At 33.2% G+C, this 72089-nt stretch overlaps 2 protein-coding genes and 1 long non-coding RNA gene across 7 annotated transcripts in view; 2 read left to right on the top strand and 1 right to left on the bottom strand.

Annotated features, from left to right (window-relative positions):
• The window catches only part of LOC148627989 (guanylate cyclase soluble subunit beta-2-like), a 24461-nt gene extending 374 nt beyond the window's left edge, over positions 1 to 24087 (top strand). The window contains exons 2-12 of the mRNA XM_088582795.1: positions 1193 to 1266; positions 11873 to 11973; positions 12597 to 12780; positions 13815 to 13891; positions 15831 to 16283; positions 17504 to 17678; positions 18687 to 18832; positions 19294 to 19442; positions 21567 to 21713; positions 22244 to 22398; positions 23432 to 24087. Of these exons, the coding sequence (XP_088438921.1) occupies positions 1193 to 1266; positions 11873 to 11973; positions 12597 to 12780; positions 13815 to 13891; positions 15831 to 16283; positions 17504 to 17678; positions 18687 to 18832; positions 19294 to 19442; positions 21567 to 21713; positions 22244 to 22398; positions 23432 to 23729 (1959 nt within the window). The 3' untranslated portion in view covers positions 23730 to 24087. The remainder of the gene's footprint in view (positions 1 to 1192; positions 1267 to 11872; positions 11974 to 12596; positions 12781 to 13814; positions 13892 to 15830; positions 16284 to 17503; positions 17679 to 18686; positions 18833 to 19293; positions 19443 to 21566; positions 21714 to 22243; positions 22399 to 23431) is intronic.
• An 18108-nt stretch (positions 24088 to 42195) lies between these two features.
• Positions 42196 to 71424, top strand: LOC148627987 (uncharacterized). 5 transcript variants are annotated; one of them, XM_088582776.1, is made up of 11 exons: positions 42196 to 42218; positions 58984 to 59206; positions 60355 to 60515; positions 61576 to 61723; positions 63074 to 63213; positions 64781 to 64916; positions 65853 to 65948; positions 67741 to 67877; positions 69499 to 69590; positions 70163 to 70247; positions 70565 to 71424. In XM_088582776.1, exons 2-11 carry the CDS (start codon positions 59038 to 59040, stop codon positions 70670 to 70672), a joined length of 1272 nt encoding a protein of 423 aa, XP_088438902.1. In that variant the 5' UTR covers positions 42196 to 42218; positions 58984 to 59037; the 3' UTR covers positions 70673 to 71424. The 5 variants fall into 5 exon arrangements, with proteins under 5 accessions (XP_088438902.1, XP_088438876.1, XP_088438893.1 ...); XM_088582750.1 differs by lacking the exon at positions 42196 to 42218 and adding an exon at positions 42642 to 43003; XM_088582767.1 differs by lacking the exon at positions 42196 to 42218 and adding an exon at positions 46928 to 47049.
• LOC148627988 (uncharacterized) lies at positions 60197 to 64785 on the bottom strand. Its single transcript, XR_015922109.1, has 2 exons — positions 63906 to 64785; positions 60197 to 60595 (listed from the first exon to the last, which is right to left on the bottom strand). It is a non-coding gene; the product is annotated as an uncharacterized LOC148627988 (long non-coding RNA).
• Positions 71425 to 72089: the final 665 nt, after the last annotated feature.

Genomic DNA, 72089 nt, shown 5'->3' with positions numbered 1-72089 from the left:
ATATTTTTTTAAATTAAATATTTTTTTTAAGTTTATGATTTGAACCAAGTTTTACTAAATGTCTTCGAATGCCTGTTTCTAAATGTCAACATTTTTCACATCCTTCGAATTCAATATTCATTGTTCATCGGACATATTAATTTTTAAAACCTTGTTAAAATTCTAGTTAGGAACATAAGTTGTGTTCAGCACTTAAGACTTAAGGTAGATCATATCTGATGTATTTTTTTTTTATAAAGTATATAGATCTTACTCAGTTTTCTCGAAGATGACTTTAAACAAGAATTGTATAATTCAAAAATAAAATACGTAGATCACTGAATATGATTTTGAGATAATTAATCCTGAGTGTATGTGATTTTTTACCTTATATATCGATTCTGTAGTGAATTTTGACTATTTCGCATGCTGTTACAAGCACTGATACATAGCATGTCTGAAAAATTAACAAAAAGAACACTTAAATGACATTCTGTCATATTTCAAAATGAAATTTGAGGGTCACTGATTTTTTTTTCTCTCATTAAAAAATCTTGAATTTAGCACTACATATCTATAGAATATTTTCCAGCTAATTATCTCCCCTTGGAAAAGGCTGTTTAATTTTACGGTACATAGTTAATCATCAAAATTATTTTCAAATAAAAATAACTTTGTTTTCAAATTTTCAAACACTGTTTGTTTATTCCAAATACATATTTCGGTACGATTTTGTAAGGAGAAAGAAAAAAATTACTTCGTGTAATAGGTTTGACTGCATTAATGAATAAAATAATAAAAATTACCGTTATATAAATAAACAAGAAGCAATACACTGGTGTGTGCGACTTCTGTTCTTGTATTTAAATCAAGTTAGGCTTTCTGATTTTTTCATTTTCTTGAAAGAAACGCTATTATTTTTAAGCCGATTATGATTCTATGTTTGTATAGAGTTTACGATGTCATATTTTATACACTGAAGAAAAAATTAAAAGTAGAATAACTTTCCGAATCAGGTTTATTTATAAATGTAAAACAAAATCTCATTGAAAAATATAATTAAAATGGAAAGACGGAACTCGCAACATTAGGTGAGCGAAACCTATAATTTAACTCTGTCGACAGCATATTTACCTGATCTAAATTGAATTTTGCTCATTAATAGTATACTTCCGACATTTTAATTCGTCGATTTTGTCATATTTTGTTTTAGTATGGACATATTCATCTTTGCATAAAAGAATTGGTGTTGGGTAAATTCGGACAAGAAGTATGGGACAAAATACTGTAAGTTTTTGTTGTAATAAAATAATTTTTATTCGTTAATCGTGTATAGAAGAACGTATTACATGTTTAGTGTTTTTTCCCTTTCATCTTTCGTCTACCCCGAATGTCACATTTCATGAGAAACTCGACAGACTGTTTTAGAAAAGCAGGGGACGCTTACCCTACCGGTGCATATGGTCAATGCTCCCAGTTTTCATTTAAATCCGGGTTACTCTTTAATATTGTTTCTTAGTACGTGTTACTTTGATTACTACATATTTTTGTTGTGTGTGTTTGTTTTCCCTGTCCAAATGCTCTACATTATGATCTGTTATTTTCTGTAGCGCCGAAGTGAATATTTTTTGTTTGGGTGACAACATAAGGTGTCATGATTAAAATTTCATGAAAAAAGGACCCAAACAAATTGCGATACGCACGGATGGATGAAATCCAAAACACATGGCCGCTAAAACAAATAGACAAAGGGTCAAATTGGGGCTACATTAAATTTTTGTACCAGTAAACCGATTAACAGAAGAACCGTCCTTGTAAAATATTTGAAAAAAAGTTGGAACATTGACATAGTGGTCCGTAAAACTGGACCTTCAGGTTCTGACCTAGGACCTTAACTTTTATTTATTTTGTTCCTGAACCGTTTTCATTGATATTTTATTGGGGTCTTTTCTTTCTGCGAGTGTATGATTCATTTTGAACTAAGAAGAGCCTAGGATTAACACGTTTTGATTGTAAGTTGTTAAGAATTTAATTATAAGTGTATTGGAACAGTATTTCGAAAAAGAAAAACAATAATAATAATGAAAATAAACAACACCTAGTCTTTAAAAGTGGCATATAAAGCTTTCATACATGTAATTCAAAATATAATAGTGAATATCGTCAAATTCAAATCTAAACATTATTCATTCTGGATGCTTGAGAAACATTGCAAAATAGAAAATAAATTAGTAAAAGAATATATGTATTTCATCAGCTACGACAGTTCTTATTATTCCAACCATAGCAATATCCATTGCTTAAAGTAAAAACAATATTTGATGACAATAGAATGAAAACTCTACTACAGCATTTTTATGCATGGGAATAATGACATTGTTTAATCGAACAATTGATTGATAAGACAACCAGATTTGTTAGAATAACAAGATTTTTGAATGTGTGATAAAAGATTTAATCATCACTTTTGCATCTTCAGCTTAGTACTTTTTTCACACCTGCAGTCAAATATTTGGGAACGGATTTTACAATACAATATTGTCTGCATGTCGAGTTTATTATTACGTTGTAAATGTGACCGTCTTTGTTCTATTATCGATATTTACGGCATGTACAGGAAGTTGTGTCTGTTTTTTTTTCGTATCTGTCTTTATGCGCGGTAGACGTTATGTCGCGAACATCCCCAAATGATCGAAGTGTCAAATACATTAAAAATTTGGAAAACTATATAATAATACAAAACTTCCAATTGCACGACCCGAACCCCTGAACAAGTTTCAGCTTTATAGGTTTGCATAACAGTTTATAACAAAAAAGATCGCGGAAATTTATTCGTAATTTTAAAGTCATATATTTGCTGAACGTTTTTCCGTTTCAGACGAAAAACACTTGATTTTGTATTATTCGATTTTGGTTGTAAAAGAACATTGTCTGAAGTGCTCAGCTTGAAAAATTAAATCGTAAAATTATAAATCGTAAAAATGACAATTATCAGTTTTAGACCAAACGCCTCTTTGTATGAAGATACATCTCTGATAGCAGTCCTGTTTCCTCAGATCTGCAATCCTTTAGATATTATTATCATCACATCATTTCCTACTGTAAACTATGCGTCGAATTCACAAAAAAATCATAAGAGTAAAGTTGATCGTAAGTAATGACGTCACAACCTAAAATAGTATTGTGACGTCACAATTTACGATCAATTTCACTCTTACGATTTTTTATCTAATATGATGTATAGTGTTGTTTATCCTAGTTCCCGGGACTACGTTCCAGGTATTAGCTACTAGCAATACACTCTCACGTATCCTAACAGCTGATTTTAATCAGATTGGTGACTTTCCTACCCTGCGATCAATGACAAAAAAATGTGCACTGCGATACACAATTAAGACGTGAAATAAGCCCTCAAGCTAGGACACTGTACGGATGCTTGCTGATTTACAAAAGCAAGGATATGGAACCAACCATGAAAAGTCTCCAATACGTTTCCGTAATTATATGAAGTTTCCAATTCAAAATTGCCTTACCTAATCAATGACAACATGTGTAACGGACAGTAACGACAGTAAAGTTTAAATTATACGCTAGTCTTTCCTTTATCGAGAGACAAATATTAGAAATTATTTTATTAGATATACAGTTTAGCTTCAATTTTACAGAAAAAGGCAAGAAATAAGGGTAGTGAAATAAAGAACCTTAATTGTGTCCTTGTTATACATTACATGTATAATAACGGTACCCGACTCAACCTTCCAAACCAAGATTTCTTTGGACTTTCAGAAAACTTAAATTCAGTCAATAAATTTATGTGCACATGTACTTTAAATATTGTAATTTGTATTGTTAAATTGCATATATGTTTTAAGGTGACAATCCAGTTGTTTCGATATTTATACTAATAACATTCTAATTCTGATTCATATGCATAAATCCAGATTATGGCCGACGGCAGAAATGCTAACATATACCATATCGAGATTCAGAATTGTCAACTTTCCTTTTATCTGTGGCAACATCCCTTCGGCTCCTGCGTATGGAGTGTTCATATCACAACTCATACGTTATGCCAGAGCTTGCCGAAACTACGCAGACTTCTTGTATCGCGCTAGAACTCTAACAAATAGGCTTCTGGAACAGGGTTATGTTCCTACAAGATTGAAGTCATCACTACAGAAGTTTTATGGTCGTCATCATGAACTCGTGGATCGTTATGGTGTACCCATCAGCACAATGAAAACTGATTATTCAACGGGTCATAGTTTTCCTTTCCTCGTTTGTCTACCCCGGACTTGACTTTTTATGAGCAACTCGGCGGGTGTTTCTAGAAAAGCAGAGGACGCTTACCCTACCGGTGCACCTGGTCCATGCTCCCAGTCATTAGTGGAGTCCGAGTTGCTCATTTACTTTTGTTACCTTGTATGTATGATTTTAGTTACTTTATGTTCTTTGTTGTGTATGTCTGTTTACCATGTCTGTTCTTTGTCCCTGGATTACATTCTTTTGATTACGCTATAACCTTGGTTCCCTTGATTACTCTTGCATAGCTTAATCCACGTGGCTTAATCACTAATTCATTACCGTGCCTTCTAATTGTTATGTTGTGTGGCAGGCTTTAGAAAAAAAATGAGTTTAATGACTTTATTTTTTTGTCTATGGGATGTGGTTTAATTTGTTAAATATTGGGTGAAGGAGCGTCTTTTTGAGGTTCGGTATAGAAATACCTCCGATATCGAAGAGCGCTGTAAACAAGTTCAAGGTAATGTCAAGTCCGTACCGGTCGTTATTATACAGTTATTAAATGGGTTGGATGCAATAGACCAGAATATTTGTCCTGAGGTACTGAGAATGATCAAGTGTTTTATTGCACGAGGCCAAACGGCCGAGTGCAATAGAATACTTGGTCATTCTCAGTACCAAAGGAAAAAATGTTCTGGTCTATTGCATCCAACCCATTTAATAACTGTTTTATTACCTAATTTGTCTATGAGATAGAATAAAGAATGGAAATGGGGAATATGTCAAAGAGACAACCATTCGACCAGGAATAGGAAATTGACCGCTCCATGTTTACGAATTGGCAGACGAGAGTCACATCTACGTTTTTACACACGAGTTTTTGTGTGTAAATTCCAATTCAATGAAGCGTTTAAAAAAAGTTTAGCGAATCAAGGGGCTTAGATAAAGGTCATTATGGGGTCAGTGCAATAGACTCCTCAAGGAGACTATTGCACCATGCAATAGTACATCGACAGTGCAATAGACCGCCCTGTCCTGAATAAATTTTGAAAAATAGAGTAAAATATGTGTATATTTAATAAACAAGATAAAACCTTATAATTAGGTAATAAATTTGTATATGTGTAACATACTGAATATTGCGATCGGGAACCAGTCTAAGTGTTGTTAAATGTTTTCTTCCGTATTGCCCTGTATAATATGCCAAGGCAACGTAAGGACCCACTTTGGTTTTCGAGGTGAATGCAACTTGTCATTGGATTTTGTATATGACAAATATAAAATAAATTTATTAATAACAAATTTTTAATCTTTTTTATTATCTTATATCTTTATTTATATTATCTTTACAAAGATGTAAAACAACAAAAAGCTCTTATTATTTCATCTATTGTTTTGATATTAAAATCAAATGATATTACAGTGATATATGTTAATAAATATGTAATTACATATTGGCTCTGTTATAAGTTTGAGGTCTGTCATATTGGCCGGGGCGGTCGTATTGGTCCCGAGGCATCGCCAATATGAAATTACATATTTATTGACAATTTTATTAACCAACTCGACTAGATGATTTTGTATAAAATGGAAGATTTTTTTTGTGTTTCTGCACCTTTTAGTTCTGGTGATCAAAGTTCATGAAATCCAATTCTAACTCAAAATGGCGGTGTTAAACGACCGTAAGTTATGATGCCGTATTTGCCCTGGTTTGGTCCATATTGGCCCTCTTTTTCATATTATAAATGCCCGGTTTGAATTCATATCAATTGGCCAGTTTTTGACATAATGTAACATATTTTGGGTAGTTGGTTAATAATGTTTTTTATTATCCACATTTCAAATCTACTCAGATGAACAAATTGGTTTAAATTTCCTTTGCTGAAAAATTCAAAGCAGGTGTCTAAATGAAGTGGAGATTTTACTTGGATTTAATTTGGAAGATATAAGGCAGTTCAGTTTCGTGTTGATACGACAGAGTAGCATAATTTTTAGCTTTACCTAGGGCAAATCTGTACAACTTTGTTATTAATCGGATGATGTTCCTCATAGTGAAAACTAGAGGAAAGCGGCGGGACATATGACAAGTCATATCTGTTGCAGCCTCCGGTTTAGTTACAATCCTTTTAAAACACAGAGGTTTGCACAAAGATTAACCAAATTAGCATACAGTGTAATTGTATATTTATGATTCTTCATCTTTAAAATTAAAATTTTTCGCCCGTAAGCTCAAGTTGAATGCAATTTAAAATCGCTTACAAATGACGGTCTAACCACGCGTACTTTACTAGCTAGCCATTTAGGGTTTAGTTTGAGAATTTTAAATTTTTTTTTGAGGGGGGGGGCATATCCGGTCTTTTTTTACTGACCATTATAATTATTATTCACCACAAGCAGTTTTGACCTATATAACTGCTTGAGTTCAGAGTTGACACAACCTCCACCCAGTACTCCACATCAACATAACCACATGAAGGGGATTGGTCAAGAAGTTTTGTCACCTTATATAGCTCATCGCTCACCAATCCCTCATTATAACCCCTATAACGGCGGCTGTTCTGATAAGTTTCATGTATTTTAACTTCAATCCTTCATTCAGCCATTATAGCAAAATTCATAAAACTTTTTTAAGGCGGACTATCCATAAATATCATTCAATAAGATTGTTGACTTTTTGTTTACAACCGTGAGTATGCCCCTTTTTATTGTCAAACAACCGTCAAACGGAGTTGATTCGGTAGTTAAGGAGGTAGACCTAGGGTAAGGGACATAACTCATGAAATCAGTGATATGTTTGTATTATATTCAATTTCACCAAAGCCTCTCAAGCTTTCGTTTGAAGCAGAATAAAATGAATCTAAGTTAATTAGATGCTTACATAAAATTGATGTAAAATGCTGAATACAAACGTTTGAATGATTTTTAAGAGTTGTGTCCCTACCCTAGGTCTACCTCCTTAAGTCTCTATGAGGCAAATACTTATATCAACATCAAAAGCCTAATTTTCTCTTTTTAATTTGGTTGAATATGCGCTGATACTTGACCATATACACCGGATAAGGCTCATGGCCTTGAGCTTCTTGATAAGGAAAATTGTAAAAGGTCTACTGTGTCGTAATGTACTCATAACAGCTGTACCAGGTGGTGCATTGTCTTATATGCTGATAGAATGAGTCACACCCGTTTGGACCACCACCATGCACATGCTGAGAATTTTTTTCTGGGCTGTGTAAGAGTCCTAGGTGACTGTCTCATAGACGATGCCTCCGTACGACTTGCACCCGTCCCACACATTATTGATGCTGAATCGGAAGAACGTGCCTCCTCCTCGAATGAATTGAAGTCTTCAACATAAACAATATCAATGACTGGTCCGCGAAGAATAAACAACCGAAGTATTGGATCTGTTCATTTTCTTTTACCAGGGTCGTCTGCATGTGAACTCATCAGTCCCTTTCTTTTGGGTGTTGGAACTGAACTACATGCTTCCATTTGTTTTGATGGTGTTCTTCGGTTTTTGTTTTCACGTTTCATGACTTTATTATGTCTTATATGTAAAGCTTTTTTCGCAAATCTCAATTAATGGCATTAATAAAACTTCAGAAGGAAGTAGTGTAAAATTGGTCAAATACAATGAGATGATTAAGTATCCGGACTTTTTCCTTTTTGTTAATTCGTTTTATTCGTTATTGAGTTCTATGAAATTGTTTAAGTGCAGTATGTCTGTGTCTGTGTGTGTGGGTGTATGTGTCTGTGAAAGGTGAATTGGGAGTTCATTTATAAAACGTCATAATTCAATGATCACCATCCCATATTCATACTCATTTTGTGGTAAAGTTGTTATCAATACTTGCGCATTCCCAAAATCATTTCATATGGTACAGAAGAATGTTAAATATATCACTTCTACTTGTTATTTTTGGCACACCTTTTGATCGGCTGCAGAATACTCAAAATGACCTTTTGTTTCACCTGCAATACTCATAAATTGCCCTATCAAGTATTTTGTTGTGGCTATAGATATGAAATAAATAGAAATTGCTGAGTTTACGCATAGTTTATTCCTAAATGACAAAAACTTTGAAAAAGTCAGAACTAGATTTATATTCAGAGTAAGTTTATTTTAACATCCCTTCTTTTCCTCTCTTGTTTGCGTATTTCTGATTCCATCATAGAATTTTTGTATTTTGAAAACCGATATTAATATATAAACTTCACATAATATTACTTTGCACGTTGTCGACAATATGGTTGACTTCCGGGATAAATTCAGTCTTTCATTGATTACCTGTCTCAGATATAATGTAGTTAACTGGACAACGGACATTTTCTTTTAATCAGGGAAGAACAACGTGATTCCATGAAGTTAACTATACTACTCGCTGTAACTTTATGTTTAACAAGTTTTTATTTTCGAATAAATGACTGTCACAAAACAGAGGGCTCGAGAAATTTTCAATTCAGTTAGAAGCCTTACAGGTAGATTTAAGATAGATCTTTCGAGTGTATTAAACATAGACTACAGCCAAATGTCTAATGGGATTGATCATACATATAACAAGGTCTGGAACCTTGACACTTTTGATATAGCTCTTATGAAGTGTTATTTGAATTAAATGACTGACACAATGAGGCGCATTAGGCCAGGAAACGAGGATAAAAATGATGCAGTCAATCAAATATCGCATTTATTCAATGGATAGTAACAACTTGCATACGGTTTTATGTCCCAAATGACATTCGTGACAACCAGAATCATTAAACATTTTGAAATCTTTTACAATTTGTCCATGTGAACTACGGTGCCTTTTATTCATAAAATGCGTCATAAACACAGTGTCATCGTAGGTTTGTTACAAATGTTAAGTGTCAGTCCCTGTAAGAATCGGACAGTCGGTAAAACATGGTATGAAAAAAAAACATCATTTTGATATTGTAATTTGACTATTTCCACCACCAGAATCATGGAAAAAAGACAATATTTTCCCTATCATGTTGGTGCATTGAGTTATAATATCATTAAAATGCACTGAAAATGAACATTTCAAGGGCAGATAACTCTGTCAAAATTTAATTTTTCTAACATTCTGTTGAAAAATTCTGAACAAAGCCAGTGAGCAGAGATCAAATAACGGTCTTTTCAAATAGGGAAAGCATCCTTGAGTGAAATTATATTGTCAGATCAGTGGAGTTTTGACATGCATGTTTCTGATTTTTCCCATTTTGCCAGATTTTTACACATACTTACACTTAATAGTTAGAAGGAAATGCAATAGAGTTACCATGGCATTTTCTTGTTAAGAGGACCAATTGTCCGTAATTTTGCAAGTAGGCAATTGCCTTATACGGCAATTCAGACATCTAATTTACTCAAAGTGTCAATTCAATAGTGTCTGTATTTTAGGGAACCAATAATAAAAGTAGTATAATTAAAACGAGTACAATATTTTTCGTTTTAAGTTGACAAATTGGTTTTGGGTTTTATAGTTTGTTAAAAGGAAATTGATAAAGATTACAGTTATAGATGCATCAAAAATATCTAAGTGTACGTTATATATATATATATATATATATATATATATATATGTGTGTGTGTGTGTGTGTGTGTGTGTGTATATATATATATATATATATATATATATCTAATTTTAGAAAACTTACTCAATTTGTCTCAATTATTTTTTATATTTTTTGTGATTTTATATGTAAATCGTATTAATAAAAGTAAATATAAGACATAATAAAGTTATGAAATGTAACTTTTTTGCTCTTGTCTCTTGAAATTCGAAAGTTGAACATGTTCAGCCATTTTGTCAGATTTTAGACGTCTCTGGTTTTTTCAAGGCATTAATATTTCTTCCCAGTAAACCCCGCTTTTCTTTTCATAATTTCATTAAACACACCAAAAAAAAATGTTGTTTTTTTTTTCCTAAGACAGGAAAAACAGACACACATAACAAAGAACATAAAAAACAGACACACACAACAAAGAACATAAAATAACCAAAATAACATGTACAAAGAAATAAAAACTAATGAGCGATTCGGACTCCACTTAAACTGTACTTTCCCTGGATATATGAGGATGTTGGTATTACCAGTAAATGTTTTAATTTATTTGTTAAAAAAAGCAGAGGAGGCAATTTTTTCTGGGGCATCTTTTCAACGCTTACAGTGATAATTAGAGAACAATGATCAGTTTATTTTTTTTTTAAATTTTTCACGAGTTCGAGTCTTTGTTGATGCAGATTTTCTTTTTCTGGGATTACCTCTATTTAACTTAATAGTACATTAGAGGCTTTGAAATTATCACGATGAGCTAATCTAAAAAGAATAATTTTTATTATCAAACATGCTCAACATGTATATTTAGTTAATATATGGATTTTAATTCTCTAAACAACTGCAATAAAATATAAATCAAATCAATTTGTTTCATCTTCACTTTTGTTTAGCAAATTATTTAGAGAAAAACAAATTATGTAATAAATTTATATCAAGAAACACATCTCAGATGCATTCAGCGGACGGAATGAATAATAAATAATAGTACATTTGAGGTTTAGTATTTTCATTTTCATTGACTCAACCGGCCTAATAAATGTAAACTATTCACTTGTGACATTTACTTAATTACTGAAGACATGTAGCAAACCATTAGGTTAACACATTTGGACCCTTTAGAATGCCACTGGTGCAATACACATTATCCAAACCAAACTACTCAGTTACGGCTTGCATTGAATACTTACTACTCAAAACGACTTTAACATCAAGTCAATATGCTTTTGTGTTCTATAGTTCCATAGTTACATTAATAACAAATGTAGAATTTGTATTTCCGATTACTTAATGTTCTTAAAAGAAGACCTGGCATACATGTAGAGATAATCATATATCGCACAAATATATAATTTAAGTGACTACAATTACTTTAACATCCGCCAATACAAAGTAAATCCAAAAAGACAATAGAATTTCATAAATCGTGCACGCAAGTTTCATAGCAAGATACAATTAGACTATTGTACTGTAATTCCCAAAACCAATTAAGTTAACCGTTTCATATTATATACATGACAATGGCTGAAATATTTAAATGGTTCATATAGAAACATAATTGAAAGGAATTTCCGAAAATCAACACAATACATGTCATAGACGAATGGAATTTTCGCAATAAAGCTTGGAAATACAATCAGTAATTGTACATAGTATATAGTTTCTTGCAACAGTAATACTGGATACTTCATATTGTCAAGAAAGACATTTTCAGGATTAAACCGAGATTTATCAGACAAAACACCTTTACCAAAGCTACATGCATGAATCGATTACCTTACACAGTTAGCCACACCGCAACATAAAAATATGTGTGTAAAGGCCTCAGCACTTATCGTTTTTTCCCGTTGTATTATATTCAGATATATAGTATATACTAATTAAGAGTAACTTCAGGAAGAAAAATATTATGTACTGGCATAACGACTTAATTTACTCTATATCTCATATTTGAAGTATTGCTGCTCGGGCGTTAAACCCCAAACAATCAATCAATCATATTTGAAGTAGTTGAAACTTTCATCTTTATTGGTGGTTTTGATTTTTTTGTTGAGAAGTATGTAAATCTAAAGAACGTTTATAATTACAGGGAGAATTCAAAGTTAGATGAGAGCACAGATTTCTTGGTTTTTCAATCTTACACTGATGAGAAAACTTTTGCCTTGGTAGGAGCAGTTTGTGAAGTCTCTGGTCAGTATAAGTAAATGCCGTTACTACCTTTATTGCTAGTGAAACTAATTTTAACATTAAACAAATGTAATTTCATTTAAGAAGACAATTGATTAAACGGTTTTCCAATTTAATTTATGCTTAAAAGAAAAAAAGTTTTAAGTAACGTAAAATACTCATTTAACACAAAAGTCTTTTTTTTATTTTGCTGTGTTGTGTGTTTTGAGAATTGTATTCACAGATACAAGTTTAACGTCGAATATATATCTATCATATACTTTAGTAAACATTTGATATTATGGACGTTGATCTAGGTTAAGGGACACAAATTTTACAAATCATTGGAACGTTTGTAATCAGCATTTTACGTCAATCTTATGTAAGCATCAAAGTAACTTGGACTGATTTCAATCTGTTTCAAATTAAAACTTGATAGGCTTTGGCGAAATTAAACATATCACCGATTTCAAGAGTATGTATCTTGCACTAGGTCTACCTCCTTAAGTAAAATATATTTTTATGTTACACATTCTTTTAATGAAATAGTCAATAGGGAGTTGCAACTAACCAAACCGTGAACACTACAGTATATAAGCTTGTGCACGTTTGCATATAACTTATTCGTTTTACAAATGGTATTTCAGGTATTCCTTTGAACACAGTCTTGGAGGTTTTCGGCGAGTATTTTGTACAGTACTGCTTCCGACATGGATATGATCAATTACTAAAAACACTCGGTAAAGATTTCACTTCTTTCATACAGAATCTAGATGCTCTACATGCTAACCTTCAGCGAACATATACAAAACTCCGTCCACCATCATTCAGGTAAGTGCATTGAAGTAAGTTACTGAGTCTACCATTCTTTAGGCTAGTCGAAGTGGTATACACCCACTAAACTACTTTCATCATATTTTAGGCAAGTGTATTAAAGTTGGATATACAAGTATGTGTACTATTACAAGTACAATTTTTGGTATAAAACATATCCACGTAACTATTTGGCAACTATCTTAGCAAATACATGACAATGTCCAGCATCTGTCAATGAGACTCAACTGCATTTTTTTACATACAGTTCTAGAATGGTATGAACTTCCAATATACCCCATAACTATCTCTCATTCCAAATTATCACCATTATCATTTCCCATAGCCCATGGAAAAAAACCCATCCCCATGGATTCCCCATTGCTTTTTTTTTATTAGATATTTACATAATCCAACTGAATATTATATTTGTAGATTCTGATATTCATACATTTTAACAGATGGTGTCTCTGCGGGTGGCGGGAGAAGTTTCGGAAGGCTGGGGGCGGTGGATGTTGGGCATTTTAGGGATACCAGGTTAAACTTAAATATCATAACGATACTGGTATTTATGTAGTTAAGTAGCAGTCTTAGTAAGAATCATGCAAGATCTTAAAAATGTGATACACCCCAAAAAAGGCTACATATTTTTATTTTTGTTATTAAGTTGTTTTATGGGTCTATACTATGAAATTATTAATTATTCATTCAAATCTGCCTGCTCTTAGGAGATAATCAACATTGAAAAAACAATAGAGTCTATTGTATTTGAGTGGCATTTACAGAGTTATCTCCCCTAATTTTGAAATCTACAGTGCATTCTATATAATTTTTATCTCCTAAGAACACGGGATATATGAAAAACTGAATGTGAATTTCTGTTTACTACGGAAATTCAAACAAAATATCAAAAATAAAAATATGTAGGCTTTTTACCCATGAATCACATTTTGCATGATTCTTAGCTGGAGTGCTACTTAAGTACATTTCTTTTATCGAATAATAATATTTTCTTTTATTTTTGAATGAATTTAATATTATTATATATTCAGGTGTGAAAGAAAAGACGAAAACTCTGTATATCTGCACTATTTTACAGAAAGAACGGGGTTGCATCCCATAGTTTTAGGTAACCAATTTGTTTTTGCAATAAATTCGTAGCACCAAATAAGAAAAAATGCAACAATTCAATCTAATTAAATACTAAAACTATTTAAAACAAACTACGTTTGGATAATTTCCTAGCATGACTTTGACATATAAAAAGGATTATTTTTATCAAAGCTGAAATAATTTTGTTAAAAAGTTTTGCATTTAAGTTTACATGGCAAACTACTCCTATACATGAAACTGCAATTATTTGCTCTGATGCCGTTAGAAGTAGGTTGATTATTTGTACGTTTCTATGACACGCGATCATATCTATTAGAGAAGCATAGCTTAATTACATAGAATTTGAATAACATTGTATAAGTTGTATAAGTTGAAACTAAAGGTAGATTTTATCAAAATTGATAAATACTGAATATTTGTGATACAGATTTTAACATGTCATGTTCATTGTATCATATATTTTAACCATACTTCAAGTATAGTCGCCCCGTGGAGGTCCGGGTGTTAAAAGAATAGGCCTGCAGCAGCGCTAAGCTTGTCGTAAAAGGCGACTAAATAGTGCTCAGAACCCTAGCCGGGGGTTAGGGCGCTCTGCTCACAGAGCAACTGGGATGTATGCCCCAGGTGATGGAATGGGATACCCCTGGCGTGTGACATGCTGGGGTTGTCAGGCTATAATACGGAAAACCTGACCGCAAACCAGAGTGGTGCATCTTGTTGGGAAAGATGCCACGTGCCTCGCACGTTAAAGAAGCCTACTGTGGTATTCTCCCGGAGTAGGAAGCATAGGGCTCCGCCACAGGAGGCTAAATTGCCCGACCATACCCACATCTCCCTATTTCCAGTGGCAATCAATATTTGTCGACCCCATTGTCTTTGTGTCCCATCCCCTTTTCATTTCATCATCATTTCATGTTCATTTTATCATCAATTTCATGTTCATCGTCTGAATATAGCTGAAATATTGCTGCTCGGACGTTAAACCCCAACAAACAAACATCAAGTATAGTCTATGAAGGGGTGCGATATCAGGTATGCGATATAGGTCTAGTGATGCGATATATTGTATGCGATATAGGTCTAGCGGTGTGATATATTGTATGCGATATAGGGTTGATATAGGCTTTAACCAAACGCTTATAATGCATATACAAAGTTTTATTTTAATCTAAATATATGATATAGGGCATTATTAACTGATGACTTAAAATACAATGTAAATTGCCCCTTTAATACAACAGGAGGTTTTAGCAACCATAATTTATACAGGGCAATTGCCCTGTATTAATTTAATACAGGGCACATGCCCTGTATTAATTATGGCCCTGTATAAAAGCTAAAGAATGCATTAAAAACCTAATTTGAGAAGGTATCAGCAAACTTGGTATATTAATATAGATCTATATAGAAAAGAACAGTTGGGGTGAATAAATGCATCAAGAGATCTGGAGTGTTACAGTCTTCACTAGGAAATATGTCATACTGAGCTGTATTTAAAGGTTTGTACAGATAACTCCTGTTATTTTAAGTCATCAGTTAATAAAGGGATCATAAAATGGTTATTTTCATATTAATCCTGTATTATGTTCTCGTACAGTCGTATTGGGTTTCGACCACTTGTATTGGCCCTCGGCTTCGCCTCGGGCCGATACAAGTGATCTCAACCCAATACGACTGTACTTGGACATAATACAGGATTAATATGAAAATAAACATTTAATAACCCTATAATAAAGCCTAAGAGAATCTCATAATTGGTAAAATAAATATGTATTTGTCACATTAAGTGGATATCGCGAGTAGACATACATCTATAATCAATGTGAAGGAAAATAAAAATACTTAATAAAAAAATATCAGCTAGTAAATGAAAGAAAGATTGCATGTCTCTAAAATTTAAAAACTAACATGGTATACACCAATCTCAAAACAAGAGTAACTTTGTATTCTGACAGGTGTAGTGAAAGTGGTGGCAAGAGAAATTTATAATCAAACGGCAGAAATGGAGGTGATTAGCATATCAAAACAACCGATAGAGGGCGGGCTAGACCAGGAACACGTGACGTTTGTGGTCAAACTTGAAGATATTGGCAAAAACAGGAAATGTGTAACCGATCTTAATATGTTTCAGACAAATGGTTGTAATGCAGGGATAACTACTAAGCATATTTGTAACGCATTCCCATATCATATTGTTTTTGACGAGGATCTCAGAATCAAACAATGTGGGGATATGATTCCAAAACTGTTGAAAAAATCCATAGAGGCAGATACCTCAATGATGACGTTATTTGATATAATTCATCCACCAATGAAGTTTAAAATAGAAAACATACTGACGTTCATTAATAGTGTGTTCTATCTTAGTGTGAAAGCAAATTCTGCTGACAACCGGTTAGTGTTGCGAGGTAAGTTGATTGCCAGACTGCATTTGGTCGAACTCTAATACTTAGCATAAAAAGCTTGAGAAGAAAACTTTCATTGATCAACCAAAAAATTCGAACAGATTTTGCCAATTAGGGTCAGGCTCTGTACGAATCGGGCAGAGGGTGAAACATGGAATGAACATAAAACATCATTTTGATCGTGTAATTTGACTATTTGCACCATCAGAATCAAGGAAAAAAGACAACATTTTCCATATCATGTTGGTACATTGGGCAATAATTTCATTGAAATACACTGAAAATGAACATATTTAAAGGGCAGATATCTTTGTCAAAAACCTCATTTTTCTGACATTCTATTGAAAAATTTCTGAGCAAAACCAGTGACGCAGAGATCAAATAATGTTTTTTTTTCAAATCTAGAAAGCATCCTTGAGTGAAATTTTATTGTCAGATCGGTAGGTTTTTTATATAAATGTTTCTGATTTTTCCCATTTTGCCTGATTCTTACAAACACTTACTCCGAACAAACATTGTTTTAACTGAAAAGGGCGATCATGGAAGACCCATGAAGTAGAGGCAGTAGGTGATATATGCCAAATTATGCTTTCAAATAGTTTCACAAACACTTGTTTTTTTTTTATAGAAAAGAATGCCACCTTCTAACAACTACAAAAGAAGCCCAAGAAATCTGAAATCAAAGGGAAATAACTCTTTGAAGTTGATTTATTAGGAAATTGAACATTTATTCCAAGTCATCCTCTTGACATCATAATAAATTTCATATTACACTGGAACAAAGCAATTGTTGGGATTAAATTTACTAGGTGCCACCAATATCTAGGGATCTTCCTGGTTTCTTCTATATGGGCAATCTGGACACATGTAGAAAATGTTATATATCGGATGCCCACAACCAATAACAAATGTAAAATGTTTATTCCTATGTCCGCAAACTGAATGGACATATGATAAATAATTCTGGTCAAATACTTCTGATTCATATCAGAATTATGACAAAACTATTTCAGTTGGTTTTTTTCACTTGTTATTGAAAGAACCATGAAAATGTTATATCTACAATAATAAGTTTACTTAAACTTTAGTGGATATTGGCGATTTTCAAACAAAACCACCATGTTTTTCAAATTTCAAATCTTTTAACTATGTGAAACCTCAATTAAATAGTAAGGTCACCAATACTTTCCTTCTTATCAATGTGTACCATTTGAATTGGCCAGGGCAAATGAAGTGGATTTCAGACCTACAGTTGATAATGTACATATGTTCACCTCGCCTTTCAAGTCTTTTGGAACTGATGCAGCGTAACATTTATCTCTCAGACATACCTCTTTATGACGTTACCAGGGAGTTAATTCTACTGAACCAACAGAGAATTGCGGAAATAGATATTGCGTGAGTTTTTACGTCGTATTATATGGATGGCTTATGAATATTTTGCACACAAAACCAATACCATAGAATTAGAAATAGGATTTTAAATTTACTCACACGGGCTTGGTGAAATGTATTTTTAGTAACATATATGTTCGCTAGGCAATAGGAACCTCGGAAAAAAAATCAACCCAAAAATAATGCATACAAGGCAACAAAAGTGAATGAGCGACTCGGACTCCCCTAAAAACTGGGAGCATGGACAAGGTGCACCAGTAAGGTAATCGTAAGGTAAACAATTCAACAAAGGCAGCTACGTGTCTGATCAAAATAATGAAAAGGAAAATGACCAGGATTCGAACGGAAACCAAAAAGAACATAACTCAGGGATAACGACTGGACAAAGAAAAAAGACACGCACAACGAACATAAAATGACCAAAATGGAAAACAAGTAAATGAAGTAGTATAAAAATATAAATAAGGTATCTGATTCCGATGATGAAATTTGACTAGAACTTCTTGTTTAATATTCGTTTTAAGTCGTTGTCAGTACAAGAAAAACTAAAGAAAAAAAAACAAAGATGTCCGCAAAAAAAATCCTGAAACAAACATCACTGGGAATAAAGGATGCCAAACATAATGGTGGACGGATTAAGCGATATTCTATATCCATTAGCAGAATTTCACGCTGTTCTAAGGAACATTTGTTCGACACCGCGAAAGACTATAATGTAATCAACAGCATTCAATCCGAGTCACTAACTTTACTCCAATTCAAGCAATAGTCCATCTTTGTATTATATTAAGTTCAGTTGTCGTCAAACTTAAATTTCTTATTTAGTAGGTATACACATACCATGCTTTAAAAATTCAGGACTTGTATGTAATATAAACAACAACGGGTTGAGTAAATCATTGATCTAAGCGGATCTATCGTGTTTCTGTGGTTAAAAGAACGCAGAAATTAAATCGATAAAGAAGATACAATGTGCATCTTACTTGACATTTCCTTGCATTTCTATTCAAGAAAAAAACTAGACGAAACCACTGCTGAGCTGAAAGTGACATCAAAGTTATTGGCCGAAGAAAAGTTGAAAACGGACAACTTACTTTTCAGAATGTTGCCACAAAAAGTTGCAGACGATCTTAAAAACGGAAGAGTCGTCCAAGCAGGTAAGACTGACAATAATGGTGGAATAAAACAGGAAGTTTAACTTTACAATTGTATTTGTGTGTTAATAACTCCAGATATCATTCGAGTTGTGCTGATGTATTTCGAAAGAGTAATCAAGGGAATCAAGATTCTAGCGGAAATGAAAAGAATGAAATCCAGTGACAAAGACCAGACATGGAAAACAAACGCACACAACAAAGAACATAAAATAACAAAAATAATGCGAACAAAATAGCAAGAGTAAACAAACATCTCGGACTCCACTATAAACTAGGCGCGTGGACCTAGTGCACCGGTAGAGTAATCGTTCTCTGCTTTTCTAGAAACACGTACCGAGTTGCTCAAGCAGTTGTGAGTTGCTAATTAGTTACAATAATGCACGTTTCATGTGTCAGTTTTCTAGTACGTACAAGTTCCGGATCTTTACTTCTGTATGGGATCTACCGTTTATGTTTTGTAGAGAAGTTTAAAGCTGTGACGATATTATTCAGTGATATAGTGACATTTACTAACATAGCAGCTGCTTGTACCCCAATGGACATTGTTAAAATGCTTAACGACTTGTATCGACGTTTTGATGCCAAAACAAGTGATCATAATGTATACAAGGTATGTATTGACGTTTTAGTGCCAAAACAAGTCAATACGATGTTTTCAGGGTATGTATAGACGCCTTGGTGCCAAAACCAGTGAACCTGATGTATACACGACGCTTTGACAGAAAAATGAACACGATGTTGGCAGGGCATGTATCGACGTTTTGATACCAAGACAAGTGAACATGATATCATGATGTATACAAAGTACACTGTATGTATCGAAGCTTTGACAGAACAAGAGAACATGATGTATGCAAGGTATGTATCGAAGTTTTGATGCCGAAACAAGTCAGCTCGATGTTTACAGGGTATGTATTGACGTATTTGTACCAAAAGAAGTCAACAGGATGTTTACAGGGTATGTATTGACGTGTTGCTGCCAAAACGAGTCAACACGATGTATGCGTCGACCTTTCGATACCAAAACAAGTCAACATTAAGTTTAGAGGGTATGTATCGACGTTTTGGTGCCAAAGCAAGTGAAGTTGATGTTTACAAGGTATGTAAAATCAAATAAGTTCTAGTCGAATTTCATCATATGTGTCAGACTTTTTAATCGATCTCAGATGAATTCTTAGACCTAGGAGAATGTGTACGATGTCAAGGTATCACAAATTTACATAATGTATTTTATCAATGGTTTGTCAGTGGCCAATTAAAACATTATTATGTATAAAAGTAGCCGGATGTTACGACGTAATATAAGTAAGTAATACTCTGCTGACATAACTTTTAACTAGCTTTACACTTTCCATTTTTTGTGTGAAATTAACCACAGTGATAGTATTGTTCAGTCTTTTCCACATGTAAAAAATTCCCGAGCTTCAGTGAATCAACTCACTGAATAATATATTTCTGGGAATAAACACTATTATAAGGCATGCATATGGTAAGCCAAAGTGGACAAAAATGAGTATTTTCTAATATTAAAAATGATTTTTTAATATTACAAATTCATTTTCTGATATTACAAATTAGATTTTGTATATCACAAAACACTTTTTTATTATTAAAAAATCATTTTTAATATTAAAAATTCAATGGATTTCTAATATTAAAAAAAAACGATTTTTTAGTATTAGATAATGGATTTGTTGTATTCAATTACGATTTTTGTAATAAAGTATTTCTCTAAAATAAAAAAAAAATCGTAATTGAATACAACAAATCCATTATCTAATATTAAAAAATCGTTTTGTACTTTTACTTTTGCTATATTGCAAAATCAGTCACATTTTGTAATATTAAAAAATGTGACTGATTTTGCAATATAGCAAAATGATTTTTTAATATTACAAATCCATTTTCTAATATTACATATTCAATTTATAATATTACAAAACGTGTGATGTTTTATAATATTATGAAACGTGTGATGTTTTATAATATTACTAAATCAGGACTTTGTAATATTAGAAAATGAATTTTTAATATTACAAAATGAATTTCTAATGTTAAAAAATCTTTTCCAATATTAAAAAAATGATTTTGTAATATTAAAAGTTCATTTTCTAATATTACAAAATATTGATTTTTGTCCACTTTGACTTGCCATACATGCTCACAACTTATCTTACAACAGATGAAGTGTATCGATAAAAAAGTTGGGTCCAGCAATGGGTTTAGCACAGGTATTACATGTAAAGCTTTTATACAGCAAAGTTACTTGTACGCTAAAGATGCGTTCTTCTTAAAAAAAAAGCAAAAAAACAAAAACAAAAAAAAACAAAAACAAAAACAAAAAACAAAAACAAAAACAAAAACAAAAAAACATGAAAACAAATACATAAAAAAAACAATGTTTATATGTTGGAAGACTCTCTTGAAATATCTTGGTAAGTTACCAATTGATTTAATCTAAATCTAAAATCTACCTTAACCTCGGTAATATCTGTAATGATAGATAGGTCATAGGACATAGGGCAGGTTCATAGGAATCGAAGCATTGCAAAAAGTAATGGGGAACCAAGGTTGACTGAACATAAAGTAATCTACCAAAAAACAAGTTAGGTGTTAAACTAAAAATGGTTTAAATAACAAAACAATCCATCGACTTTAAAGTAACATGCCTTCACTATTTCAACATGATTTGTTGTGATTGATCAATTTTCATTCAGTAAGTTTAATCATTTAGGTTGAAACAATTGGAGATGCATACATGGTGGTAAGTGGTGTCCCGGAAGTGAAGAAAATACATGCGCAACCAGTAGCTAATTTTGCTCTAGATATGTTGACAGAGGCGATGAAAGTAAACTCGCCTGCTACTGGCAAACCTCTACAGGTAAATTTGTAAATTCTTGTATATGTTCTACATACACTTGTAGACAAGTTGATATTTGCAGACAATTTGAAATAAATGCACAATTTCACTTTCAGGTTCTACAATCAATCGCTTAATGCTTGCGGTATTTTTCTCACTTGCACTGTAATGGGTATCGCTGGAGGGGAATAGCATGCCTACACTTCCATCTGATATACTGATGTTTTCAGGAATTCATATTGCAAGCGCTTCAGTTTTTTATGTGTGCTGTTTTCCTTATCTTCAGCTTATAAATGTGTTTTTTTTTCTGTCGTCTACATCGTATATGTAGTTTCTGTTCCCTGTTTTCACGTTATTGACATGTGCTTGGATGTTGGTATCTTAATCTTAAATATATGACAAACATATATATTTCAGGAGTCTTCGAATTGTCGCTCTTTTTTTAAATTCCAAAACCCAATTTTAATTCACAGAAACACAACTTGAACCATCCAATGTCGTTTAGGTAATCAAGACTCATTTTCTTATAATATTTGACTGTATATGTTTAGATACGAGTCGGATTTCACAGCGGTCCTGTGGTAGCGGGTGTTGTTGGTGAAAAAATGCCTCGTTACTGTTTATTTGGAGATACCGTTAATACAGCTTCACGTATGGAAAGTCATGGTATTCCTGGTAGAATACATGTTAGCCCTTCTGCTTACAGGTAAAGTAAATAATCTGGTTCTCCTCGGCTATTTACACAACAGACAAATAAACTAGCCTATAACCAGTTTTTGGGATCAACTATGTTTTCTATCGATACAGTTTTAAATTACTAGCAAAACTTACCATTTAATTTTTTTCTTTTTTTTTTCTTTTTTGTTTTTTGTTTTTTGTATTTTTTTTTTTTTGTGTTTGTTTTTTGAAAGTCTATAAAATTATGAATTAGTTATAAGTAGGAGTAACCAACTCTTAGCTCAAAAGAACTGGTTTTTCGTTCCTTCTCCATTCTTTATGATGCTCTTCCAAGAGCTTCTATGCATTGAGTATGCATCGTCCGTTATTTATGAACATGTTTTGTCAACATTAATGAGTCTATATCGCGATGAAGATTTAATTCTTTCGGTCTTCATCGTGCCCTTCTACAGAATTCGTAATGTTTTATCAGTCAATTTTTTTCTCAGTTTTTTTGTTGTTGTTTATTTGGATTTTATTTCTGTTTGATTGGTTGCCTCGCGAGATACTATCAATTAGAAATCCTTGGGTTTTTTTTTTTTTATTATTATTTTTGCTTGTACGGTATAAAATGGACAGATAGATCGAAGTTTTCAACTTACATAAGATGTAGTGTATCGGTAATCATAATAGTTATATAGTGTAAGGCAGATAAATTTGCATTTTATCTATTCATCTTCCTGGTTTCCAAATGCTAATTCTCTAATTAATTCCTCGTAGTCTTTTGAAGACATTTTTTTAAAGAATTATTTTTTTTGAATAATTGCAAACCCCACTAAAGATTATAATTAATCAACGTACTTGACAGAAAGAAATCTGCATTTAATGAATACCGACCACGTGTTATCTCCCATTTAATAACCGTAAATAGAACTGTGATATGGAAGGAAACAAAACAAATTTATTTTCTTTGATCAGGGTAGAAAATAAAATAGAAAAATGGTTTCCGCGCAAATCGTTCAGGATCTTTTTGTAAAACATTTGATAAGTTATGTATATATTACACTTTTTTTTTCAATTAGTTTATTGAAAAGTTATGACTATGTGTTCAGAGACAGAGGACAAATAGAGGTCAAAGGAAAGGGTCTGCAGCACACGTATTTCCTCTTAGGTTTGAAAGGAAAGACATTGGCGGAACCAGACGATAATGTTCGAACATTGCCGATGCTACATAAAGACGTTCAAATTGCGACAAGTATTAAAACTGATCAAAACGTACAAACATTCAACGAAAAAGGAGAGAATTCTGTGGACAATGATCAGCCAAAGCAGACAATGGAGAAACAAAAAGTTTCTAGCAGTGCTTGTCTAATTTTATGATCGAACAAGCATTTTGAGAACATTACTTCAGGAAAAGTGATATAAATGTTTCAGCATATCAAAATGCATTGATAAAATCGAGAAACTTCAAATTGTTACAAAAAATAAGGAAAGAGTAATAAAAACCAAACCACGTGTTGAAAAATGTTGTCTCCGAAACAGATGTTCTTCTAAATCCCACGTCAATCAAACACGCTACTACATAACCCTATCTATGTCTGCAACCGCAATAATGTTACTTTTTACTGCATTATAAAATTGTAAATAGATGTATTGTTCTTTCTCACAATCATGCAGAAACTGATTATTCATCGATCTGGTATTTAATCTTTAGGTGTCCATATATATTTTAAAGTCTTTTTTAATTGTCCTTAAGAAAGGCTTATATTAGGAAATAATTTTTGATGATATATAGTAAAATATTGTTTCATGGTTGTAAATTTTCTTGTTCTTTGTCATAATTTAACAAATCATTGCCTATAAATGTCTCATTAGACTTTCACTTTTCACTTTTATTTTAATCATTGTCTCTGGGACATTCTGACGCTGGCGGGTATCTAACCAAAATATATTTGAGCACAAATCATGCTTGCATCATGTTATTTTGTTTTACCATAATACTTAGGAAGAACAATACTTTAATCCAAGAAAGAAATTTAGTCTTGCATTTTATTAACATATAAAATATTTTTGATGGAGGTTTTTGTCCTTCCAGTGGTTGTAAAGCAGCAGTCTGTATATCAAGCAGGCAGTCATGTCAAATAACCACCAAACAAGTTCACTTTTATTCTCATTCAGAAACAGTTACCGACCACATAACCAATCCTAATTTGTCACTCAGTTGTACTTTTGAGATAAAAAGTATCCAGCTCCAAGCAGGGCAGACGTTCATTTCCTCTCTTACTAACCGCTGCATACAGGCCTTTTTTTAAATTCTCGGGCGTTATTCAAATCATACGTCGTTTGACAATCGGATAACGTCGCGTAAAATGATTCACGTTTTCCCGACTTTTCAAGATTCTGGCATTTTTCTGAAGGGCTGGTAATCTGCTTCCCTGATCAATATCATTAGAGACCCCAAGATCGCTAAAAATATATTTTTGAGAAACTTGTAGAACAAAAATATTACTCAGGTTGCCAGGATGAGAGGGCTGGCTGTAGTGTATAAGGTGAATTCCGAACGTCAGACGCTGTTCGGAGCGTGAATGTGCTTGGAATTGGTATTTTACAAGAGTTATCGATCCTGAATTGGTTTCCGTTTGGTTAATTTTACTGAGGATGAATGTAATACAAATCTGAATACAGAAAGGATTATTGTGCAGTGAAAATGTAGCATATGTACACCGAAAAACCATTGTTGGCTCGTAGGATTTTTTGCTACACCATGAATCACCGTTACAATAGGCAGTGTCAAAATTTTATAACGATTGGTAGTTAAAAGGCTTGATAATTAAACAAACACATTCAAAAATCTGTGTCTATTAGTTACTTTTCGAAGTAGAGTATTGAGTTATAGGAATTTTTAAAATGCCAACAATTAAGTGTCAGTTCTATAAGAATCAGGCAGTGAGTGAAACCTGGTATAAAAAAAATCATTTTGATAGAGTAATTTGACTATCTGCGCCATCAGAATCAAGGAAAACAGACAAGATTTCCCATATCATGCTAGACTATTGAGTTACATTTTCATTGAAATGCACTGAAAATGAACATTTCAAGGGCAGATAACTCTTTAAAAACCTCATTTTTTCAAAGATTCTATTGAAAAAATTCTGAGCAAATCCAGCGATGAAAAGATCAAGTAACGGTCTTTTCAAATAGAGAAATTATCCTTGAGTGATATTACATTGTCAGATCGGTGGTGTTTTTGACATGCATGTTTCTGATTTTTCCCATTTTGCCTGATTCTTACAAATACTTACACTTAAAAAGATAATAGACGTTTAAAATGAAACGAAAGACATAGTAGAATAACAACAGAATGTTTATAAAACAAACACACAGCTAGTCATAAAAAATAAAATTATATATTTCAAGTCCTAGTTCAAATGATTGTAAAACCAAGTAATGGCATTTTCAATGTTGTATAGATAAAATTAATGCATGATAGTTTAAACACACACGTTTTATGTTTTAAATGTTTTTGGGTAAACCCGACTTGGATAAAGATTATTATTTTCATAATAAACTTTGTTCATGGTATTATATATCTGTTTGTGAGAAAGTAAAGTGCTCGTTGGAGCTGTAAAATACTTTCTGTTTGTGTGTATATCCATGTTGTCGTCGCTATCGAAGACTTCACGCCTGTGTATATGAATGGTCGTTGTAGATTGTCAAATACTTTCCACGCGATCTTCCACATAAAGGCTTACCTGGTGTACACCACTCCTTCAATGGAGAGAACATTTTGTTTGCATACAATTTTGAACTTTCACAAAGTATATGCCCATAAGTGTTTCTGTCTCGCTTTGCTTGGCCTTCGACTCTATTTATGCCACCCCTAACCTGGATCCACCCCTGCTTAGGGTTTGTATGGGCGTCATGTTGGCTTTTAAAGATATGCTAGCTTCGTGAAAATCAGTGGCTTTCAAAGACTACTTGTTTTCGCGTAATGTCTTTACCGTCGCAGCGGTTATCAAAGATTTTCTGTCAGTATGTAGGTATGGAATTTGATGCTATTCATCTGTGGTACTACCAGAAATCATTATTGATGTAATGTCAGCGAACAAATATACACTATATATTTTCTACTGTGTTTTATGTTAGACAAAATATTTTTTAATGAGGTAGACCTAGGGTAAGCGACATAACTCATGAAATCAGTGATATGTTTGCATCATACTCAATTTCATCACAACCTCTCAAGCTTTTGTTTGAAGCAGAATAAAATCAATCCAAGTTAATTAGATGCTTACATAAGATTGATGTTAAATGCTGAATACAAACATTCCAATGATTTTTTAAGAGTTGTGCCCCTTACCCTAGGTCTACCTCCTTAAATCAAATAGCCCCGTGCAGGTCCGGGTTGCAAAAGAATAAGCCTGCAGCAGCGCTAAGCTTGTCGTAAAAGGCAACTAAATAGTGCTCAGAACCCTAGCCGGGGGCCAGGGCGCTCTGCCCACAGAGCAACTGGGGTGTGTGCCCCAGGTGGTGGAATGATGTACCCCTGGCGTGTTACATGCAGGGGTTGTCAGGCTATAATACGGAAAACCTGACCGCAATCCATAGTGGTGCACCGTGTTGGGGAAAAATGACACGTTCCTTGCACGTTAAAGAACCAAACTGTGGTATTCTCCCGGAGTAGGGACCATAGGGCTCCGCCACAGGAGGCTAAATTGCCCGACCTATTTCCAGTGGCAATCAAAATTTGTCGACCCCATTACCTTCGTGTCCCCATCCCATTTTTCATTTCATCATCATTTCATGTTCATTTTATCATCCATTTCATGTTCATCGTCTGAATATAGCTGAAATATTGCTGCTCGGGCGTTAAACCACAACAAACAAACAAACAAACAAAAAACAAATTAAATCAAATAACGTGTAAATGTAGACATTAAATTCAAACTACACTGACAGTTTCATGTTTTCCGAATCAAATGATAAATCAACCACTTTATAACTAATTCTAAACGTGTAAAAGTCACTACTTAATGACAGTAACAACTTTAATCAGAAAATGAAGTTCAAATCTAGGTATTTAATCATTGACTGAATATTCATATTAGTATAAAATGACATACGTAAGTCTTGTTTTCTCAAATTATCTGTATCTCCGCTTAGTTCTTGATCGCTAGAAATAAAACATTAAAAATGGATTTGTTGCTGAATTTCTCAGATTGTTTGAACGAGTTAATGAAAGAGAATCCTATAACAAGACAACAACGTCACTATAAACCGTACACCAGAAAATAAAAGGTAAAGGAGACGAATTTCCTTCGCGAAATCCTTTAAATTCATTAATGTATTCATTTACTCGAGAAACAGGTCTTTAAAACATATATTTCTCCTCAAGTGCCATAATTATTTTTAAACATGGAGAAATCCAAATGAAGTACGATCGACAATGCTTCCATAACACTGCAATTATCTAGACTATCTAAAATATTTTATATCGCAAATGTACTTTAAAAGTAACATTCAGGCCGCACTGTCTAACAAAGGAATCATATATTGTCTGCCTCGATTTCTTGGCAGCTATATTAGCAGTAAATAATAAGTAACAAGTTAATAAGAGATTATCGCACCAAATATTAACTACTTAGATATAATAACGCCATGACATTGTGGTAATATAAATCCTTGACGTTCACACCAGCTACGTCACGACACTGAATTAAGACGTTAAAACAATTTAACTTTCCAGTTTTTAGTGAAGTCCAAGTTGCTCAATTACTTTTGTTACTTTTTATGTGTTATCTTAGTTATTTTATGTTCTTTGTTGTGTGTGTGTGTCTGTTTTCCCTGTCTGTTCTTTGTTCCTTGACTACATTCTTCTGATTTCCGCTAGAATCTTGGTTCCATTGATTACTCTTTCTTATACTGTAGTTCGCTCAATGCAGTGAAACATGTCTTGGGAAAAGATCATTATCAATTTCGCAATTCCTAAAGACTGAATAACAAAAATATGAATGCAAGAGTCGAAGAGCACTAGAATTTAACGACTGCATGTAAATTGTTCCGCCCATGTCAAGTTAAGTAATTAATTCTCAAAGCGTTTTCGTAAAAAGTAATTATATTTAGATTAATTATTTTTATAGCTTTTAACAATTAGTAGCTTTAATTTTTAAATAGTAATTGATTTCCTTTTGATCCTCGGATTGATCCTCTAAATCACCAGTAACGTCAAATAAAATACACATCAGAATGACAAACGTTATAACGTTTTGGCGGGAATTTGAAATTACAGAATTCTCTTGTGAGTTGTAACATTGATAACACAGAGAATATTTGACGATTCACTGCAATCAATATGATAAAATATGGTAATTTTAAAGGTATTTGCATAAGATGAATGTAGAAAGATCGGAGAGGTTACTATAGGGAATATTATCGTATTTTTAATGCAGAGAACATTCGGTGTATTAAGAACGTGATGAATTTTAATCCATTTACTGTCAAAACAATTCCCATAGCAAATTTACAAACCAGTAAATGATATTATTTTGTAGGCACGATTTAAATCAACAGTACAATAGAAAACAAAAACAATTATTTTGATGGTCATACAATTAAGGGGTCAAACAGAACTCAGAAATACTTACAGAGTATAACCTTCAATACTTTCAGAGATCATCAATAGGTCTTCAACAACTGACACTCCGTATGTCGTAGGTTAATGTAATTTTAATTAAACATTCTAGACAAGGATTTTTTTCAATACTTTCATGTTAAGTATAACCGTAGGTTTACGTGAAAACAATATTCAATGACCGACCATATGGTTGGCGTAGTAAAACTGAAAAAAAAACTATTTTATTGTTGAAAAGTTCCCAGAGAATCACGATTATTGACCTATTTACCACTGACATAACCTCTAGTGAAATGTACTTTTAACATTTAAAAAGGTTGAAAAATGTTTGAACGCTGATTTATATAATATTGAATCGAAAAAGACAGTGACGTGACGCACAGTACTCGAACCACGTGACTTCGTAGTCGATGCATGACTTAATTTGTGCAGAATCTAATTCAAATATACATTATTTTGTATCAAAATATTTGTCTAAACGTATAATTTTTTAATATGAATCTGACATACTTCTATTGCGATGAAACACGAAATGTTGACCCTTAATAATCTGTACAATTTGCAAAATATACGTTGTATGGTGTAACACAAAATTTCGCATCAAAATTTGATTTTTATCACTATTTGTAAAAAAAAAGTCGGGGAAAAATAAGCCAAAATTCACTCACCATTACCAAATTTATATATGTTGTTGATGTCTGCCTTTTTTCGCCGTTATATTAGGTCATACGGCAAAAAAAAGGGTTCTTGCAAAAACAATGAGTCTTGTAAGCAAAAGCGAAGAACGTCAACATTGATTGTTTTTGTGAAGAAAAAAATCCTTTAAAAATCGCATCGAAACATATTTCTTTAAACATAACTTGGATGCTCACAAATTTATTTGTCTCCGACCATTCTTTTTTTCCCCAAAAATATCACGTCACAATTACATTTTGTAAAATTATGACTACTTTGAAATTTCATCTAGATATATGTTGAAATGTTCGTCACCTGAGCCTGAAGAAAATAACACCATCAAAACAATTACACTAGAACTTACGTAGAAGTTTATATTTGTAAATTATTCTAAGTCTCACAAAATTTCCAAGTTGACAGTTTTAGCGCGCCATACTTTTTTTTTTAATTTTACGTTGCGTTAAAAGCTGTGTATCGACTGTTATACTAGTTTCTTTACGTTTTATCATTATAATAAAATATTTTGTTCCAATTTATTATATTTGATTAAAAAGCTTTTTCTTGTTTGCATTTTTATTACACAATTTATCATTTAAGAAGAGAAAATGTGTTTTCGACAATAACTTATTCTAAACCACATTATCTAAAAAACGAATTGAATATAATAATTGGCATTGACATGACCTCCTATAAATATACATTGACCGCAAAAAAAACTGCAAGTGTATTTTCAGTTTCATTTATGTAACACTTGCAGTGAGCGAATCCATACATATATAAGGAATGATTCCAATACTGAAAATTCATGGAAGGGAGTTCAAGGCTAGAAGTTGCTCAATTTTGTCAAAAATGTGCATAAAAATTTTTATTAACATTTTTTTTCAACAAAAAGGGTCATCACCCCGGATCATCTGGTCCGCCACTGACCTAATTGCATTTGAAACTAATCTGAAATTAATCTACCCTGTACTATACATGGACATTTGCGACTCACGGAACACTGTATTATAAGGTAGTGAGTTAAGTTAAGTAACAGTGCAGTATTACGTTATCTTTAGTTTTAGAAATGTGATGATTATTTTATGTCCTTTTCATAGAAAGATAAATTAATAATTAGATGCAAACAAAACTATCGTCACACTTTACTGTCGTAATGAAGGTAGCCCATTATTCCATTCTTCCTTCTAATATGATTATGGTCCAGCAATCCGCGGACTGTCATAAAATCGTCATGAATAATTATCAGAATTTCTTTGTAATGATAGAAAATTGCTATTCGCTCATCACATTGCAACCTATCATTTAGACAAGAATATTACTGTTCTATACTGATGAGTTTTGGGACAGACTAAGTTGACACTTGCAATCTTACTTCAATATTGCAATGAGGATTCTAATCCGAAAGGCATTGTTCCAAATCTTTTCAAAACGTGGAAGTAGTTCAGACGTCTGTCCTAATTTAAGAGGATCTCCTTCTCAAAAGGTATGTGTCTTTGTACAAATCATATCGCATCACATTGCATTAATTGTGCTTTTGTTTTGTTTTGTTTTAGCTTTTTATAAGTACCATTCTGTGTAAGAATTAGGCAATGGGTGGCACATCATATTTCTCAATTTGGTCTTTTTTGCCTCGAATACATTCAATACATCTAGAAAACAACTGAACAGCAACTGAAATTTATCCTGAAGCATTGGTGACGTAGATACTTTTTGACTGCTTATATAAGGAAAAAGTTCGGAAAAAATGTCCCGCCATTTTTCCATAATGCATGTTAACTAAATTTGACCTATCAATATCTTAAAAAGGCAAACTTTTCAAACACTTTGACAGTAATTTCTTCCAGTTATGCAGTATGAATAATTGGATTATACAATAAAATGTCTGTGTACATTTTCTTCATGTGCCACATCTTATATACATTTTGCCTGATTCTTAGACGGAGAAGTTCTTAAACTCTTCTTCGACGTTAATGAAAAATAACCTATCTTACCCAGATGAGAAATTAATAAAAATAATAATTTCTCAATTATTTCTGAATTATTGGATATAATTGTTTCTCTTTCGTCTTGGCAAGATAAGTTATTTTTCGTTCATGCTGATAGGTCCGCAGTCTGCAATACAGATAATAGTTTCCTTACCTGTGCAGCAATATACCGGGAATGTTACAGGGCCAATACGGAAAAGGCCTTACATTGATACTATATTACTTCAATGTGCACCACTGAATACCATAATTTGCCTTTGAATTTTACAATTAGATATTTCTGTTATATTATGGTTCTTAAGAGTCTTTTACATATATTTTATGTCGAAACATGAATTTCTTGGTGACAAAGAAAACCTCAGTGTACTAGCTATAAAGTATGTCTTGCGTAACTGTTGGTATCATTTGTCACTCGCAAACAATGGGTTTGTATGTTTTGGTAATTTAACACAAAAATTTCACATGTATTGCAAATAAAACTTGCACGATAAACGTGCATTTGACTAACAGAAATTACGTAACCATAAAAAGCAGAAATACAAATTAATGTTGACTACATCTTGTGACAGAGGTTGTAAATTACACTAAAAGCGTTAATTTCTATATATGAAAATGAAACGTATTTTAGAGCAAGATTCGCTCGAGATCTAACGACTGTCTTAAGTCATGGAATTTATTTCAATTTTGGATACAAAAGAAACCAGGTAAAGATAATGTTATTAAAAGTATCACAGCTAGGGAAAATGTCAAATAATAGAAATCAGGTGCTAAATCAACGTACAGAAACCATGTAAATACACACGAAAACATTAAAATAAACGAAAGTCCGGCTTCCAAAAACACTATAAAAACCTTGACTTGGGAGAGTCCTCTATTTTTGTCAATACCATATACCCATCACCCATCCCATTATATGAAAATTAAAGCGAATGCAAACAAAAAAAAACGAAACAAAACAAAACAAATAAAAAACAAAAAACAAATCACATAAACATTGCTGGAGATGAAAACATCTCGAATGACTGTGGTGATGTCTTGAATCTTATCATAATCTCTGGGTCGATGCCGCTGCTGGTGGACCAAAGTCCCCGGGGATATCAATCAGCCCGTGGTCAGTCTTTTTACCCGAATGAAACGATTCAAATTGAAATAGGAGTTTTGAACAATTTAAGACCACTAAAAGACTGTGGCTTCATTAATAGTATCGCACATGGTAAAACTTCTTGCTCCTCGGTTTTGCTTTCTTTTATAGATATTGTTTTGATTTGAGGACTTCATCTATACATTTTATGAGACGTTACATTTTGAACACGTGTACAGCATAGTAATATTTGGAATATTGATAATTATAATTTATATTTTTTGTATCTATACCGGTTACAACTTAAATATTAGGCACTTTAAAGATCCTAAAGTTAATGGTTATATAAAAAAATATTTTGGAAATATCACTTCAGAGAATATGATTGAAAGTGATGACAATCTCACAAATTCTATAACAGATTCTTAATTTCCCATAAGTGTTGTACATATTACTTTATTGATAAAGATCTACATTTAACAATTATTGGTATATCTTAAATCAAATATTTTGTTCTTAATTCAATTTCAGCTATTTTTTTCGGAAAATCAGGAGGTGCATATTCAGTAGCTCTTTCTTTCCACAAATGAGTCACCGCAATGTTTTATGGGTGTTTGTATTTGTTGCACTTCGTGGAGTGTTTAGATATGTTTCTTTAATCCCTCCTGAATAGATTGTGAATACAAAACAAGTACTATCTTTAAAAAAAAAGATAGCCGACGCAGTAAAATTTTGTTCTTTTTTACTTCTAAGTTTCTACATTTCTTTCAAGAAAATAAAGAATGGCATGCAATTTTTTACGGTTCCGATAAAGTTTTTTCGAACGCAATTCCAAATTTTCGATACAGATTTTTCGAATGCCAATAAGTTATCAGTATTTGGCCAATCGGGAAAAAAGAACTGCGATCAGGTGACTTGCGTTTCCATAGAAGAGCATCCTTAAGGTCAAAGGGTAAAAAGCGAAGCTATACTGACAGCATCGAAAAAAGTTAATCTGGTTTGGATGCAGACATGTTCGTTAAGCTTTTTTCTAGGCATGGCAAAATTTATGACATTTAACATTCAAGTACACTGTTATAATACTGGCGAATACTAACATACTCGGATTAAACTTAAACATTTGTAGAAAAGTATTGATTTTTTGTTAGGATGCGATACTTTGATACTTTTTTGTAACTAATTAAAATATGATGCCATTGCTTGATAACTTAACGGGGACATAAGAGTTCTCGCATTTGTGTGTATAGATGAGATCAATTCTACCCTATTAGGGGCATTGTCAGAAGAGCCGGCTGTAGGATAGTTCCGAAAGTGTCATAGGACAGTTGTAGAGCCAGCTCTTCTGACAGATCTGCTAGCAGAACAGGCTCTAAGAGAACAGTTCTAGAAGTAGAGCCAGCTGTACGAAAACAGTTCTATTAATAACGCCGGTTCTGCTAGAACTGTCATAAGACCTGGCTCTAGAACTATCCGAGAACTCTCCTAAATCTGTCCTAGAACTGTTCGCTACATTGTGAAAGTTTCCAGTGTTCATGTTTGGGTCATGTTTTTTTTTCTATTTTGACGTATTTGAATCATCCCACTGTAAACGCTCCTGTTTTATTGTTTCGTTTTCGTCGATACTCATCATAAATGAAAGATTTCGATACCAGCTACAGCTAATGAGTTAATGATATAGGAAAGTGTTGATCCGTTTCTCTCATCAGCTGTCTGAACTGCATGTCTTAACAATGTTAATAGAAATTAATTAGTATAACGAAGGGCACATTGCAAAGAGTATCCAGGTACTTAAATTGTTCTCGAGTACTCAGCGTTCCGAGCGAGTACTCGAGTACTATAATAATTATGAATATTCGTAGCCATCTTTTTTTATTCATTTTTGTATGAAACTAATGTAATGTGACATACGAAGACACATGCAAAAACCTTCCTGTGAATGATTGTTAATCTACAACTTTGTGACAATGTATTTATGTAAAATCTTTATTTAAGTGACATTGCACGATGGTATTTTCAGTCTATTACTAAAAGGTATAACAAGGCATGGTAATTAACTTAACGCTAAGCACATTTTATCTGTCGTCCTTTCAAATTGGAGATAAAACACACAGATGATCATTTCATGCTGATATTGCAAAATTCAAAATACTCTACCTGTGTTTCAATGAGTAAACTCTTAGCAGTATCATTAGTATTATCAAATACACGGGAAGATCTAAATCCTGAAATTAGTTGTATACAAGATGTACTCGAAACCAAATATATCGAAATAGAAAACCAAATCGAGCACATAGAGGTTCTGTACATAACTTCTGTGTACAATACGTGGAATGATGCCTCGGTGTTTTAGGGTTTTAGAGTTTGTGATACTGCAAATTTCGATAATTTATATAATATATTAAAAATTGGGTTCAACAAATTAGACTATTGGGTGTGTGAATACCTTCTGCATGGGACTTATGGTCCACCAGCAATGGGATCGATCCAGTGATTGTAAATACAAAAATACCAATTATATTGGATGTGTGAATAATTCTGGGACTTTTGGTCCACCAGCAATGGCATCGACCCAGTGATTGTAAATACAAAAATACCAATTATATTGGATGTGTGAATAATTCTGTGACTTTTGGTCCACCAGCAATGGCATCGACCCAGTGATTGTAAATACAAAAATACCAATTATATTGGATGTGTGAATAATTCTGTGACTTTTGGTCCACCAGCAATGGCATCGACCCAGTGATTTTTAAATACAAACATACCAATCATATACTGAGAAATTCTATTTGCTGTTAAGGTGTTCCAATGAGTAAACTTCCTCTCATCAGTAGCATTAGAATTAAATACATAGAGTAAATATCAGATGTCTGTGACAGTAAAATTACATCTTTCAAGAAAATTAGGCAGGTCAGGGTTTACACTGGGTTACCATCAGTGGATGCATTTGTAGTTCTATATGAAGTATTAAAAGCAATATATTGGAGAGGACCAAAATAACTCTAAGCAAAGCTCATTAAAGGTTACCAAACAGGAAGTTTGGTTTGAAAAAAAAAAACGGACGGACGGAGAGGCGAACGGGTGGGAGGATACCGTTATCACTATATATCTCATGTAAATCGGATGAGGGGTATCGTACAGTATTAACACAATTATGAGTCATTCAAGACTACAAGCGATTTTTTTTTTGTTTACATGTTATGGTATGGAATTTTAGGGTTGGTAAAATATTACAACACCATGCGGAGGGAAATTAACCATACAATCTACAAGTACTGAGAAGTTTACCTCTCAGGATAAAAATGTTAGGGAGGTAGACCTTGGGTCAGGGACATAAATCTTTAATTCAGTGATATGTTTGTATCATATTCAATTTCACCAAAGCCTTTCAAGCTTACCTTGAAAAAGAATGAAATCAGTCCTAGTTATTGTGGTGCTTACATGAGATGGCTGTAAAATGGTAAATACAAACTTTCCAGTGATTTGTAAGAGTTGTGTCCATTTCCCTTGGTCTACCTCCTAAGGTTTAAATATAAATTGATATGGCTTTCTATATCTGACAATTTGTTTTATTTTAGAAATAAATGTAAGATGCATGAATATTATTTACAATGAGCATGGCACAATCGATGCTCTGCACAAATGTTTGTTATGATATAAATACATAAGTATGTTTCACTTACATGTATTAGAACAAATATTGACGATAAATTGCGTTTTTTACCAAACTGAATGATGCTTCCTTGTGAATATACACATCAGCATGATCCAACAGCTTAATCAAAGCTTTTCGATGCATTTTAAATCCAGTTTAAAACGATAAATTTCTGGATATTTTTACAGTTCTTTATTTAAGTGTGCGTGAAATACGCAATTTCGGATTTTACAAATTTTCAAAAACAATCTTCTAATTTGAAATTCTTCATTGGATAACTTATCGTTTAGTCATCTTCATAACGATATTTATAAATTTCCCACTTTTTATAAGACCATAAACATAAAGCATAAACAGAGTACAAGCCTGTGAAGAATTAGGCTGGCCTATGGTCTGTTATGCCATTTATCGAAGAAGAACGTATATGTAGTATCAATCAAATTCATTAAGTACAATATGCTAGATATCATTTAAATTTGTTCTAATCATAATGCACTATAAACTTTCCGACAAATAAATAACCCATAACCCTGTATATGCTTACAATTTTGTCAAACTGAGTCACATAACCTGCTGTAGTGCCGATCTTGCATTGTTTAACCGTTGTCTTCCTGACAAAATATTGTAGTCCCGGGATTTCACTGTCTGTCAATCAATGACTGCTTATGTCATTCGAGACACATTACATACCAATAGTAATGACAATTCCGTGAAAGATCGTCTGTGTAATTAGAAAAAAAAACCATAGAAATGTGCAACATTATTACAGTTCTTACCTTATAGTTCATTTATTCTTATAAGCACCGATGAGCAAAATGGTTTAAACAAAGAGCCATTGCATTTTAAATATAAGAAAACTGTTAATAACTCTGCATTTTGGTATTTCATGTTACATTAGGGATAGTCGATGAACATGCATGACATATATACTTCCGCTGGGTAGGGCTTGGAGTAGAATAAAATAATTTTCCTCGCAGAAGTGTAGTGTGTTAAAGCATTCCCATTAACTATCTCGCACTTAACACGAGGAGTCTATTTTAAGTTTGATTTGTTTTAATCACGAGTTTGAAAAGTTTTCATGTTTGTTATTTAGCAGTTTACTGGATTAAAAAATAACACACAAAGTGCATGTTTTGACATTCGTGCTGATGTTCTATTTCTATGGGTAGAATTACGTACAAGGTATTATGCTGAGCTGATGGTATTTCAATGCTACATCAGATGAATGGAAAATTTACGGTCTAGAATGAGAAGTCATCCTGTTAGTACATGTGGTAGTAGAGCTTTATAAGTTATTTGTTTTTTTCCCCTTTTTGCCGACTGCTAAAAGTGGTCATGATATGAAGCAGACGTCGCGGAATTTTTTTGTGTTCATAATATCAAGTTCATCGGATAGATGTTATGTATATAATTATGGAAAGGAAGAATGGGGGTTGTTCGAGGACAGTTTATCATATATATAATGGAAAATATAAGAGTTATAAGAACATTGAGAGATGTTGGTCTTCTATTTAAGCAAGGTCCGTCAGCGAGTCTTTCTCAAAACAATGAAGAAACAAGTCGGCAATACATGTATTTTTCTTATTGAAATTTCAATTGTTTGTTAGGAAAAAAAAACACGCCAACATATTTTAAAAATCTAGCCTTTCATATAAGTATTTTTTTTTGTGATCAATCAAGTTTCCTTGTTGAACTTCATTAATATAATAATAAAGAACAGATAATGACCAATTGTGTAATATATTGTGTATTGAAATATTCTAACTTGTATATTTGTTTCATACAATTGCAAATTCAAGCTTTTACAATATTTTTGTAATATTTTCAATAAATTGAGTCAAACTATACATGCACACCTGAGTCTGTAGCAGTTGTTTAATCAAGCACATAGAACATTGGTATACAGTGTTTGTATTTTGTTTGGATTATAGTGTATAGGTATTGAAAAGTAACCTGCGTCACTACAGAGTATACAATTGATGGCGCTGATAATTTCGAAATTCTATAACCATTGCTTAATTTCCCATAAGTATAAAATTCTCTTCTGAATGCCAAAAAATCAATATTCAACAATTACAGGTTCTACTTAAATCAAATAGTTCGTTCTTAATTCAATTTCTGCTATTTTGGGATAGACTAAGAATCATCTGGTACATGCGACCTTAATTTGTTGTTCTCTCTTTTGTACAAATGAACACTCGTTGTATGTACATGTAATGCATCATAAAAAAAAGTCATGCCACAAGCAGGGGTTGGAAAAATACTGCTTTACATGCTATTACAAGGACGGATCTAGAGTTTCAGGTAGGGGGCGGGTAATTACAATGGATGGCCGAGTCAAGCGAGCAAGAATAAATTTGGGGCTAGATTTTGTGAAACATCAAAACTTCATTCAACTTTTCCCCACAAGTAAGGGCGTAGGCCGGATCCGCCCATGGATCCGCGTCTGTTCTATAGTACTCAGTACTCAGTTAAAGCATAAAACTGACTGATCTGAACTGAACTGTTCGAATGCTCGATAAACAAACCCATTGCCATAAAATTACATTTTTTTTGTTGCTGTATACTTAACTGTATAAAAATAATATATTTGATATACAGCTATCACAAAAATACTGACAAAGACAGCTTCGCTCTAATCAACGAAATTAAAGGACGACGTAATCTATGCGAATTTAATCTATGAAAATAAAATCATCGAGGGACTGATTTCAGTCTGACAGGAGGGTTGAAATGAGGGACAACTAGACCAGCATAAAAGTCGTCCCGGTTCTATTAGGGCCCAATACCCATGACTTCCGCCTTGTATCATGCATGTGGTTCTTGAAGTAAGTATCCATGGGAAAGTAAAGTATGTGACGTCTGATAATTTAGGAATAGTCACGTGTCGTAAATATCTTTTGTTATATTTTTTTCTGTCTATAAATAACCTCAATCTAGAGGCGATCCATGGTCATCGATGTTATTTCAAATAGGCGGGGAAAATATATCAGTTTGATTTGAATAGCATCAAAGCTTAACGAGTAGATGACGTCACAGTCACATGGTCATTTTTTAATCAAAAGAAAAGTCGTGTGTAACTTCTGAAATTAAATACTATAATTAAAGGACAAATATTGCAAACCAATTGCTAAGGTTTTCCTCACAATTTAAAAAAATCAAAATCTTCATGTCTTTTGTTCAGTACAAGAAATATTATCCCGCTTTCTCTTGAACCCACTTCCTAAGCTATCGAATATATTTTGATACGACTATGTGTAAGACGTCATGAGTAATGATACATAAATTGGTACACGTACACAAGTTACATTTATTTCAGTCTTTGACTACATAAAACCTCTGGAATCGTAAGTAAAGTTCCAGATCAAATGTGTAAAGAAAACTAGAATTAATTACTAGTAACTTTCATCTTTAGCGATACACTTGTTCAGATTATATAAAATCTGAACACTTTTATGTTTATCGTAAAATTATGAATGGTTTGATCTATCGCGTACATCTGAAATCAAGGGACCTCTTTGTAGCTGCATAAGAATATGTTACAGGGCCTACCGTAGAAGCTAGAGTTAAACATTATTAAGCACTGAAACGATCAGATACAAGTAATCAATACGAATAGGGAACTTTCATAAAGCAGCAATGTTTTCTGATTCCTCAGAATAAGGAAAATAAAATTAATAGGACTGTACACAACCGAAGGGTTCATCGAATGTGAGGAAAATGGAGATACTATTCCGTTTATCTTATGTACAGCGTATTTATTCACAATATTTAAAAAAAAATCATAAAGTAAAACCAGATTCAATTTTTTTTTTATTGTTTTGTAATATTGATATTTTTTAACTGACATAAAACTGTAATTTGCAAATTTGCAAAATTTATAAAATATGGTCCTAATTTGAACGTTTTTAAATATTAAGTTAAAATCAAAGACTGGAGTGTTCAAAGTCGATAATGGTCAAATATTCTATCCCGCTGATTTTGGCTTCCTTTTAACATCCAAAATGGCACGAATGCGATATGCTCTAAAATCGGGTGACTTTCTCTAGATTCTTGGTTACTTTGATATAATTACTCTTCCGTAATCGTGATGACTTGAATATTTTTCAATCAAAACAGTGTGTTGTCAGGAAGGTGCGGGAAATGTTTTCGTTGGACAAGTTTCTTTGGATTGCTTATGATATTGCCCAACGGAACCAGAGAACCAGATTAAGCAAATATACAAAAATGTACTTAAATTCCCAACGATGTCAGAAGCAGATGTTTGGTTACTCCCTTCGTGAGACTCGACCTCGTACCGCTGTGACATCTACATGTATGGCAACACCGCCTGCACCAAGTCCAGCGCTCTAGACCATTCGGCCAACTATGCTATATAAAACTATAGCTTTCGCTGGCCGGATCATTCCTCCTCGTAGGATTAATCTAGGAATTTAACTTGGTACACGATGTATGGTAGTACAAGAAGACAGCTCATCTAGGTGTTTTTTATGTAGGATAGAAGATAAAATAAATGATACAGGTCACAACAAATCAATATCATACATACGTCTCAGAATGTGACGATTTTATTCGCTATACCGTTCCATCGGATCAAATTGATACATGGAAGATAAAGTAAGCATAGAAAGGTCTGAAAAAGTCCCAACGATGTTAGAACTGCCAAATTTGCCAAACAGATTTTTGGTCGTTCCCTTCGCGGGACTCGAACTCGCGCCACTGTGACATCTACGGCAAAACCGCCTGCACAAGATCTAGCGCCCTAGACCACTCGGCTACCTAGGCTACATAAAAATATAGCTTTCGCTGGCCGGGTCATTCCCCCTAGTAGGATAAATCTGCATGATGTATGGCAGTATGGGACAGCTCATCTAGGTCTAGGTGATGTAATGTAGGATAGAGAATTAACTTAACGATATAATTATGTCACAACAAATCTGAGAGATCTTCTGTCCTGCCATTTTATTGTGAGAAAATATAGGTCCTGGCAACAAACAAAAAATATTACGATAATAATTATGGATACTGCCTATTCATTTTTTTCTTAATGGCTTTCCAGACTATTTATTTCTTGATGCAAAAGCAAATGTCTTTGTAAACGAATATAGTTCCCTTTATCAAAGTTATTTTTCAATTATTTAAAACAATACTTGTTTTTTTCAAGAAAAAAAGCTTGCAGGAAACGTGGTATCACAATAGATCATTGCCCTATTAGGTGAAATACGTTGAATTCAGAAACACCAAATATTACCAAGAATTGATAGTGAAAGTGTGTTTCTACGCCTTTGGGTTTTCGAAATGAGAAAAAGTTAAATAACTCAAAAGAAAAAGTTTTTAAACTACATGACAGAATGACAGTAAGGTCCTCCTGACTTTTTGGGGGGTCCCACCTACTCCTACAAAGTAAGAGGTTGGAATTCCGTTCCTCCATACCCTAACCTCTTACTTCTGAGCGCCATTTTGCATATAACGCTCGTTCCGACGTTCTTTGAAATCGGCAAAATTATAGTAAACTATTTACCATTTAAAACATTTTATACAGTTTCTTTACCATAACACGGGAGAAGGTGACTAAACTGAGGAAAAACAAATGACTTACCTGATGAGAAAGTCCGGTAATGCTGGAAATTCTTTGTAAATGAACTACATATTTGGTTTTTAGCTTTTTGAGTGTGTAATTCCGGTTGATAAAATTACGGATTTTAAAATTTGTGAAACGAACATATCAAATTGCCTTTACCAACTTTAAGTTCGTTTTGTCAAAAATATATTGTTTTCCGTAAAATTGGTGACCTAATTGCTGGACATTTTGACACCTGTCTTCATTAGAAATGTTTTTTAGGTATTTAAATAATATTTAGGATTTTTATCGCTCGATTTCCGGTAGGTTAAACTTCTTTTATGTAAATAAAAAACCTAAAATATTTTAAAACACATGTTCAGCTAATGCAGGTTCGCGGTGGCTATCAACGTGTCATATGCTATAAGTTAGAATGGCACCAAGCCAGGAAATAGCTTGCCAGACAACCTCTAGCATTGCTGGAGTAGGGTCCCCCCTTACCTAAAACTCTGAATTTTTTGTGGATTGTCACTTAATATAAATAGTATGATATATTCCTGTTGTCTATTCTTTAATTTAGCGATAATTTTCCATTTCCGCGTTTAGTTTTCTTCCACTTAAATCTTTTCCGGTTGATATAATAGTCTAACCAAATATTATTTTACATTCATAATTTAAGAGGAATTAGTAGTAGTAGGATAGGCATCTTCCTGCATGTTATCCAATACTATCCCTATCAGTTAAAATTTACATGCACAAAATGAAGCATTAAGACGAAGTTTGAAGTAAACAAGATCGGATATCTCTATTGATCACCTGTACAGATAGGGTAATGTGCATATTGTAAATAGGTAACGCGCCTTGCTGCACAAGCAATTTACCTCACTGACTCGTAAGACGTTAATTACTGTCTGGACAGAAGAAACTGTATTCAAGCTAGACAATTCTAATAATAGTAATATACAACGCAATATCCACGTGTTTTTGGAATTACATATACACTACATAATATTTTGTGAATTCCTGACAGAATATCATAGCAGATTATGCGTAAAATATAATTTCAGGTAAGTCGTTTTAATATTGCACTTGTTTTAGATACTTTGTATGAAGAATATAACTAATGGTTGAAACATAGTGAAGAAGCAGTGACGGATCCAGAAATTCCGTAAGGGGAGGCCCACTGTCTAGCCTTAATGATGGACGCTCTAGTAAAATTACATTGTTTTTTCATATACCAAGCTAACTTTCTAGCCTGAGAGGTTGAGTCCTCCGTAGCCCCCTTGGGCCCCCTATGTAAAGGTATGTGGAATAGGGGCTGTGTCAGGAATGGAGCTATTGCGGGTGTGATAAACATGAAATTTTGTTTGCTATTCGTTCGATTTATTGTAAACACTTCTTTTTTAAAAGGACTCTAGAAGTTCTCCATTCAGTACACTTTTAGTATTAAATTCTATGTTTACATTGAATGTATAATACCAAATACTATTTGAGAAGTATTTTTATGAATGGTGTGTTGGGTGAATTTTAAAGTCCCTGGTTCAGGTACAACACTGGATTTCGAACAGGAATTCAAATTCTTAGTTTCCTTTGTATATAAATGATAATTGAGTAACTATACGAAGCAAGGATATCTTTTCCTCTAACAGGAATTCGATTATTTTCCACAAATTATTTGTAATACGGCGGTTAAACTTCATGACAACACTATTTACTCGATAAGTTTGGTTGTCATACACCCAGTGCAAGGTAGAAATAACATTGTTTACATACAAAAAAAGGGTTAAAGCGGATTAAAGTCTTTTGTGGTTAAAACAGTTGATAATTTTTTGTAAAGTCGTTTAGTACTGTCATACTTTCAGTAAAAATTTGGGTTTGAAGTGAATGAATGTGCAATGTATGAATGAGATAAAAAGTCACTGATAAAAAGCGTGTATATTTGTTTTCTATCTTTATTTGGATATTGAGTAGAAACATTAGTCTTATAACTGCTTTATGTAAAGATATTTAATTCGTGCAAAGAGTGATCGATTGTACATTGTAATTGTGTTATATTTTCAATCGATCTTATATAACAGATGTTATTCTCTATGAGTTATCTCCCATTTAGATCGATTTCCGTTCTTATGCATATTTTTTTAGTTTTTTTTTCAATAGCCCGTAGTTTCGTCATTTATCAATAACACCATGTAACTTTCGAAATTTAGTTCATTAAAAGACAAAAACATTAAGTTTGTTTTCTTCATTTAGGTAATAAAAGAGCATTTGGAGAAGGGGGTAATCTTTTATGTTGGAGATTAGATTTTTTAATAAAGTCCTAATTTTAGAAAAATGAAAAACTACTTGTTTTTTTTTTTTGGTATAAAACTATTACGAAATCTGCATTCTCATTTAAATCAACAGATATGTTATAAATTTATCAACAGCATCAATATAAGAATCGTGCAACAAACTCGTAATTTATGCAAATATAACTTAAATTCAGACTTAAAGTGTTATCTAACGAAATATAAAAGTTATGATTGTCTGTCTGGTCCAATTACTTTAATTCTATCGACAAAAAATATAAATTTAGGTCAATTTATGATTACGTAAACGTTTCTTTGTGGTTCTATTCGTGACACTGTCTGGTATTGATAACAAGGTGTGAGTTCATTAATATTTTCTTCTTCACCAAAGAGACAAGAAAATTCCCGTTTTTCGAATTCGCGAGCACGGATTGAGACTAAACACGTGCGCTTTCCCGTGAAAAATGACACACTTGAATAAAGTGTTCGTGAACGATCATATCTCATCAATACGTGTTTGAAGAATAATTGACGATTGATTCTTGCAGTGTGTTTACGTTTTTAAGTGACCCATATTTTACACCTGGTCGTGACGTAACACTGGCATGATCAGCTGTTAATTTCGAGTCAAACATCTACTTGGAAAACAAACTCGAAATGAGGAAAAGAATCAAACATCAGCTTTTCTTATGCAAGATTGGGAATGAGTAAGATATAATAGTTCTCTCGATAGAACTATGTCGGGTGTCTGAATTGTCCTTATCTTGCACTCGTACAGGTATTATATTTTAAATTCTTTATGTCTTTGATTTATGATTGCTAGTTAAAAATATCTTGATTACTAATTTTTTTAATATATATTTTTGTTAAATGAAAAGAGCACAAACTTAAGCTCTGGCAACAGCCTTTTTCATACTTACGGAATGCAAGTTTTTCTTTAATTCATAACATATATTTTCATGTGTGGCGGACGCGTTTTTCAAAATGCGGTCGGCATACTGGTGGGAACAAATTGTGCTCCTCTACTCGCTGACCTATTCCTTCACTTTTTAATGAACGGAAGGAACGTCGGTTGGCCAGATTCTTTGATCTCAGTTTCAGGCCGCTTTACAGATCACATATTATTGTTAAAACAATTCTAGTTTCGGGAATTTCACACATTGAATCTACCCCGAAGAACTTGAGATGAAGGATACTACGGACACTGTGAAGTCAGCCTCATATCACCATCTATAATTAGAGATGGATAGAACAGAAAAACGAATGAGTAAACTTAACGAAAACGATCTAAAATTATAGATTAAACTGATCAAATTGTTTGCCATTACTTTTTAAGTCGCTAATATTCTTAGCGTCTTCATGCAGTCGTAATTTCAGTACTTAATATTCGCTTATGATTTGCATGAATATATAGTTATACGCCACGTAATGCTGCATATCTTTGCCATGTTTACCGTCACAGCGTCATAGTTCTAGCTTCATACGAGATAAAAATGTACTTCTTAAATATCAAACACGTGTGATCTGCGTGCGTTTCTTGCTTGTATTAGAACGGGAAATTTACGTGAAGTGATCGGTTAGCATTGAACATTACCCAGTTTCCGATTCAGGCACAGGGTCTCGTTACAAGACTATATTGGTAATATACAATAGCATTGACCCAGTATCTATGAATATTCATTGCCAGTTGTTTAATCTGGTTCCCCGGTCAACATCATAAACGACCCAAAGATATCGCTACAACGTACCTCATTTAAAAAAAAAATCATACACGTCTGTATGTTTTTGATTGTAAGTTTACATTAAAAGGTGAAATTATCGGTTAGCATTGAATTTATGTAATATTACCCAGTTTCCGATTCAATCACGGGTTCATTACAATTGACTATATATAGGTCATATATAATTATATTCGTTATGGTGTGTCCATCAGCATCATGAAAACTGATGTATTCAACGGGTCATAGTTTTCCTTTCCTCGTTTGTCTACCCCGAACTTGACTTTTTATGAGCAACTCGGCGGGTGTTTCTAGAAAAGCAGAGGACGCTTACCCTACCGGTGCACATGGTCCATGCTCCCAGTTTTTAGTGGAGTCCGAGTTGCTCATTTACTTTTGTTACTTAGTATGTATGATTTTAGTTACTTTATGTTCTTTGTTGTGAATGTCTGTTTTCCATGTCTGGTCTTTGTCCCTGGATTACATTCTTTTGATTACCGCTATAACCTTGGTTCCCTTAATTACTCATTCAGGACCTCGATATCTATATATAGCCATTGCCAATTGTTTAATCTGGTTCCAAGTCATTGAAAACATTCGGGTCATCACGGTTACGAAAGAGTAATCATATCAAGGGGACCAAGATTTTATCATAGGTCACCCGATTTTTGAATATATCGCATTCTTGCCATTTCGGATGTTGAAAGTAAGCCAAAATCAGTGACCGAGAATATTTGACGACTTGCTAATTTGAAGACTTCAGTCTTTGATTTTCTTAGCACCTCGCTTCGCATAAAAATTCTTGAAAATTTGTTGTTCTTTATTTCTAGGATATCTAATTTTTAGCGCAACCTTGTTGATATTATTAGTTTAAACTGACCATGACTACAATACCAGCAATTTTTTCAAGAAGAAACTCTCTTTTCAGCATCGGATGTTATTTTTCAGTGTTGCGGAAATGCACAAGAAGTTCCGATTAGGTGAATAAGCCGGTGTATGAATATGGTGAATATATCAAACAGAAAACAATTACCTCAGTAGGATGAAAAATGGCAGTTGTACGAAATCCGTAGCGTCACTATTGTATTGCGATTATGTTAACGTGAGGTATTTACAAAACCATTCTAAAGAGAACTTTAACACTAGTAGTAGTAGCTTTCACTTTAATCGTAAACAAAGCGCTATCATGTGATTAATAGTATTTTGAGGATTCAGTGTACAGGCGCGGATTTAGAAATTTTGGAAAGTGGCTTACAGAAAAAGGGTTTTCGGGCTATTACACGCTCATTTTTGCCCAAAATGTGTGCAGATTCAACTCGACTACTATTGGTTCCAACTCGAGATCCTCCTGGATCCGTGGGTGCCACTGGGTAACAATGATAAAAAAGGCTATTCCATTTCATGTTTACTTTTAATTTAGAACGTAAGTGCATATAACCAATGGGTGCAGTTTTAATCAATATTATATGTAGTATACCAAGGTGTGATAACGTCTAGTTGTTACGTAACGAGTCATGTCTTTAAAAGTCAATAAGTAAATTTTAAAATAATTCATTGAGGTTTGCCGTGTGTATAGCGTCTACATTTTGACGGATTTCCTACAGACTTACGCGAATAGTTTATGGTAGAACTTGAATGGGAATGGTTTACACAGAAATCGATTTTGGGGACAATTTGTTCGGGTAAATTAGTAAATACATCATTTAGGTATGTATATTGTCTACATTTTTTACGGATTTCCTTTTAATCTTGAATAGTTAGTTTCAATAAATGCTTGGATGGGATTAATTTTCACAGAAGTTTGTCTTGGAGAAATTAAGTATATAATATGGCCGACGAATTTCGTCAACATTTTTTGCATTTTGCACAGAATATTGTCGAATAGAAACCAATTGTAAAATGAGTGTAAGATGGTCCTCACTGTAAGTATTGAAAACAAATTTGTGGTCTTTTATAGCTGGTGTTAAGTCTCCCGCCGGAGAACTTCGCCGAAGGGGGTGCTATACTTATTAGCTCACCTGGCCAAAGGCCATGTTAGCTATTGCCATCACATGGCGTCCGTCGTCGTTAACAATTGTACAAAACTCTTCTCTGAAACTACTGTACTGATTAGAACCAAACTTGTTAATAAATGTAATAGAATTTATGTGGGGATTTTTGGTTCGTCGAAAAACATAGTGGTCAGACAGTAGTTTTTCACACAGTTCTCCAAAATCGTTATGTTTAGCTAAATTCTGATATAGGTTAAAAGTGTTTAGCATTGATGATATCTATCTCTGGTCAAATTTTGGTTTTAATCCCTTAAGCCATGTTGGAGTTATTGCCCTTTTTCAACGATTTTTGCTATTTTTAATGTTATTTCTTTCAAAAATCTTCTTTGACCAATTGAAATCAAGCTTGTTATGAATATTCCTTCTGGTATCCTGCATAGAACTGATGTGGGGATGTTTGATCCATCAAAAAACATGGCCCTACTAAAAGTAGAACATAGGGGTCAGACAGTATTTTTTCGCACATATCTCAAAACTGCTGGGTTTAGCCAAACTCTTTCAATTGCTGAAATGATCCTTATTATAATCCCTTCAAAGGTCTTCAGGGATCAAAGTTGTCAGGCGACTCCTTGTAACAGTTATTTCCCTTGAAAGATGATTTTTTTTACAGTTTTCAGCCAATATCTTGAAACCTATAAGAGACAGAAAGAAACTTTCAGTTGATGAAATGATCCTTATGATAAGTTCTGCCAAAGTCTTCCTGAGTCAAAATTGTTGGACATCTCCTTGTTAAATTTATTACCCTTGAAAGAAAAAGGGTAGCCTTTTGTTTTTATATTTAGGTTTACTCCCTGTCCGTCAGTCAAACTGGCAAATTATGTTTTCGTATAATTTGCTTGTAAAAATCAATTTGATAATTGCTACATTTATAAATTGTGACAAGTTACAGTTTTGTTACGGGTCAAATATTCTTTGCTGTGTTGTGACCCTTTGACTACGAAACTGACTGCAAATACAGTTTTCCGCCTTTTTTGTGGTTGGGGGGGGGGTATGCTTGCAGATACATGTATTCATTTGATATTTTGCTACACTTTGATCTTCTTCGTATTCATTTGATATTTTGCTACATTTTGATCTTCTTCACAATGACATTACAACATAGATTTTGTTTGCTGTCTGTATTTACTCAAATGCCCATGGATTTTATCCTGCAATTAAGCTTTCTACTATACAAATAACACCAAGTCCTACATTGCAGGTTACCTTTTCATGTATGAGCAACATCAAAAACAGGAAACTAGGTTAAAGGTGTTCTCGCCGACCGCCGCGCTCAAAAAAATTACTGAAAAAAGTAAACTATAGACCCTTTTGTGGTAATTTGGTGAGCATGTTCAAAAGAATTTTCCTCGCGGAAGTGTATATTGAGCATGCTCTACGCATGCTCATCGACTACCCCAACGTTAGCACAAAAGGGTCTATTTTGGACCAAATTCGCATGTTTTATTTAGAAAATGTGTTGCAGGATAAAAACAATACATGAATATTGCCGGAAATATCAAATCAAAATATTTATTTCCACTCGCTTCGAAACAGTCAGATTAGCCCTAGCTATTTTCCGGTAATATACATGTATTGTATATTCGATATCCACACTCTTTGCATTGCTCGTATAGAATTGTACATTTCTTTACTGTGACAAATTACTTCGAATATTGTTCTAATCAATTTATATTTTTACTGAGCAATGGCCCTTGAATTTGAATAGTTTGATAAAAACTTTAGTCGTCTGGGCTTTTTTTTTTTACTATACCCGATTTACTTGATATTTGAAATATAGATATATCTTGACTAGATGGGTTAGATAGTATCTTAGTTCGCTCTGTTCCTCTCTTGCGGTTTTTTAAGAGCTGTGGAAATAGATCATACAAATCACGTTTATGCACTTTTCGTGTTTTAGTTGGAAGCGTTAGGTAATTAATTGCTCATAGAAATAGTTAATTTTATTTTGTTTTACATTGATTGTATATACATGTAAATATGTCGCAGTAAATTCATGTAATCAGGAAATATGCGTACCGTATTTCTTAAATTATTCATTAAATACATGCATTGGCTGAATGATTTAGGCAAAACACGTAAATTGTATTTACTAAAAGAACCGGTACATGTTATTACATATATTTACTGATTTATAATGATTTTATGAAAAGCATACATATTTACTGGCCATGCTTTAATGCATGAAATCATAAAATCAAGCAAGTGCAACTAGAAGCCAATGAAGTGATATTAGAAAGACAAGAAGAAAGCGCAATCTCACAAAGTTTTCAAATACTAGTATTTATTTCCATTCGCTTTACAACATAGGTTATTGTGATATCTCGAGTTACACAAAACATGGGTCCTAATACATATACATGTCTTAGTTTTGCAACCAGTTTTGCAACAGCACTTGACATATCCCTGCCCAGTGCCGATAGATTGCAACTGCAACAGTCTTGCTACTTAGCGAACACTCACTTCTTTGTTTTTGTAACAGTTTCATGAATAAGAAACATTCAGACGACCAAACTTTGTTTCTAATTGAAACTGCTCGTTTTCCTCATCCTGAGTTGTAATAAGCAGAGTAGATTTCTCGGCTAACCACGACCTTGTCAACACTTGGTGTAGGAACACAGTCGCATAGTTTTACCTGGATCGAATGTAGAATTACATTGCTGCGCGAAACCATTCTATCAGCCTGTCTTATGAAATTTCCACCACTCTCATGACATTGCCTTCGAATAGTTTCTATTCGGTGCCATATATAACAGGACATTTGATCTGTCTTATTTTTTTTTAATGTGCTGCTTCATTGAGTACACATGCGTTAAAGTTCGCGTATTTCGCTTGTTGTTTCCTCAGCGGTTATGGGGGAAAGATGTTTCATCTGATTTCTCATGTTCGCTGTGCAATCTTGCAAAGTCTTCTTCCGTCGCAGAACAATAAGAAATTCTGGTGGCATGGGAGAAGAAGGCAATCCTACTTCCGGTACACACCCAAACATTGCTTCATATGGAGAATGTTTAATTGTAGAACGGTCTGATTCTTTTGAAACTGAACCAACTTTATTCATGTATAAACCAGCTTGTTTTGCCGTTGTTTGGCATCTCCACATCATAACCACATCACGATCATTACCACTTTCTCCATCAATACTACCCTGGGGATGAGGGTACATGCACAATAGCCAATTCAGGTCACAGTTGCTTTAGTTGTGTAATATGCTGTGGTATCCGTTTGTGTTGAAATATACCGGAAATAATGAAAAGTAATAGAAGCGCGAGGTAAAGCGCGCCGTAAAACCTGGTTTAACCCATCATTCCTTTCGGAAATGCCTGTACCAAGTCAGAACCATTGCTGTGGATTCCAACTTTTCGGATGTTTCCCTGATATTGCCATTTGTTATACGGACCTCCTTTTTGACTATTACATAAATTTTATCAGTTTTGGTAATTATGTTATTACCCTTCACAACACTGGCTGTGAATTCCCTATCATTATCACTTCGTAAAATATGGGGTGCCCCGAAAAAAAAACATTGGGCAGTAACTTTTGAGCTACTTCAGCAGACCTTTTAAATGTTAGACATTCAAGTAAACAACATTTTGTAAGATGATCCTGATAGTTCATTAAGAACTTGCAATTTTCATCCGGCATACCTAGCCCCCCCCCCCCCCCAAAAAAAAAAAATATATATATATATATATATATATATATATATATATTGTGTTTCCAATCACCCAATTTTTTAAACATTTTTTTTAATTTTTGAAATGAAATAAGTGTGGAACCGATTCTATATATAAACAACCGGGGTTGAAAAAATATTTTTAACTTTAAACTCTTTGATTTCTGTAAGACAGTCGGCAGGCTTTTTATTCTTTTTTTTTTTTATATCAAAATTAGAAATAAAAACTTTTTAGTAAGTGACCTGAATGGGGGTTGGTAGGGTGACCGGAAATCACAAATAAAAACTTTTGGGTGGGGGATCTGAATGGGGGTCGGTAGGGTGACCGGAAATCACAAATAAAAACTTTTGGGTGGGGGATCTGATTGGGGGTCGGTAAGGTGACCGGAAATATAACAATTCTATTAGGTCTCAATGTATATCTATCAGATCGACCTGACTCCTTGAATAAAATTCTTTTGGCAAGACGGGTTTGACTTGACCACTACACGTCTGCTACGGCTCTTTTTTCTAATCTGACATTCTTCACACGAACTTGAGCAAATTTATCGAGTTTGACTACGAGCAAACCAGTCGACTCTCAATTCCCTTAAATACCGCTCGCTTGACGTAGAAGTAGTCACTACCAATTTTGCAGTCTTCGGTGTGACTCGGCACTCGATGCGAGCACGCTACCCCGAGGCCACGAAGGTGGTTTTCAATACAGGAAAAAGAGGGAAAAAAAACAAAGGCACCAAGAATAATGAACTTTACAGCAATTTGGCAATTCTTATAATTGAAGCCGCTGTCTACAGTGTTCTCTTTAACGGTAGAGTTCAAAGTTCAAAGTATTTTATTTCACCAATCATGGTCCCACGGGGGCATGACAAAACAATATATTTGACTAAATGCACAGATGCATATATAAAGACAATGTAAGACACATAATAACTAAGAGGCTTATTGTACAATAACGTGTACAATTTTATCATTATTACAACAACAAATGATTATTCGTATGATAGGGATGCAGAGAATCTATACATTGTTTTCAAATATAGACTTATAGAATGATCTATTATCATATTCTATTGACACTATTTAGTTGTTTTTCTACAAATTAAGAGGCATCTTGGGACGTTTTCTACAAATTAAGAGGCACCAAAGGACGTTTTTCTACAAATTAAGAGGCACCAAGGGACGCGCTTAAGGAAGTACAGTTGTTATTAATGCATTCCTGATCGTGTATAATGCAGAAAAATAAAAAATAAAAAATTGAAAATTAAAATATAAACAAATATGCATTTGACCTTCAGTAATTCGACAAAAAAAGACACTTTATGAACTATATTATTAACATCGATGATACAATGATCAATATGCAGAAGTCACCATGGGACTATGCTTAAGGACGTGCAACTAAGCTGAAGTTACGGTCCTCCTCGTGTTTCATGCATATATCCTATCAATTCTTTATTTTTGTGGGTTTTTGTTGTTTTGGGAAATCATATTAAATATAAGCGAATTTCTAAAATTGATATATTTTGACATAAGTTATGAATATGTAATATCGATAATACCGATGAACTTCATTCCCTACTCCTTAAATACACCAATGATATATATTATGTTCTTTTCGAAATCATAATCCGTGTGTTTGTTTCTGTGGGTATTTTAATTTTTAACATATATTTTTAAACTGGGTGTACATTACATACTTTGCTTAAGTTTTAACAAATATGATTCAAACTTAACTTAATTATCCTCAAGAAAAATTGTATGATTTTCGGAATTCCTATTTTGATACGGATATTTTTGCAACTCCCACTATTTCCTATGTACCTGATGAATTAAAGATACAACTACTCCCTGTCATTGTCGGCAAATACTATGACATCAATAAGACGGTCTCATTTTAAATAAAAGAATAACATTTCATCAATTAAATAAAACTCAATGAGGTCCTTAGGGGCTTGAAATGTTTAAAATGACGTATGTCAAGGTAAATAAACACCTGGTATCTAATTGCACAATAAACAACGGTTGATTAATCAAATTTTCTTTTAATCTACTTCCGATAAATAGTCTTAAAAAGTTATTTGGGTCGTTCAATAGAGCGTGACCAGTTATTTACCTTGTATGTATGGGATAGTAAAGTTTCGGCATGGAGGTAAGACGAACTGTTTTTGAATCATTAATTTAAAAATTAATTCAGTTCTACAATACTAGATCGTAGGAATTTCACTCGATCATTTTTAGATAGACGGAAATTTGACGCTTAGCTATGAAGATATTTATTTTTTCTAGGTGCAACCTTTGAAACAGTTACGCGAACATGATACTTTATTGTTTGCTTATGAATTGTTAGACTACCCTAAACATAAGAAATAGCTATAGATGTTATCTAAAAAAATATTTCGTCAAAAATTATCTGATGTATATGTATTAGCCATAGAAAGGACGAACAATAAACAATGCAACTTTTATTGGACCAAGTTGTGATAAATCTGCCATTCAAGCCATACTTAGGTGAGTGTTTCATGACCTTGATTACTAATTACATTAAAACAAAGAGGTCTTGTTAAGTGTGAGTCTTGCTGCTTATGAACTTTATTCATTTTGCTGTTGTTAATGAATATGTCTCAACTTTTTGTTTAAAAACATGCACATGTAAACCCTGTTTTTTATATTCGGTTCAGTTTCTTTATAATATATGAAACATCTTTCAGCCAAATTGATCCGTCAGAAGTGTCTTTACATGTTACCTGAACTACAAATATTGTAATGTTCAGCGACATGTTTTAGATTACATATATTTAATGGTAAAATGATCAGTTAAAATTTAATTTTGACTAGAATGAGAATAGCTTTAAGGTTAAACAGTTATGAAAATTTCTTTATTCGAGTGTGGCTATATTAAAAATATTTGTCAATAGAAGTTTCAAATATCTAATAAAGCATCAATATTAACAAAATGCCTTAAAGTACATTCGCCTACGATATGTTTTTCCCCTGCCGTATGTACATGTATATCACTTCTGTACATGAACATGCACATAATGCGGCTATAATTGTCGAATACATACCTGTTGTTTGAATTTTTATTATATGAAAACTCTAAAGGTTAAGGAGAGGATTTCGATAGAATTACATTTTGTATTAACGGCCGACCGAAGCTTGGCGAGAACGTTTTTTGAGTACAACTTGGAAAAACTAAGATTCCATGCATAAATTTTTTTTTATGAATGTAGGGAAGGCGCACGCCATCTGGGTCAGCTCCTATGACTCCGCGCCTGCGAATATACTTTAAATATAGACATACATGTTGTTTTGTATATATTGGTAGTTTTGAAATGTATGTTTTAGGCTGCTCTAGCGTTTAATGTCAGCCTTGTCTTGTCAATAATCCATGATTCATCATGTACATGTACCTGTATGTACCTGCATGATGAATCTATACAAGTTTACTTGAAAATTTTTTTTCCAACTATTATTGATAGTTATAGGTATTATATCCTTGTATAAGATGAGAATTCTCCTTTAACGTTCGGTGCATTTCGATTCATTGATGTCCTGACTTTTCCACTGTCACCGCATACGTGCACATTACTGTATTTGTACGTGATCAAACGGGTGACTGTCCTACTTTTAATAATACTACATGTACTTTTTCCCGATTTGTTCTTACCCCTTTTTCAAATCCAGCCGGTCCGTATATTCTACCAAATATCACACTGGGTGGTTTAAAAGCTTTCGTTTGAGAATTATATGGCATCAAAATACATTTTATATAGAAAGCAGTCCTTTATCGAATGTTCCAAGTGAAATAAATTTCGTTATTTCACATGTTAAATAAGCTCGATAATTTCACTCTCGGACGATTATCGATCTGCCGAACACAAAATTTAAAATTCTTACTGAGAATAGTAAATTAATCGTGGAGAAAAAAATCTATATAATAATTATAGGATAACCAATTTTTAAGGTTATCGTGATAACCAAAATAATTACCCGTGCCAAGCACGCAAGTTCCGTGCACTCGTTAAATCTGGGCGTTCTACTTGCACTCGTGATATATTTTTTTTCTCACATTCCCCAATTAATTGTCCTGATTTTTACATGTATCCGTGTCTATATGATGTGTTGTTTCTTAGAGCTATGATAATAGAAGAGGTGAACAAGTGATCTACGTATACATCTACAAATAAGGTCAAGTGGCTTTGGTTTCATTGTCTTTTCTCTGTAAATCATAACAGCTATTTGTACTGATGCTGAGATACATGCAGCTTAGGTTATATTTCATAACTTGTATATATACTTACACGACCTTAAAGAATCACACAGCTTTGACGAATTTACAATCTTATACAACGTCCATTTCCGTGTATTACATAAAAAGTCAGGCAGGTGTGATATACTAAAAATTGGATGCAAGTTCAGTTTTATAACTGAAATGCATTTAACAAATTTAGAAATTATTAACTCCACAAAATTATACTGTTCAGTGTGATTAAAAGGTTTGATATTAGATAGATTTTTTGTTGAAAACTAGGACAGTGTTTCAATATTTATTGTACAATGTACCATTACTCTTTCAATTCAATTCAGTACGAAAATGGGACAGCATGTAGCATAAATTAACAGTAACTGACATGAGTATGCCTGTATCAATTTACATCTACATGTAAATAGTATTTGAAGTGCCTGATTCTCACCTTGACTTGTAACAATACACAGTAAAACGGAATTTTTCGATATTGGTTATTGGACTTGCGCAGATTAGTGAAAAGTGGCTAGCCAATCTAATATACTAGCGTATTCTAAATATATAATAGACTTCTTACTACTGGCAACTTATGTTTTAAAGGATTTGAAATTGTCAGATTTTATTTAAGCTGCTTAGGAAATGTACTTAAGTAGCTTTTATAACTTCCGTGTGAGTGATATAATACAATAAATACAATGTATTGTGTATGTTAATAAATATACATACTTGGCATGCGTTTGATTAATTTTATATGACTATTTTTTATTGTGACAAAGATTTTTTTAGTCTATATAGGGTCTTGCTGAGTTTTTCAAGTTTTAATTTATTCATGGAATTCCATAGGCCCTTGATTTTCTTTTTGGGGTTATAATTGTTATGAAATCGTAAAAAGGAGAATTTTCAGAATTTCAGAATTTCTTCTATATCACCCGTCATTGTCAATTTTACAGAATACCGTAGTTTAAACAAGATTTTGTATGATACAGTATATTTATATAGTGTCTTAGTTGTTTTCAAGTGAGCCCAAGTAATAAACATTTAAACTTTTCCAAGTCAAGTTAGGTGAAAAATTGCAACCCTACCCATGAAAAAAAAGTACCTCAACATGAACCAAAATGTTAAGTTTTAGCTTATAAATGGCGTACAATAGACAGGTTAGGTACTATTTTCTTATTAATCGATCCATCCAACATATCTTCTCATTTCAGGCGCGTATTTTTCAGTTTCAATTTGAGAATAATGAGTTCAAGTCATAAATATTGAACTTTTGAAGTCCCAATTAAGTGAAAAATTGCCACCCTACCCAGAAAAAATACCTAAACATGAACCCAAATGTTAATTTTAAAGCATATAATCGATGTAAAAAAACATATGCGGTACTAGTGTTTTAATTATTGATGTAGTTAACATATCTGCTCATTTCTGGTGAGTGTTTCTCAGTTCAAGGTGACAATAATGAGTTTTTCATGAAAAGGGAAATTTTCGGAATTTCATAATTCACACCTATTTCACCTGTAATGTGCAACTTTTTTGGGGTCACAAAAATCTTAGCTTTTTGACCCAGTAGGATACAAATATAGGCTTATACTGAAAAATAATCCGAGAATATTCTTTGGCGACAAATTGATTCGGTAAATGGAGGTAAAAGATACCTCGAAATCACCATGAAGTTGATGAGTAGGTGGGGTGCACGGTGGACCCCCAGCCCATGGACTATATGCCTACCTACTGGCTTTTGCTTCTTAGAGGTAGCACATTAAACACCCAGTTCAGAGTGCCGGACTAGTACTAAGCAAGGTCCCTTTGATTGATTAATTTTTCGCATTGTAGTCTATCAATCAACGTTCCTGCTTCAAAACATGAAAAAAAAATTAAGTGCGAACAAACGACGGAAACGATTTCGTCTCTCCAAGTAAATCAGATGATTTTTAATTAATTTTGAAGAGCATTAAGTATAATTGTGTGGATCCTATATCCACTTAAATCAATAAGTCGTGGAGTTGTTGAATGAAGACAGAAATTGATTTTTATGTTATTTTTCTTTTACAACATACTGATACAAGTTTCATATGATTAAAATTCCACGTAATTTTGAGTTCAATTTTACACGAAGCGCTTTTAAATTAATTAACAGGTGATAAGTAAATCATGTTTATGAAAGGTTTTCGATCACGTTTGCATATAAGTAAAACAACATAACGAAGTACCGAATGTCTGAACTAATCAAGCCTAATGGATTAATCAAAAATTGAACATCTATGTCTTTAGCAAATTTAATAACGGGCAAATAATTTTCAAACGTCAGAAAATGTGAAAATACGCGTAATTGTTTATCCTTGATACAAGAATTCCTACTTGAATGGGTTAAACCAGCGCTATTCCATTGATATTTACCGATCTTGAACTTGGCAATGACTTATCTACTTGAATAAACTAGACGAAATTGCTACACCCGAAATTCCTTTTCTTTTCAAAATCAACACTTTTCATGATGTAGAAGCAGCGCCTTCAACCAGATCGATGATTCTTACCGCTTATCTCATTAATACATAACGAAGGAATATAATTGTTCCAATTTTTTTACGTTTAAACGAGCATTAAATTTGGCAACATCTTCAAGGTACTAACTTGGAAAAAAACTTAACACTCTCCAAAGGCGCATTATAAGTAATTGTAACATCTTTGGCCAGGGGCAGATCCAGACACTTTGAAAAGGAGGGGTTCCTGCAAGGTTCCTCGGAAAAAGGGGGTGCTAGGACATTATTTGTCATTTTTTTTTTCAATTTTACACCTGTAAATGACAAACTTTCCAATAAAAAAGGGGGTGCGAACCCCCTGCACCCCTTCTGAATCCGTCACTTTCTGACTTCGCCGACATAAAATGTAAATGGAAACTTTACAGAAGTGTTAGATTGATACTGAACAAAATCGCTAATTTTGCTTCAGAAACCATGCAATGTGTATTTGTTTCAAATATTTGTATGCAAAACAATTATTTTTTAAGTTTGGAAATCCTCGATGATTTACCGTATATACATATAAAGTGAAATGAGTCGGTTTGTTTTTTGTTTTAGGTGTCTGAACAGGGTTCATTAACAAGCTATCTGTATAAACTTTGGAGAGGAATCATGGGAAATTACTTCAGCAGCAGTAACAGTCCAAAAGACCCTAAAGTCAAATGTAACGATGCCAGAACCAAGATACAACACGCAAGAGAAAAATACCTTAAGAAACTGTTAGAGGATGAAGCAAAAGCCAAAACAGAAAACCATGATGAATTAGATGGCCCAGTTAAAGGTAAAAAAACTTAAATAGAAATGACGAAGGAAGGATAGACTTGTTATAATAAATGTAACAACTTTAAGATAAAAAATACGGCTTGTAAGTCTCGCTCTCGTTTTATTTTTGAAGATTGATTTGTATTTAGTTTACTAGTACTGGGTACATCAATATGATGCATATTGTCATAATTTTGAAATTTTATACACCGACGAACCACGAATTCAACTCAAATATCTTTCGAAATTTTTTTTTCCTCAAACCACGAAAATTGAACGACACCAATTTAACACTGTCGTATTTTTTGTCATTAAAGAAGATGAACTAAATTTTAAGTAACATTCTTTGTAAGAATCAGGCAATGGGTGACACATCATATTTCTCAATTTGGTGTTTTTTTTTCCCTCAAATATATTCAATACATCTAGTAAACTACTGAAAGTTATTTAAATTTATCCTGGAGCATCTGTGACGTAGATATTTTGATATTTATTGACTACTTTTGGATTATCTGCTATATTATATACGGCTTGGGGTGTATAAAAACAGAAAACAAAAACGACTTACACGACTTATGAAAAAAAAATTATGACGCAACGTTCTAAATTTGAAAGCGGTGCGGTCCATAAAATCTCGTACTAGTCCATTTGACGTATATGGACCGGCAGATATATATTAAAGTAAACAAATAAAATCTTAAAAGTATGATATAAACCAATGTAAGTTGAAGTTTAGTTGCGCAGTTGACTCCGACCGTGCACCCGCAAGATAGTCTTCACCATATAACAAGCACTTCCTATGAAATGGGAGTTGGAGACCAATTCTCGTGAATATCACTGGGTCACCTGGCAAGACTTACAAACCCTTTTCATGTATTAGGAGTCCATTTCCATTTACAGCTGGGAGTCATGATAGCTGCTGGTGTAAATGGCAGAGAAAGATACATCATTTGATTGGTTGTTTCGTCGATTTAAACAAGAACTGGCATAAATAATAAAGAATATAAACTCATTTTACATGTTTTATTCATTTCTTTGGCATTCTGTCAGGTATATGAAAAAGATTAATGGCCAATGACTTACATTTGTAATAATGCTTACTTAAAATGTCTACTTCAATTTTCAAGATTATTAATTAGTGTGATGATTGTTCTGTGCTATTTTCAGGAAAGCACCCAAAAAAAGTTTTGAAGAATCTCCCATCTATTCTAAGTGACACAGAAGTATTAGCTATGAAAATAAATCCAAAGAATTATGACTATCCATTCGAAAATCTAGTCTTTGAAGGCGGTGGGAATAAAGGGTTGGCCTATTGTGGTGCTGTCAAGGTAATCTTATTATTCACTATTTGCCACGTCATTCGTTGCTTGTTACCTCTCTGTAAGAATCAGGCAGTGGGTGAATTGTGCTGAAAAAAAAGACAAGTTTTTTGCGATGAAATATTGAAAATGTTATCTGAAATGTAGAAATGACATTTTCAATTTATTTTTAGGTACCTGTAATTCCATGAAATGCATTGCAATTTCACACCAACAAAGGGAGATAACTCACTTTCCACTATCATTCTATTGTAACTTAGAAACTCGATTTTCTGTATCTGCTGACACTTCTAAGACAAACGAACTGTAAATTCGTCTGTTGTAGACCATAAACTGTGTCCACACTGTCAACGTGTGTATTTTCTGAGCATGATTCTTTTTTTTTTTCAATTTTGCCTGATTATTACAGATTTCAGCAATATATACCAAATTCAGCTCAGCTAAACAAATGGTTACTTGGTAATTTCATTTGGAACGTATTACCACAGCAGACCAAATAAAGCTTAAGTTTTATAGCAAGTTAAAAAATATCTACATGAATGGTATTAAAGGGCTTCCAAAGATATCTGGCCACAATATATCTAATACACAACAATGGATTGAAAATACTGATGAGTTATTTCTACCCATGTATAAAAACAGTATGTTACAATGACCTCAATAATATAATGTAAAGATTATTAACCGTAAATTACCAAAAAAATTATTATTGCAAAGAATATTAGCTTAATATATTTAATAATCGTTCATCTGCATAAAATGATGAAATGACGACAAAATGAACAATCTTGTCCATATTTTGCTTTTTACCAATAAAAATGGCCTTTTAGCAAGGCCGTAGAGTTACATATATGGACCTAAGGAATATTATTAAATGCGAGCGAGATTCGTACCCTTCAAGGTTGAAATATTGGATAAATATATTTCATTTTTACCTTCAAGACAGCACGAAATATTAGTTCTCAATGATTATTTTGCGTTAGTATATATCTTATCAATATTTACTAACATGCATTTATCATTAATATAATTATAATTATTTTATAAGACTTTTTTTCTTATTCTTCAGTTGTTAGAAGACTTTGATATTTTCCCTCAAATCAAAAGATTCAGTGGCGCAAGCGCCGGCGCCATGACGGCAGCTCTTTTAGCTGTTGGATACAATTCTGAAGAAATAGAAAAGGCGCTTAGTCAAGACTTGTCAACAGTATTTCTGGGTAAATATTACATCTTTTTATTTTGGCAGTTTTCAAATATAGCGCCCAAGCTAAGACGAATTAGCGGTTATTTCGAAAACATCATTAAGCGGGTAAGGCTTGTCAGATGAAGGGGGAAGCGATAGTAGTCCCAATTGATACTATAGTATTTGCAGACATGGTTTCAAATTGTATTTCACTCTGAAGTATTTCACTATCTTTCAAGTAAGGAAAAAGTAGATTATTCTTTTGGTGATTTACTAATAATTTTCCAGGTTTTAGTCGATATATCGCTCCACATTAAAATTACAAATCAAAACTTTACTCGGCAGAATATACTGTCATATGCATATTATAGAGGACGAAGTCCACATAACGGTATTAGATGCTAAATAAAGTCATGACATGGAAGCACTGACAGCCTGATTTCAGTTTGAGAGGAACTCGGGTATTTCGGAACTTCCCATAAAAAGTTCAATATCTTTGTATCGTCTTTACTAAAAAGCGTTTATTATATAACCTTCAATAATAATTTAAAGCAGATTCTTTTTGTTCGTTTCCGACATGCCATAAGAGTAGGTATTTCTGGAATTGGACAGAAAGTCCGAAGTAAACGGACACTAAGTAATTATACCGGTCTCACTAATTAACGACCAGAAGTATCAAGAAGTGACAAGAACCATCAAGATGTCTAGAAAAAACGACAAGAGGGGAAAATAGCGACAAGAAGATTTTTAAACGTATCTATATATTCAACTCCGTTCTCTTACAGGTTACACCTACCTCATATTATTTATGTAGGAACAGACAGACACTTTTATTTAATGCATAATATTGTTAAAAACAAAGTTAGGCATTTCCCCACATCCACTCCACAGAACGGGACTTTTTTCAAGCACTGTTACAAAAATACTTGCAATAGCAACATTGGATAGTCGAATACTACTTCCTTATAAAAAGTTTTTGAAAAATGCTTTTTTTTCTGAAGCAATTTTGATTTGACTGTCTTATAGACTATATCTGCACTCCATTAAATCTCGTAGGCCAAACATTATATTTGAAAAAAAAATTCTGGAAAAGCCATCATATGATATTTCTATATAGGATTGTAATAAATTCAGTGGAAATAAACTTGATTAACAATCCCATAAGCCATCATTCAAACTGCGTCTTACATTTAGTTGATCATTCCTGACTTTGTTTTGCTACGAAAAACCTTTAAAACAGATGTTTGTGCAACATCAGTATCGATATTTTTCATCTACATTGATAAGAATAAAGTTTTGTACGGTTTACAAAATAAATATCTGTACTATATTATATAATGCATGTAAATTACAAGCACGTAATAGTGGGCATTTTTTCTTTCAGATGCATCATTCGGAATTCTTAGTCTTTTACCTAACTTACTGAGCGGTTACGGTTGGAATCCCGGAAACAAAATTTATCAATGGTTCGGTGATGCTCTTGCCAAAAAGTTAAACGGAAGCCCAGACATAACATTTTTAGAGGTACAATGATATACAAATTAATTTCTATTGGTCAAAGTTTGCCGCATTCTGAAGGTTAATATCGACCTGCGATCCAGACATAATAATAAATTTTAAAAGTACAGATCCTTATAAAATTGTGCAAATGAATCAAAGGTGCAAGGTCTAAATCTTTCGTCAATGTTAGATAAATGGTAAAATCTGTTACAACATCTACAACATAATGATGTAGATGTTGTAACAGATAACTACATGTACATACAAGTCAAATATTATGTCGGCTTTCCCAACGTTGTAAGTTTTAAATGTTCATGAAACAATACGTATATGATTAGGACAAACATGGTTGGTATGGGTCCTGATATTAGTTGACATGCCGTTGTATGGGCTATGCTATCTATGTAGCATGGTTCGCCTCTGTGGCGGATCGATTTTTTTTTTTGGGGAGGGGGATATCCTATTTGTTGGATTTTTTGTGTGAAAAACTTGGACAAAAATAAGCAAATGATGAAAGCCCCCCCTCCCCCTTGAAAAATGTGGACCGGGAACTTCCCCTTATACTTGTCTTTGTCCGCACTGTGTCGGTCAATAACATGCCAAGTTTTTATCTTCAAGGCTGTTGAACAAAAAAAAAAAGAAACATTGAATAGTAATTGAATGATGTAATAAATAATTGCTGCATGCACTTATCTTTATAAATGATTAATGCTTGCCTTCTGATTTCTCAGATAATTATTCACAATTATTACATCGTTAGTTGAAGATCTGCCGTACTTTCTTTAGTGTCTATAGTAAAAGTGTTATGATATGATAGCTCCTATTTATCATTTCATGTGAAAAAGGTTGCATGTATTTCTTTGAACGTTTTACGTACTTGGCACACACACGTTGAATTGTAGTGAGAATTGTTACAACTTAGGAAGCCCGACAGGAAGCTATATTTTACTTACATGTCAAAAGATACTTTATTGACAACTGATCGTATTTTAAGATAATTATGTAAATGCATACAGTCATTGAAAATTTATTTAATACCATCGGAGTTGAACTAACTGGGTCACTATTCATCCATTTAATTACGTGCAATTAAATTTGTAATTAATGGTTAATATTTATAACGGTTTATAGGAAAGGCAGCAGGCGAACCATTCATAAGCTTTATTATAATACAATGCGGAAAGTTTACCTCTGGTAGGTTATCATTTCGAATTTGACTCACATGTACGAATTAACATAATTATTTCTTCACCCGATTTGCTTCACCCATTCAGAGAGTGATTGGTGTATTAGAATCTGTCCTTCCAAATTTTGTCGCAATTATTTCGCGGCTCCCAATAGATGGATTGATTTCAGAGTTGATGTGTTGCTTTATATAGAAGGGGCATATGTTGTAAGCGAATTTTGTGTCCGACATCAACTTCCTGTTTCTTGGGACTTTTGCCATTTTCACTTTATTGAATGGTAGAGATTTTTTTTGTGTTTGTGGGAAAAGGGGTGTGATAAAATTACTCTTGTCTCCTAAAATTTCTTTACTTTTAGTGCGATTATTTGATCTACATTTCTCTCACATTTTTTTCTTTCCTTTCAGTTATACGAATGTACGGGAAAAGAGTTGTGTATTGTAGTAACAAATCTTAACCATATGATAGAGGAATACTGTCACGTGAAAACAACACCCAATATGCCAATTAGACTTGCCGTTAGAATGTCTATGTCAATACCAGGTAATGTTTTATAGAGGTAATGTCTCTATGTATGTAACTTATACGCATGTAAACCGTTTCGGTGGTCTTGTGATAGCGTACCAGCCTCAATTGCGGGAGGCAGTGGTTTCACCTACGGTAGTCACTGTTTATCTTTTAATTTCATGTCATATGGGACATGAGGTGACAGTTGGTTTGGCACGGAGTAAGAACAATATATCCAAGTAATTGACATACAAACCTGTGGGCTGTTTCTTCTGTGAGCTAGCGCATTAAAAAAGTTGGCTCAATGTATCGGACTGGTACATACATGTTGTACATGTAAGAGTGTATGTTCGATTGATCAATCGTTCTAGTTCTAAAATGCTTGTAATGTAAAGTATAGGACTAAAAGCTTCAGTTAATCAATCAGTATGACATGTAACTTTCAATAATCTGCAATGTCCAGTTCAAGACTTACAGCATTTTTTCGCTGCTTGATGTGAAAACATACAGAAGAACTGTCTTGATTACAAAAGTACCGACTGCTGGTATCGAATTAGTGCTTTTTACTATTTTTTTCAAGATCAGATTTATTTTAACGGAAACTGTTGCTAGCCTAGCTCTGCACCTAAATTGATTTTTAATTTCATTAGTATGCGTTTTTACTTTGACTTAGTCCAGACTTTTCTTAACGTATTTGATAACTGTCTTATCATAATATCTTACTTTTCTGATTTAAATTGCATTTTTTTTCCTTTCCAATTTCTGAGTCATCTGCCAAACTGATTGTTGATTGTTATCTTTCTGTCTTGATAATTTATGTTTTTGATTATAATATTTGAAAACCAGAGAATTATGATCAGGGCTTATATCATTTGGTAATATATTTTTAATATTTATGTATGTGTAACCCCATTTTTTTCAAATAAGTTTGTATACGTATAAATATAAGGTATCACCTTATATTACTTGAAGGTATGTTCCAGGCCACGAATTACACCGAAAATGGTGAAACAAATACTTACGTAGATGGAGGAGTACTGTGCAATTACCCTATTCACTGTTATGATGGTAAGTACCTATAAGAGTCATTTTGTGTCGTACAAGTAGCAAATTTTATCAAAATCATCTTTGAAACGACCCCAGAGGAAGCCGAATGTACATAAAAAAGTTGACACATCGGTGAAATGCACAAGGTACGACAGGTGTCATTACGAACCTTGACACCTGATGGTCTTGTACCCACAGGGGGACCAGACGCCTGTGCTTAAATAACTTGCTCTGCTCACTGCGTCCCAATAATAATGGTGAATTTGCGAATCCTTCCAAGGGAATATGAGCCCATATTCCTAGTGAAGATCATGAAAAAAAAACAATTATATTCTACTGGGGTGTCTTCAAATGAGCAACATATGTGCTGTAGTAAAAGCAAGAAGAGTACAAAATTAACTGTATCAAATGGATAATTGTAAAATTAGAAATGAAATGTGTACAGATATCCATATCGAATATGATTCAGAATGGTAAATTATGCTAAATCTTAAACTTACACTGGTAAATTCGAGTTCATAGCTTTGGTTACCTGTACTTAGGATACATTTAATTATCTCCGTGTTGAGCTGAATCATCTGACAATCGTTTCCTCTATCACTTTGCAGTTTGTGGTGATGCCAGAAAACTTACAAACGTGGTTTCATATACTTTTCTGTAAACTTTCAGTGATATGTTTATAAACAGTTAATTTTACAGTTGCTGAACCTCATTATCATGTCAGTTGCTTCTCGTAAATTGTCTCATTCACGCGTAAATAGCTCGTTTTCAGCACTTCCTTTGAATTTCAAATGCCATTATTTTAGAACGTATATTAATAGTGAGTTCAAATTTCATTATATGCCTTAAATATCAATTAATTTACATGTGTTCGGTGCAAACCTAATAAAATGTGGCAGAATACTGTTCCCACAGCTACAACGAGTCAATTTGATATATCCAACTGTAATATGCATTAGAATGACCTAAGAGATCATATTGCTAATACACCGAGTAAAAGCACCCAACCGTATAATTTCAAGTGTGTTATTTATATATCTATTACAAATCTACATATTACGCGTTTTATATGTTTACTTAGGGGTTTTCTTGATAAAATATTTATGTATAAGTCAAGTGACATTTTATATTTAAAATCTGTTACAGTTTTTCGTTTTTGCTTAACTTGTAAATTTATACTTGACACTGAATATTTGAAGGTACTTAGCCCTTGAAATTACTAACTAAAACTAATGTACTATGCTTTGATATGTCATACGACAATATCACCGATTTTTAAATATAATGTATCCATTTATTCTAGTTACAAGTTCATGTACTTTTATTTTATCTAATGTTTTGAGGCTAGGTCAAATCTTTGAATTTTATTGATTTGACTAACTCGACTATACTACAGTTGTATTTTGAATCTCTCTCACGGAGCGGAGACATTATTAGGACGGCGGACAGGGTAAATGGAGACAGGACGAGAAGTGGTGGGAGAAAGTAGAAAAGTACCCCCTGTCAGCCCCGCATTATTGTGTGTACTATCAGGCACAGAATAAGATATTTTAAGATGGGGGTCCAAACCAAGGCTGATTTGAGGGTATTATTCGTTCTTTTCTGCCCAATTTTGCGCAGAATAAAAAAGGGGGGATTTCCAATCCACATAGCCCACCTGCATCCGCCATTAATTTATACTGTTTTATTCAGATTGCTACGCTTCCCTTTCCACGCCCATCTGCTTGAATTTGTAACCATGGAATAGAAACATACAATGCAGGGTATATATAGCATTTTCTAAACCTTGTTTTCCATTTCCTTTTCTATGTAGGTTGGTGGTTATCTATGAGGCCTGGTGACAGCTTTATAGAACGATTACAACCGTTAGACCAAATACCCCAACTTCTAGATAGAAAATATAGATTTAGATACGACCCAGATCAAAACAAGACGCTCGGTCTGCTTTTGGTAAGTAGAAAATAAGATTTGAATACAAAACGGAACTAATATAGACACTAGACGGAATTATAAATAGAGAGTTTGATTTGACACTGAAGATACATATATCTGGACGTTTGGTATTTCGTGAGACAAATATTTACACGAACCGATATGCCTTCTCTTTTCTTCAAAACTATTTCTATTAAGACATTTAAGTGTCAGTCTCTGTAAGAATCAGGCATTGGGTGAAAATTCACTATTTTGACTGTGTGACTTTTTAAAGTGTATTTTGACTATATGCACCATCAAAATCTAAGAAAAAAAGATTTTCTGGCTAAATTGAGTTATACTTTCATCGAAATGCACTGAAAAATAATATTTTAAGGGCAGATAACTGCCAAGATTCTTATTTTTTGTAACATTGTAGTGATGCAGACACCAAATGATGGCCTCTTCATGTAGATAAATTATCCTTTGGTGAAATATTGTCTGATAGGTGTTTTTTTTTTTTTTTAATTTTTTTTTGACAGGGATGTTTCTGATGTTTCCCATTTAGCCTGATTCTTACAAATGCTTACATTATACAATCAGCTTGTCTTAGACATGTTCTAATTTCGTGTAAAGTTAAATGATTCATTCGCAGGCACGCACTGCAACAGTAACAACTTGAATCAAGTATGATCACCTATCAAAATCTCGTGCGCTTCGGAAAACAAACAAAAACTATAAAAAAAATTGTTAACCAATATGTAGATTTATTCAAGCAGTTTAAAACACATGTTGTACGTGTATTACCTGGAAACAAACCAAAATCTGTTTTAACGAAGTCGGCAAGTACAAAGAAAACATCATTTGCCAATAGTTCGTTTTGCCGTTTCTTTAAATCCAGTTTAAAATGTTATTTCAGTATCAACGCCTTTTGAAGGCCAGTCTTCTCTGGTGTATGATTGAAATCCAAAATCTCTTTAAATGTTATGTCAAGTGAAGCAAACCTAAGCTAATATTTACTTTGTTGGCATATTATAAAAAATTTATTCAATTATTCATGGTGTAAATTAGTCTCGGTATTTATATAATAAAATTAATCAGATTTTGATGTTGTCTTTCTTCACTGACCGAGTAATCTGTTTCGTTTATTTGTATAAAATGGAGATCTGAGGTTTTCAATAAAGAAGGCAAGCCTAAATTTCTACCTCTATAAACAGATAATAATCATAAAACAGAACAATTAAAAACAGAAGAAAATGAAGGCAAAAATTAAACAAACAAACAAAACAGACAAAAAAACCCGTGCCAATTAAAGAATTTTTCTAACCAGTACCTAAAAGTTGAGACAAAGGAGGTCATTAATCTTGCTACATGATATATCCAACATAAGCAATTGTTTGTTTAATGTATTAGTAGATGGAAAAAAAGCAGTGACAATAGTTTTCATTTTATTTTTTGCTTTGACCGGTGCTCTGTTTCTAAAATTAATTGTACAATGTAATGTAACAGCACAATGCTGTTTTCATTATGATGTCCTAGATTTTGACCATTTATACAACTTTTTGTGAATCCTACCTACAGTACAGGAGGCGAACCAAAAAATACCCCTTGAAGTTACCTTGCGAGGAACTTAACTGTTATACACGCTTCACAATTTTAGTTTGCAGATTCGGATGCCGATGTTTATCGATATATGCTGGAAAAAAGAATTGGTGCACATTTAGCAAAGTTTCCTGATACAAAGTTAGCTAGGTATGAAATATTACCACTTGGCAGTTAATTTTGTCATACACAAAAACACAGAAAACCTCCAATAATTTAGGATTTTTGCATGCATATTGGTGAATATAATTTGACCCGGGAAGATATCGTATTGCATGAGCGTGCGAGTCTTTTGACTTAAACATAAATTTGAAACTTGAAATGTTACTATTATCGTTTGATCAGTCGAAAGATATGTCACACACATAGATTAACCAATCAAAAGACATGTAACAATTATCGAAAAATATGTGAAAAGACAATGTTACAATTATCGATTAATCTTTGAAAAGACAATTATCGATTAGTCAGTCAAGACATTTTACAAAAATCGATCAATCAGTCAAAAGACATGTTACAAATATCGATCAAGCAGTCAAGAGACATGTTACAAATATCTATCAAGCAGTCAAGATACATGTTACAAAATATCGATCAATCAGTCAAAAGACATGTTACAAATATAGATTAATCCGTCAAAAGACAATGTCGATTAATCAGTCAAAAACATTTTACAATTATCGATTGATCAGTCAATAGACATATTTTGTACTTTTTTTCAGAAAGCGATTAGAGAAGAAAAGTGTTCAGGAAAAAGCAATTAAAGAGCATAGACGAGTAACAATGGCAGTTGATGCCTTTCTGAAGGTGTGTGTTCATTACACAATTGTGACTGAAACTATTGTGTATTCCTTTATCTTCTGAAATTTCTTTTATGATAAAGATGCTTCATTTTTTAATTGTAAGGTGTCGATCTATTTTCTTAAATTTTGTACATGACTGCAGTTATAATAATTGCATTACATTAGTATTTTTAATCAGACTTCTGTATTACAAAAAGAGTCCTAATTTATCGAAATATATTTTTGCTTGATTTATAACAACCCCTATTTTTTAAGCCTGTGTTTATTGAAGTCCACTTTATAGAACAGATCATTTAAAGCAACATTATTATACATCACTAGGTACTGAAGAAGCACAATTTAGACAAAGATGACAAAATTGATAGAACTGAGCTAGAGAATGCCTTTAAGGATGTAAGTATTGTTTTGTTTTGTTTTGTTTTTGGTTAAGAAATTTCTGTATTTTGTTTTCTCTTTCTTTACATATACCTTTCCAATGGGATAATCCTATTGTTCTGTGTCTGAACTTTTCCATTGCCTTCAAGTAATACCAATCTACCAATTTAATGTGAATCATTTTATTGCGGTGTTGCATTGTTCACGTTTGTTTTGTTTTAGGTATTTTAAAAATGTACAATCAATTATTTGTTAGTTTTTGTTTAATATATATTGTTCACTTTATTCCGAGCTACTTCTATTTAAACGTTATGTTCAGTAGACCAAAATGATTTTTCCTAAGAATGTTTTCCCACATCTCCAGCCTTAAGAGTATAAAAATGAATTTCACCTTTAATCTGTGTGAATAGATATACTGTCAAATAATATAATTTCAAAAGTAACACGCTTTCTGATTGGATAAAAAAAATCCTTGGTCTCATAGATCAAGTTTTGTTATAAGGCAGTGACCGCATCAGCCTTTTTGGATGATTTACTCGTTAAATTTTGATACTAAAATTAATTTATAAGGAATGACTTTTATATTTTTTACGGTCTATTTGAAATAAACTGAATGCTCGTGTTGCACACCTAAAAATAAACTTGCAACGCACGTTATTTAATGTGCACCACGTGATTGAGGTTATTTTTTCATAGACCGAAACGTCCCTGCGCGACTCGTAAGAGTAGTCAAGGACGTTAAAACCCCCTTACTAGTATAGACCGAAGAAATACAACTCATTCCTTAAATAAACTTCTTAAAGAGGGATATATTTAGCTGGTTTTGAAACATTTATCATAATTACAGAAAATTTTATGGCCGACATCGCAATTTGCTTGACCGATATGAAGTTAAAAAAAGATGTTATTCTGTTATTTTCAAGTTTCAACGTATTGATAACTTACCGAACCTTACGCTTTAAAACTAGATTTTACTCCCTTGCAATGTGACAAGTATGGCAGAAGGAGAAGCACGCGCTTACCTTTCCGGTGCACCTTATGTCATTATTGTTTTTATATTTGTTTTTGTAAAGTTCACATTGCAAGTGCTTTAGTTTTTTTTTTTTTTGCTGTATTTTATTGTTTTCGTTGTATTTTTTATATTGTCTACATTATTTGTGTGGAAAATACACTAAATTGTTAACTCACAATTGACAAAGAAATTTAATGAGTTGAATGATTTTGAAGCACATACTCTTAAGATATTCGAAGGAAATTAATTTAGCAGATGTAACGCTGTTTTTATGTATAAGTAATAAAAACTAAAATCAGGCAAGAAACAATGACAAATGGGAAATAAGTATAGAGGAGACCAGGAAAACCAACACAGAAACATTAAACAGTGAAATGAAAATGAGCATGAAAACCAAGGTAGAGTGTTTTCATTTTGGTAGTCTAAAAGCTCCGCTGATTTTCTCATTTATGGACGGAC

This window comes from Perna viridis, chromosome 1, assembly GCF_037379345.1.
Source record: "Perna viridis isolate PV_CMFRI_1.1 ecotype Kerala chromosome 1, ASM3737934v1, whole genome shotgun sequence".
In the NCBI taxonomy this organism is placed as follows: Eukaryota; Metazoa; Mollusca; class Bivalvia; order Mytilida; family Mytilidae; genus Perna; species Perna viridis.
This window is presented reverse-complemented; position numbering and strand designations above follow the sequence as displayed.

Bases quoted from the DNA above. Each gene is read 5' to 3' on its own strand.
- LOC148627987 (XM_088582739.1), top strand. The intron at 59,207-60,354 runs GTAAAAAAACTT...TGCTATTTTCAG, and splicing joins ATTAGATGGCCCAGTTAAAG to GAAAGCACCCAAAAAAAGTT. The intron at 70,248-70,564 runs GTGTGTGTTCAT...ATACATCACTAG, and splicing joins CAGTTGATGCCTTTCTGAAG to GTACTGAAGAAGCACAATTT.